General features: G+C 43.8%; 2 protein-coding genes and 1 long non-coding RNA gene across 3 annotated transcripts; 2 read left to right on the top strand and 1 right to left on the bottom strand.

Annotated features, from left to right (window-relative positions):
* Positions 1-46,033: 46,033 nt before the first annotated feature.
* Positions 46,034-48,459, top strand: LOC115777414 (uncharacterized). Its single transcript, XR_004019617.1, has 3 exons — positions 46,034-46,160; positions 46,313-46,411; positions 48,028-48,459. It is a non-coding gene; the product is annotated as an uncharacterized LOC115777414 (long non-coding RNA).
* Positions 48,460-52,139: 3,680 nt separating this feature from the next.
* Positions 52,140-55,702, bottom strand: LOC115777444 (programmed cell death 1 ligand 1-like). The gene is made up of 3 exons (XM_030725356.1): positions 55,443-55,702; positions 53,253-53,605; positions 52,140-53,052 (listed from the first exon to the last, which is right to left on the bottom strand). Exons 1-3 carry the CDS (start codon positions 55,513-55,515, stop codon positions 52,924-52,926), a joined length of 555 nt encoding a protein of 184 aa, XP_030581216.1. The 5' UTR covers positions 55,516-55,702; the 3' UTR covers positions 52,140-52,923.
* Positions 55,703-69,612: 13,910 nt separating this feature from the next.
* Positions 69,613-70,905, top strand: LOC115777437 (low affinity immunoglobulin gamma Fc region receptor II-like). Its single transcript, XM_030725346.1, has 4 exons — positions 69,613-69,904; positions 69,984-70,229; positions 70,316-70,501; positions 70,892-70,905. The coding sequence occupies exons 1-4, from the start codon at positions 69,613-69,615 to the stop codon at positions 70,903-70,905; spliced, it is 738 nt and encodes a 245-aa protein (XP_030581206.1).
* Positions 70,906-72,089: the final 1,184 nt, after the last annotated feature.

Raw genomic sequence — 72,089 nt, 5'->3', positions numbered from 1 at the left:
GCAGGTCCTCCTTAGGTGCCGAACGCAGGCCCAGCAGGACCCAAGGAAGGCGGTCGACCCAGCTGCTGTCCACAAGTGCAGCCCGTAAGGCAGCCTTCATGGTACTGTGGAACCTCTCGCAAAGGCCATTGGCCTGTGGGTGGTACGCGGTAGTGCGATGAAGTTTGATGCCAAGGTTCACTGCAGTCCACAGCTCAGACGTGAAAGTCAAGCGGTACGCCAAACCGAAATACCCAGGAAGAGACGAACGCGTGAGCGACATCTGCTGAGGTGGTTGACGACAAAGGAACTGCTTCAGGCCACTGAGCCTGTCCACCATAGTCAGGAGATGGGTAAAACCTCGAGAAGGGGGAAATGGACCTACCAGGTCTACATGGACATGTTCGAACCTCCTCTGGGGTATGGGAAACTGCTCCAGAGGGGGTTTGGTGTGTTGTTGCACCTTGGCGCGCTGACATGCAACACATGAGGAAGCCCACGCCCTGACCTCCTTCCGGAGGCCGGGCCACACAAACTTGGCCCCCAGCAACTTAACTGAGGCTTTAACTCCCGGGTGCAAAAGGGAATGAACTGCATTAAAAACCCGCCGACGCCAGCAAGCAGGAACCAAGGGGCGAGGCCTGTCTAATGAGACGTTGCAAAGTAGGGTTACGCCACTGTCCTGAAATGAGACATCTTCCAAACGCAAACTGGACTCGGCCATCCTAAAAGCCTGAATCTCCGTATCAGTAAGTTGGTCGGCAGCCATGACAGAGTAGTCCACTCCCAAATGCACAGAACTAACCTGCGCCCTGGACAGACAGTCAGCCACCCGATTACACTTGCCGGCGACGTGCTGAATGTCAGTGGTAAACTCTGAAATGGCAGAAAGCTGCCACTGCTGCCGTGCAGTCCATGGTTCTGAAACCTTTGCCATGGCAAACGTGAGAGGCTTGTGGTCTACAAAAGCGGTAAAGTCGCGGCCCTCAAGCAGGAACCAGAAATGACGTGTGGCAAGAAAAAGGGCGAGGAGCTCCCTGTCAAACGTACTGTATTTCCTCTCCGCATCCCGAAGCTTCCTGCTAAAAAAGGCGAGGGGCTGCCAAGCACCACCCACTCATTGTTCGCACACGGCCCCGACTGCAAAATCAGAGGCATCGGTAGTAAGGGCAACAGGAGCCTCGGGAGACGGGTGGGCCAGCAGGGCAGCGTTGGCAAGGGCAGCTTTGGCACTGTCAAATGCCTGCACTTGCTCAGGTGTCCACTCTATCTCCTGGTTGCCTTTCTTGCCCTTAAGTGCATCGTATAGGGGGTGCATGAGGTGAGCAGCCCGGGGAATGAAACAGTTATAAAAGTTCACCATCCCCAAAAACTCCTGCAGGGGCTTCACTGAGGGAGGGCGCGGAAAGGCAGAAACCGCCTCCACCTTAGTGGGCAGGAGAAATGCCCCTTGGGGTGAAACGAGGTGTCCCAAAAACTCAATGGCCGGCAGACCGAACTGGCATTTAGCCGGATTCACAATCAAACCGTGCTCACTGAGATGCTCAAACAACTGGCGGAGGTGCACTGCATGCTCCGCGGCGGAAGGACTGGCGACCAGTATGTCGTCCAGATAGACAAACAAAAATGGCATACCACGCAAAACGGAGTCCATGAGGCGTTGAAACATCTGTGCTGTGCCCTTAAGACCGAAGGTCATTCGCAAAAACTCGAAAAAGCCAAAAAGAGTGATAACCGCGGTCTTGGGCACATCACGCGGATGGACAGGAACCTGATGGTATCCCCTCACCAAATCCACCTTTGAAAAAATAGTTGCCCCAGCAAGATGAACCGAAAAATCTTGAATGTGGGGAACCGGGTACCTGTCATTAGTCGTCACATTATTAAGGCGCCGAAAATCTCCACAAGGGTGCCACCCACCATCAGCTTTAGGGACCATGTGCAACGGAGATGCCCACGGGCTGTTGGAGCGGCGTACAATACCAAGGCGCTCCATGTATATAAACTCCTCCCTGGCTATCGCTAACTTTGTGGCATCGAGACGGCATGCACGCGCAAAAACTGGCGGACCAACAGTGGTAATGTAATGCTCCACACCATGTTTAGCTACGGCTGCAGAGAAGGTGGGAACCGTGAGTGTGGGAAACTCAGCAAGCAAACGCTGGTACTCATCACCTGTGGCAAGCATGTTAGCGAGGGGCAACGGGCCAGGACTACCAAGTGTACAGGGGTAGGTATCAAAAGACACAGCATCTATCAAGCATCTATTAGCTACATCGACAAACAACCTGAAAGCACACAAGAAATCAGCGCCGAGTATAGGTACTGACACAGACACTATCACAAAGTCCCAGTCAAACTGACGTCCCTTGAAACACACAGTCACCAACTTCGTTCCATATGTGCGAATGGGGGTACCGTTCGCCGCGTCAAGCAGGGGTCCATGGCATTGTCCCAAGGCGTCCGCAGCTGAAGCCGGCATGATGCTACGCTGAGCACCCAAATCCACAAGCAGATGGCGTCCTGAAGCAGTGTCCTCAATGAAGAGCAGCTTGTCTGAGCTGCCAGCGCACACAGCTGCTAGTCAGCGCCGGCCCTCTTGTTTCCCTGGTGCTGGAAGGTACACAGTGGGATGCAGCACTTCGGCTTCACTCCAAACCGGTGATGATAGAAGCAGAGCATGCTCTCCTTACTCCGGCGCACCGTGACGGCGGCCACAGCACCAGCTTCTCCAGGCTCCGGTCCTTGTAGAGCCGCACTCAGTAAAAGAGCATGCACGCTGGAATGCCTGGATGCCAGCAAAATCTTGTCTGCCTCTTCAGCCAGCCCGCGGTAATCCTTGGCCCATACCAGAGCGGAGCTGGCTAGTGCGGTGCGTACGGGAGGAGGGAGCTAGCGCAGGAACAGATGTTTAAAGAGAAACGAAGCGTCGCCCAGGCCAAGCAGAGCCAGCATGTTCTCCATCAGTTCAGAGGGTTTACCATCTCCCAAGCCATTCAGGGACAACAGGCGTAGAGTCTCAGCTTTATTGGTGGTAAACTTCACAACAATAAAACGACTCAAAGGAGGACTGAATGAATAATGGAAGAGTCAAGCCTTTTTGGCTCAGGCCGCCTACTTCCGCCCAACTCCTGACACTTCCTGGTCTCCTCCTTCACAATAAGAGCTCAGGGCATTCTGGTGTGAAATGTGCATATATGTGGCCACCACAGTTGCATCATTGTCGATGATCCTGGTTGTGTCTTCCTGTTCCCTTAGTTTCAGTTCTGGCTTCTGTTCCAGCCCAGTTTATTTGCACCTATTTTCCCTTAGACAGCACAAAGAATCGTTGGCTTCCCTCTCCCCTCCCTGATGGACATCTACACCTCCCGCTGCATCAGCAGAGCCAGGAACATCATCAAGGACAGCTCACACCCTGGCTTTGACCTGTTTGACCTGCTGCCCTCTGGCAGGCGCTACAGGTGCATCAAAGCCAGAACAAACAGACTCAAGAACAGTTTCTTCGCCAGAGCAATCACCACCCTGAACTCTCACACTCACCCACCGTAACTGTGCAACACCCACATCTCTGTGCAATATTAGATTATTCATACTGAACAATATCTAACATTCCTATATTGTGTAATATCCAGTATTCATTCACTAGTGCAATATTCATTCACCAAGTGCAATATTCATCATCTTCATTTTTATATGTATACACTTATTTACTTTTCTTACAATGTACAGATGCACCAATGTATGTATATATTTTTATACATTCTATTTTTTGTATATTTTATACATTGTTTATTTTCTGTATATTTCTTGATTATACTAGATTATAATATTTTTATTTTTATTTTAGAGAGTTTGATTTTCTGTTGCATGGCACTGAACAGGAGTGGCCCTCCAATCTCATTGTACATCCTGTATATTGACAATAAAGGCATTCTATTCTATTCTATTCTATTCTTTTTCAATAAATCTCATTTAAGTTCATTTCACTGTTTCTTAGTCCTGCATTTGGGGTCCACCTTTTCCTGCCTGCCACAGCAACCATGACAGAAACAGAGCTGACTGAGGGGTTTGTAGTCCTCAGGTCAGATGTTGCAGTGAGATGTTCTGTGTGTTTTCAGCAGTTTGAGCTGTTAATGAATGTGAGAGTTAGAAAAAGTAATCAGGGTGTGTTTGTACAGGAGCGCAGTCAGGAAGTGTTTAACAGGGAAACAGACGAGAGCCTGCTGCTCATAGCTGTGAGGTTTGTTGGAATCAATGACAAATGATCATTTATTATCTGAGTATTAAATCTAACTGATGGATCTAAGGTGATCCACAGCTACAGCAGCTCAAACCAGTCACATTAATCTATTTTCATAAAGTTAGAAGTGTGAAAAATGAGCCTCTGCATGTGAAACCACAGCAGCTACTTCCTCCTCTTGTTTCCACTGAACTGAAGGTACACAGTGTGACAAAGTGTGGGTCTGTTTGCTACTCTGGCAGTGTTTTTCAAAATAAAAAAATGACCACAGAGCTGAAACCTGCCGCCACTTATAAAGTTTCCAAGATGTCACATGTCTCAGTGTTGCAGTGACTTATTTTTACGTTGTTTTTAATGTGCAGAGAGTGATGCAGCTGCTGTGTCCTCAGCACTGAGCACAGAAAACATCACTTAAGGACAAATAAGCATCAGAGCAAAGAGGCCCAGAGGTACAGCTGCTCTTTACTCAGTATAAACTGTTCCCTTTAACATGCAATAAACTGACAAAAGCATTCACTCGTCTGCTTTCACACTCATGAACTTCAGTGTCGTCCCATTTGTTACAGCCTGACTCAGAAGCTGCAACATAAGGTGGAGGCTGACACCAGAGTTTGAAGAACTCTGGGTTTGATTTGAAAGCACTTGATAAGCAGCTCTAAAACAACCCAGAGAGCAGAAGAGTCTGCAAAGCTGACCTCAGGCATGACTTCATCCACACCTCATCGGTGCAGTCAAACAGCAATTAACCACAGCAGCTCCTGAAACTCTCACTGCAGCTGCAAAGAGAGTGGGGGTGCAGAGGGGTGTAACACAGCTGCTCTTTATTCAATAAAAAGGCTGAACTGTTCCCTTTAAAATGCACGATATTGAACCTAATATGATGTGTTGATGGGAATTTTTAACCATTCTTTGTGAGGTCAGACACTGATGTTGGAGAGAAGGCCTGCTGTTTTGTTCTATGTTGGTCCGAGTGCCTTCTTTATCCCCTCGTACATACCCCTGATGTTGCCGGTTGCCACTGCATTCTGAATGTTGTGGCTAACCTCTTACCAGTACTCACTGGCTCACTTCTTGCAGTCTGGTGTACTTTGCCCCTGGCTGATCTAAGTGCTTGCAGGGTCTTCTCACTTGGTGAGCCCTTAATCGTAATCGGCAACTGTGTCACTTTTTGCTTCAATAACAGGGGTCAGCTCCACAGACTTGGCATCAATCCAGTCACAATTCTTGGAGGTCTTTGCCTAAACCACCACCAGAATTACCTGCACCTGCTTCCTCCTTGCCTGCAATGCCTGAGCCTTTTAAATTGGCTGCACACCCAACTCAGCAGCCCCACTCATCAGAGGTGATGGCTGTGCGGCCTGCTCGTAGCCCCACCCTTCACCTGCGTCCTCATCTGCAGAGTTAGAGGCTTTCAAGACGGTTGGGCATCCTGCACAGAAGCCCCGGTCGTGGGAGATGACAGCCAGGCACCCTACTCAGCAGCCCCAGCCTGCACATTCCAAGCCAGAGCCAGAGTGTCCCGCTCAGCCCGAGCGTCCCCAGCCAGAGTGTCCCGCTCAGCCGGAGCATTCCGAGTCTTCCACCAGCCAAGGCTCTGGAGAGTCGCGGCCACACCCCCAAGGTCATCCATCGCCTGCTTGAGGTCATCCATCTCCGGTGCCACTGGTCCCACGGACGGCCCCCGGAGTTTCTTTGTCATCGCTGCTGGGTTGGCAGGTGGCTCCCAGACCATGTCTGCCTTCGTCGCCGGTCCCCTGGCCATCCCCTTGGACTTCTCTATCTCTATCACTGGCTGTCTGGTCGGCCCTCTGAGTTACCTTGCTTCCGTCTCTGTTCTCTCTCCCCACGTCTCGCCCCGTGGCCTGGACGACCCCCTGAACTGTGCCACCTCCCATGTGGCTTTCCTGGCAGGCCTCCTGAACTGTTCTGGCTCCTGTTCTGCCACATCGTGTTTTCTTTTGCTTTGGACTGTTTTTTCCGGCTTTGTGCTGCTGCCTTTTGTTTTGGTCCCTGCCACCTGCCCGTGTTTGGACATTGTTTTCTGGTTGGGCCGTCTGGAGCCAGCCCTTTGAGGGAGGGTACTGTCATGGTCCAGGGCTGGTGGCCCTGTGTTCTGAGTTCTTTTCGTGATGTTCTCTTTTGTTGTATTTTCTGGTTGTGTTTCTTAGTTTTTCTTACAGTCTAGTTTATTAGTTTTTTGTGGTTTTGTATTGTTTTTGGTTTAGTTATAGATATGTTATTCTGATTTCCCCGTGTTCTCGTCTTCCCGTGTCCTCGTACTCCTGTGCTCCTCTGTGTATCTGTCTCCCCGTGTTCTTGTGTGCTGGTGTCTGTTATCCCTTTCGTGTGAAGTCTTCGTTGTTAGTGTTTCAGGTGTCTGTGTCTTCCCTGTTTAGTTGTTTTCCCATCTTGTATGAGCCTATTTTTTGTAGTTGGGTTCTGTTTAGTCATGTTTGGATTCTCTGTGTGCCAGTCTCCTTATGTGTCAAGTCTGCATGTACCATGTTTGGTTACTTCCTGTTTTATTTTGACAGTATTTTCTCCTGAGTGCTTGTGTTTTGTTTTATTTCCTGAGTCTCGTTAGTGTCATTCTGTTCACCTGTTTGCCCCAGCTGTTTCCACTCACCCCTCGTTCCCTCTGTGTATTTATTGTCTCAGGTTTGCCCTGGTCAGTTGTCAGAGTCTTGTGTTCTTTTGTGGCTGTGTTTTGTTTCCAAGTGTTTTTGTATTCCTTCAGTTTCCTCCCAGTTTAGGTTTCATGTATTTACTTTGTTCAGACAAAATAAAAGCTCACTTGTTTCTTCCCTCTGCCTGCTCCTGCATCTTGGTACTCCCTTCCTTAACAAGCCATGTGACCTGCTTCCACGCACCGTGACAGTCTTTCTCCCAACAAGAGCTTATTTCTGAATTATTTCTGAATTGCTTCACACAGGTGGTTCATGACTTGGAAGCGATGTTGAATGGGTAGACAGAGCATCCTTTGCAAATTCTTCAAGCTTTTCTGAATGTTGCATCTTGGCTGTATCAAGATAGGTCTTTTATTACCAGTGATGGCATAGTTAACTTATCTGAATTCAAGTTATGCCTTTTATAAAGTAACTTGGTTACTTTACTAATTACTTAATTTTAGAAGTAACTAAGTTAGATTACAAGTTACTTTATTAGTTACTTTCAGCAGCTGCTGGTGTTGCGCCAAAAAGTGATTGTCTGCCATAAAGTGCTTCTGATGTTTCTGTGTGTTTTTATGTGTAATGTCTTTGCGTATATTGGTAAACAGAGTGCAGTCAGCATGATTTATGAAGGCCTTATATATAAAATGAAGAAATAACCTGTTTTTCAAGAATCTTTAGGAGTCTGTGTTATTGTACCTACATTATAATCAATCCAGAGCTTTTGGCCACTTAAAAATATCTTTATAGAACTGTGATGTTATATTTGTTGTGATTTCTGCAGCTTTCTGAGCCAGATATCTGTTTAAAAATAAATTTTTAATGTCAATGACAGTTTTTACCTTGATAAAAAAACAAATATATAAAAGTCACTTTGCCAGAAACTGAGTGCAGCTTCTACCTTGTGATAGAAATGCTGTTTCTCACTCAAAATGACCTGATATCATTCATCAGAGATAAGTCTGACACGTTTCACAGATTATAGGTCAACAAGTCATTTATAGCCGTTTAAATACACGCAATCATTTTTTGGAAAATACCGGCAGCACCCCTCGCTGCCTCAACATAAAAATGACGACCAGTAAACGAGGGCGAGTCAGCCGTGTTTAAGGGCAGCATTTCCTCTGCTACATACTGTCTCTCCCCCACTTACTGGTTTGTACTGAAGTCCAGCTTTTGTTGTTTGGGGGCTCCTGCATTAGCCGCAGCTCTGCTTCGATCCACCTGTTGCGACTCGCTCAGTAAGTGTGACAGCGCCATGACTCCAGATGTTTTTTCAAATCTGACGTAGTGTTTTTGAAGCTAGACAGCACTTTGTCACCAGCACAGAGTGAACAACTAACCTCGATATTGTCATCTTTAGCTGACACAGACTCACAATAGTGCCTGTATTTCCAGCTGGAAAGCACACATCTCTCTCCTCCCTCCATTGTTTACCTTTGTGTGTCTGTGTGTTGTTATTGTCCACATGCTGAAAACGGGACTTAACTGTCGCATCGGCCAGACGTCACTCCCCGAGACGCAAGAAGAAAGCAAAAATATATCTTTGTACTGAGGAAAATGACAAAAATACTAACGCACAGTGAGCTGGATAAGTTACTTTAATCTGATTACTGGACTGCAAATAGTAACGCGTTAGATTACTCGTTACAGAGAAAAAGTAGTCAAATCAAAGGTCTGACTTGAAAACTTTACACAGACTGAGTACAAAAATATAATCAGCAAATATAGTTCAGATATCAAAGTAAAAGTTCTGTTTATGTGACTTTTATCTGACTTTAATAGATTATTGATCCTGATGCAGAGGGTGGAGCCATGATGGAGCACCACAGTCTAAAATCAGGCTGCCATACAACCAGTGATGAAGGGTTAGGATTATTAAACGCTCACAGAAAAGCTGATATTGAAATAAAGAGCAGGTAAAGGAATCAGAGGGGATTAAATGCTGCAACAGTTCACATGATAAACTGAGATTAATGTTCATATTTACAGCTGCAGAGTCACCGCTCTGCGCAGACTCTAGCACTTCCTACTGAGGTTCTTTCACATTAAAACTCAATGATGAAGAAACACCACAAGACCTTTAATGTGACAGCTGTGGAGGAAGTGTTGCATTTCACTGATGGCAGTTTGATGTTGTTCAGGGAGGTGTGTGAGTCAGCTGATGTGATGTGATTGGTTTGATGTGTTCAGTGTCGTCTCCTCATTCTGTCACTTTGCTGTATGAAACCTGTTTTTCTCATGTTGTTGGAACTGTGTGTGTTTGTGTGTTCAGACTTTAAACCAGAGCCAGACGTCATCGACTCCTCACTGAAGCTCCACCAGTCCAACCACTGGAATCCAGCTGCTGCTCTCTGACTGCTGCACACACACCTGAGGACACTGACATGGAGATATTCTGTGTTTTCTTCTCAGTATATTAAACTCGTACAACAACAAAGGGACAGAAAGTCAAATGAGAACAGGATGATTTTCTTAATGCCTTAAAGTCTAAGTGTGGGAGCTTCATGAAGCTCTGAAACATTTGAACCAACTGTGTCCAAACTGTGTTGAAGTTTTGAAAGAAGCTGACATACAGTGTCACAGTGCCACCTACTGGCCTATTTGGCTATTGTCACATCTTCATAATCATATTCCGTAAAACAATGACGCACAAACACTGCAGAATTCTACTTATTACACCAGACTATCAGTAATTATGGTGAACAAAGACTGAGATTAAAAACAGTAAGATCAGTGTGCTCCATCAAATATTATTTTCTCCCTCTGTTATCATAAACTATATTTCTAAAAGGATTCACTCTCCCATCCAGTCACTTCCATGGTCACAGGTGTGTAAAATCAAGCACCTACGCACGACAGAAGGGGTCGCTCTCAGGAGCTCAGTGGATTCCAGCGTGGTACCGTGACAGGAGGCCACCTGTGCAGCAAGTAAGGAACTCTTAATGCTTCAGCAAACCAGGACATGTGACAGTTTCATGTCTGTCTGACCTCACAAACTCAAAAAATCCCATAAACACTCCTGAACCTGTGGAAAGCCTTCCCAGAAGAGCTGAAGCTGTTACAGCTGCAAAGGATGGGCCACATCATATTAAAGCCTCTGGATTAATAATGGATGTTACTCAGGTTCATGTGTGTGAGGGCAGAGGAGTAATGCACATGTGTAATGCACAATAAACAGTTTATATTTCAGCAGAGTTGGAGCTGAGCATGCTCAGTTTTTTCTGTTTGCTTGTTTGTTTTTGCCAACCATGAAAAACAAACAAACACACTCAAAGTTTGGGTGTGTTTGTGTCATCAGGTTTGTTCTATACAAATAAAGCTGGAAGGTTTTCTTCAATAAATTCAAAAATTAATATTTAAATGTTAAAAAACAAAATGTTTTCCTTCTTTATAAAAAGAGGTTGGGTGGGGGCATTTATTAGGTTATCACAGGACAGTTCTGACCAATCACAACAGTCCATTTGACACTGACCAATGCTTTTTAAATCTGAGCAAACAGGTCACAGTTCAGGGGTCACTCAGCAGAGGATGGAGCTGAACAAAATATTTTGTAATTTTTTTTTCAGCAGTTTTTGCTACATGCTGTGATGGTAGTAAAAGACCAAAGTTTGCTAAGTGTTATAATAAATGGAATAAGGAACAAACAAGCAATAAATACATTAGAAGAAGTTCTATTTCAGCAACCATCAGACACAAATGGTTTCTCAGTCAGCAGGTTAGAGATGAGCGTTTTTGAATGTATCTTCTGAAGCCCGTACTGGCCTGACTATGGTGAGGCTTTCTGGGGGAGGCCAGCATGGTGGACCTGCCCCAAAGTCAAAGTGTCTGGAGGACACTCTGTCCTGAGGGTGGGAGGGTTTGAAAAACTGCGTTTGAGAGAAGGCCCCAGTTGGCTGTACCATGGACCACCCAGGGGATCCCTCACTGGACAGCTGGGATCGATGGGGCATCCTGCTCTCACTGCCAAATGATTGTGCCCAAGGGGAGGCGCAGGGGAAAGGGGCAGAGAGGAAGCTCTAGCCTCTCCTTACATGTGATGTCTAAGGTCCACTATGGGTATCTCCTGAGTTTCAAGGCTTTCCAGAGACCTGTCTCCCAAGGAGGTCAGAGAGTGGGTTGGCCTACCCCCATAATGGGCTCACTGTCACCTGGTGAAATTGCCTCCATGGTGCCCCAGCAGGGTCTCCTTGACTGGCTCACTGCCACTTTTGCAAATTGGATCCGTAACCTCCAGCAGGTCCTGGGACTAACAACCTGCCTTGACCCAGGGAACTGAAAGCCAGCCACCGGGAGCCTTGACCTCCATCTTCATCTTCCTCTTCATCCACAGACTCATCTTCTGATGGCTGCTTCCAGCAGGATAGCACACCATGTCACAAAGCTCAGTGATCTCAAACTGGAAATCTTGAACATGTCAGTGAGTTCAAATGGCCTCCATAGTCACTGATCTCAGTCCAGTAAAACACCTTTGGGATATAATCGAAGGTAAGAGTCACCATGAGCAGCTGTGTGATGCTGTCATGTTAACATGGACCAAAACCTCTGAGGAATGTTTCCAGCTCCTGGTTAAATCTGTGCCATGAAGAGTTCAGGCAGGTCTGAAGACAACAAGGTGTTCAACCCAGAACCAGCTAGGTGTACCTAATGAAGTGGCAGTGAATGTATGCACTGTAAATGGATAAAGGTGTCAGACTCTGCATGATAACAACCAGCAGGTGGCAGCAGAGGAACATCAGTTTGCCCAATGCCTGACAGTTCTCATGTGACCTTTGACCTTTAAATCCACAGGAGGAAAACAAACTGTAAATCTCCTCCTGACCTCTGATCTTTGGTTTGGGATGCATTTTTACTTCCTCACAGCTCTTTGGGAGCTGCTGAGTTTAAAAACTAAGGATCATTTTTGAAAGAAAGTTTGTTTTTCTGTATTTCATATGGAAACAATGTGAGAGAGCAGGTTTCCCTCAGAGAGTCTGAACACCATGCTGCTGTTTCTCCTGGGTTACATATGTTAGCTCACAGTCTGCTGGAGCTGCTGCTGAATCTTCTCCCTGATGGGAGGGGGACAAACAGTCTGTGTCCTGGATGAGTGGGATCTCTGGGAATGCTGCTGGCCTTTTTCCTTATTCTGCTAGCACAGACAGAGTCCAGGCTGGGAAACTCCCACAATCCACTGTGTGGTCTTAACAGTGTGGGCCGAGTCCCTTCTGTTGTGAGCGGTGCAGCTGGAGAACCAGAGCGTGCTGCACAGAATGCTCTCAGTCGTCCTCCTGTAGAAGCTGAGAAGAAGCTGAGGGGAGCTCGGCCTTCCTCAGCCTCCACAGAAAGAAAAGTCTCTGCTGAGCATCATATCAGCAGGTATGCAGGTGTAGGACCAGCACACACCAGGGAGAGCCTGTGGCTTTTTAGCACAGAGGCAGCTGTGCTCTTTGTCTGTCTGCTTCCCAAGGATCACATAAACCAGGAAATCTTACAGAAGTGGCCCGCACCCACCCAAACCACAGCCACCAAGGGAGGGCCCACAACCATGCCGAAACACCCAGCCTTGTGCCCTAGAACCATCGAGTGCCTGCCTCTCTGGTGGGCAGCAACAATCAGTGGGGAGCAAACATGTTCCACAGGGGGAGGGGCACAGCAATGTCACAGAAGAGGAAAAAAACTGTAACTATGAGGTTAGAAGTAAAAACAAGCTCCATCATAACTGCTGAGAATTGAATTGAAAGTGTAAAGACTGGCCAGGTGCTCCCACTTGCACTGGGCAAAGTAAGCACACAACAAGGACTTGAGCTTCTGATGAAACCGTTCTATGCCCCTGACTTTGTGCATGGTAGGCTGAAGCCCGGTGATGTTTAATGCTTAACTCTTTCAACACTTGTGAAAAAAGGCGAGACATGAAATTAGAACCCTGAGAGGTACTGTGTGCTTTGACACATCACGGTCAACAAGTACAGACTACCAGCCTTTGACCAAGGAAGAGGGCCCACACAGTCTATGATCAAATGATCAAATGGCTTGCCAATTACTGGTACAGAGACCTGTCTCCCAAAGAGGGGGGCTGGTTTAATGTTCTGATTTGGTTTGCCCATTAGTTGGCAAACATGACACGTTTTAATATAAGTGACAACATCACGCTTTAACTTGGACCAGAAGAAATACCACAAAACATGAACATACATCTTACGCACCCAAAGATGGCCTTCTTGGTCATGAGCAACCTTCAAAGTCAGATCACGAAACTTAACAGGCACCATGACCTGAACCACAGGGTCAGTCACAGAGCTGTCTTTGTAAGGCAACCACTTCCTAATCAACAGCTTCCCCTGAAGAAAATCTCCTTGGTCAACACCTTCCCATTCATTCATGGGTCAAGCAAGGTCAAATAACCCAGCAAGAGTTGACTCAGCGTGCTGCTCCCAAATCAACTCCTCACAAGGAACAGACAGAGGGAAATCTGACAGGGAAACCATCACCTCTGAATTCACACTCTGTCCTAGCTCTGGCACAATTGGTTGTGAGGCCTCTTTTGCATGGCAACAAGCACGTGTCACCACACACACTGGAACAGCCAAGTGTTCAGTGTTACCACCAAGCTGTACAGAGGGATGCTGCATCAAAGTATCCCCAGTAGGAGCTTGTTCATCAGGCCAAACTCGATTCCAGCCAAAGCATTGCCACGGATTACAGATACGCCTTTAACAGGCAGTACAGGGTGTATCAACATCCATAGCATTCCTTGCACCAGATTGGAACTAAGACATAAATTGTGGGTAGGAACAGGCAACACATCCATACCCATGCCCCTTATCCAAAAAGCGTCCCCTGTGTCAGACTCCACTGCAAATAGCAATACAGACTGCAATATAAAAGAATGCTTTGAACCTGTGTCCCACAAGATCTTAACAGGCACCTTTACAAGGCTGTCAGACATGGACACCCAGCCGTCAAAGAAGAAAGGCCTGAAATCATCATAACTGCCCATTTCCAATGAATCATGGTCAGGCCCCCCAAACTGGGAAACACTAGAGCAGAACCACACTGGAGAAGCAGCACCTTTACCCTGAGAGCCCAACAGGCCACTGCTTCAATGCCGAGATTTAGATTTCAAAATGGGGCACTCATCTTTCCAGTGACCTAACCTACGGCAATAATGGCAGACCGTGCTGGATCAGACACAGCCCTCAAACCTCTAGCTCCTCTAGAAACTGGTGTTTTAATGAGCTGCCCACCACCCTGGTTCGTCCTGTCAAATGGGGGTACACACCACCTGTGCGTCAATATGTAATCAGCCAAAGTGGCTTCCGAAACATTAACAACTCACTCAGGTAGGTTGCAATATGCTCTGGTAGTGAGTTCTTAAATTGCTCTAAAACAATTAGATCACAAAGACCCTCAAAAGTAGTCACACCTGCTGCAGAGCACCAGCTGTTAAAATGAGTCAATAAATCACAAGCAAATTCCACATTAACTTGCTTCTCAGCATTTTTTCATGATCAAAATTGCTGATGATAGGCTTCTGGAACTAACAAGCTTTCTGTCACGTCCTGGGCCATTTGCCCTGCGTGCCTTTTATTTCACTGAGTTGTGGTTGTTTGAGTATGAATTAGTATTTTCATTTATCAAAGTTTTCTGTTTAGTCATTTGTGTTTAGTTCCTGTTTCCTTCATGTTGTCTTTCCCATGGTCATGGTTAATCACTTCCTGTTTTATTTTGACAGTCTTGTGTTCCTTTTGCTTTTTGTTTAGTTTTGCTTCCCCTTGTCTCGCTAGTGTCATTCTGTTCACCTGTTTGCCCCAGCTGTTTCCACTCAACCCTCATTCCCTCTGTGTACTTATTGTCTCAGTTTTCCTCTCGTCAGTTGTCAGAGTCTTGTGGCTGTGTTTCCCCATGCTCTCTGGAGCGTCAGACTGCCAGTAGTCATTAGTTGTTTTAAGGTCTAGGTTTCATTTGTTTGTTTTGCTGCCTTAATTTATTTTTCATCCTCGGTGTTGTGCTGCCAAAATAAAGGCTCATTTTTGATTCATGTTTTACCACCATCTCCTGTGTCCTGCTTTTGGTCCTCTCCACCTTCACACACCACATGGCCTGTGCCCTGGCACCATGACACTTTCAGAACAACATTTTGCTACCTTTTTATATCTACTATCTACTGCACTTAATGTAGAGCAGGCTACCTGGGCTTTCCAGTTAACACATTTTGAAATAACAAGGTCCGATCTAAATCTGTCCAACCCCTTAAATTAGCCAAGGAGAAAATCAAAACAAACAAAGAGAAAAAGGTATTCACATCCTTTTCATTAAACACAGGGGGAAGGTAACGTGCCTGGCTGTACTGTCGATTGAGGACGCATATACACTGCTCAAAAAAATGAAGGGAACTCTTAAACAACACAATATAACTCCAAGTAAATCAAACTTCTGTGAAATCAAACTGTCCACTTAGGAAGCAACACTGATTGACAATCAATTTCACATGCTGTTGTGCAAATGGAATAGACAACAGGTGGAAATTATTGGCAATTAGCAAGACACACTCAATAAAGGAGTGGTTCTGCAGGTGGGGACCACAGCCCACTTCTCAGTACCTATGCTTTCTGGCTGATGTTTTGGTCACTTTTGAATGTTGGTGGTGCATTCACACTCGTGGTAGCATGAGACGGACTCTACAACCCATACAAGTGGCTCAGGTAGTGCAGCTCATCTAGGATGGCACCTCAATGCGAGCTGTGGCAAGAAGGTTGCTGTGTCTGTCAGCGTAGTGTCCAGAGGCTGGAGGCACTACCAGGAGACAGGCCAGTACACCAGGAGACGTGGAGGAGGCAGTAGGACGACAACAACCCAGCAGCAGGACCGCTACCTCCACCTTTGTGCAAGGAGGAACAGGAGGAGCACTGCCAGAGCCCTGCAAAATGACCTCCAGCAGGCCACAAATGTGCATGTGTCTGCACAAACGGTTAGAAACCGACTCCATGAGGGCCCAACGTCCACATATGGGGGTTGTGCTCACAGCCCAACACCGTGCAGTATGCTTGTCATTTGCCAGAGAACACCAGGATTGGCAAATTCACCACTGGCACCATTTGCTCTTCACAGATGAAAGCAGGTTCACACTGAGCACATGTGACAGAGTCTGGAGATGCTGTGGAGAGCGATCTGCTGCCTGCAACATCCTTCAGCATGACCGCAGTGCTCGCCAGAGGTAGCATGACTGCCATTAGGTACCGAGATGAGATCCTCAGACCCCTTGTGAGACCATATGCTGGTGCGGTTGGCCCTGGGTTCCTCGTAATGCAGGACAATGCTAGACCTCATGTGGCTGGAGTGTGTCAGCAGTTCCTGCAAGATGAAGGTATTGAAGCTATGGACTGGCCCGCGCGTTCCCCAGACCTGAATCTGATTGAGCACATCTGGGACATCATGTCTCGCTCCATCCACCAACGTCACGTTGCACCACAGACTGTCCAGGATTTGGCAGATGCTTTGGTCCAGGTCTGGGAAGGGATCCCTCAGGAGACCATCTACCACCTCCTCAGGAGCATGCCCAGGCATTGTAGGGAGGTCATACAGGCACGTGGAGGCCACACACAATACTGAGCCTCATTTTGACCTGTTTTAAGGACATCACATCAAAGTTGGATCAGCCTGTAGTGTGTTTTTCCACTTTAATTTTGTGTGTGACTCCAAATCCAGGCCTCCATTGGTTAATAAATTTGATCTCCATTGATGGTTTTTGTGTGATTTTGTTGTCAGCACATTCAACTTTGTACAGAACAAAGTATTCAATGAGAATATTTTATTCATTCAGATCTAGGATGTGTTATTTGAGTGTTCCCTTTATTTTTTGAGCAGTGTATATTTGGCTCATTGATACCAGGGTTTCTCCTGATTGGACTTGGGGATAGCTTGCTTATTGTGAAATTTGGGAAGTCCAGGCAGCCATGCAGGCATTGGTAAGGCTGCCTGTGAGGGGATGCAGAGCAGTACAAATTAGTGTTGTAGTACTCGAGATTGGTCTCGAGACCGCTTTTTGATGGTCTCGGTCTTGTCATGGACTCGACCGCATTTGGTCTCGGTCTTGTCATGGACTCGGACATTGCGGACTCGGGATTTTATTTCAAGACCACTCAAGACCACAGCTCTGGAAATATCACTAAATTGCCAGAACACTGTCCAATTTATTTGATAACATCTTTGCTTTTATTGGATACAAAACGTATCCAATAAAAGCTGCTATTATCGCTGCTTACACCTGTATCATTTCACCGCAGTTTGCAATCTACCACGAAGCACGGACAGTTTCATTCACAATGTGTACGTTTGATCTCACTATGGTCATGTGTCTGTTGTATAAATCGAAATAACAACCACATGAACACGAAGAGAAGTAAGAGGGAAAATGAAGATCAAAGGAAAATTTCAGGCTTCCGATTCAACAAAAAAATCCCAGCATGAAAGGTAAATACCAACCTTCATGTATTTTGATACACAAACTGAAAATTTAATCCAAATTTTAAGGCTGCAATAATTCTTGGAGTAACGCAATTCGATTATTAAAAATCCTCGACACAAATTTATTGCTTTGATGTTTCGTTTCAACTCTGCAGCTCAGGTGTCTCCGTGTAAGCGGAGCATTTCCTCCACATTAGTTCTCCATTGCTGTAACGGATTTCCGTCATTTGGAAAAAAAAAAAGAAAAAAAAACACCCTTTAACACGAGTGGATCGCTGAGATGTTTTTCCGTGCCCCCACTTCTCTGTGCTGTGAGTGCGCATGTTTAAATGTGCGCGTGTGTTGTGCAGAGGATATCAGCTGTTATTTTTCTGTATGTCAGCTGTAGCCACCAACACAGATCTATAACCACAGTGTACTGGGGAAAGGGGGGCTGCCATTAGCACTAGCAACCGTTCTGCATTGATCGTTTGTGTATAACTGAAAATCCTCTCTGAAGAAATGTAACTACACATCCAAAAAACTGATTACTGCTTTCCAGTTACATCTTAGGCCCCATTACTCAATTAACAAGTGGGAGTGGTATTTAGGTGTTAGCATTAGCTTACTAATTAGCATTAGCGTTAACGCTGGGGTGAGAAATATTTCTTGCTAGAACCCTGAAGTTACCATGGCCACCACCAATGGTAATGGCAGATAAGCAAGTAAGTTGTTTCTCCGCCATTAGTACATTGAGCTAGTGGTGGGCAGATCGATCCTAATATCGATAATATGGATGCCAACGTTGTATTGGTATTGATCAATATCAGTGTAATGAGATCGATACTTTGGCTTCAGTTTCTCTGCTGTATGCAGTGCTGCGGTTTCATCAAAGATGCGAGCTGACTGTCTAAGTGTGGCTCCTGTCACAGCACAGAGCAGACACACTTTGCTCCTCCCCTTCCCACAGTGTTTTGTTATACTGTCATGTGACGCAAAACATATTTTAATTGGGGAAAAAAAAAAGGATTTTGCTATGAAACATTTAAAGCAAATTTAAATTTCAATTTGAAGAAAGTTAGTGAATGAAGGAACATTTTTTATTAAATTTTTTCATTATACTTTCTGAACGATCTACCTGGAAAAAAAGTTTGCATTTGTTCTTGAGTGATGATTTTGTACACTTAATTTATGAAAAAAAAAATGTTCTATTGTTTCAGAACAATAACTTTTATTTTGATAAAGTATTTTCTACTTATATATAAACTTTGCCCAATTCTATCCTGGGTTTTAACTAATTAATGTTCCAAAGGAAAAAAATCTCAAGCTAGTTAAACTTCATGGAAATTCTTCATAATTATTAAAAAGTATTGGTATCAGTATCAGTGATAATGGCCCTGTGTTTACTTGGCATAGGATCGATACCAAATCTTGAAGTGTTGCACACAACTACATTGAGCAGCATACATGAGGAGTGATTGACAGTGCTAAGACCCTCCTCCTGGATCTGACTGGTTGTTTTTGACTGGGAGCGGTTCAGGGAGGAGGTGAAAGAGCTCCATTTTTTTCGCAGATTATCGGTCTCATACTGTCTGACATGATGACAGTTTTAACAAATATGTAACAACCAGATTTTTTTATAAAAGTTACATCCTGCAGTTTTAATCTGTATAAGATTAAAGACTTTAGTTCTTACTGTTGATGAGTGTTTGCCATTTTTTCAGTTTTACACATTTAGCTATGTGGTTTTGAAAAGCACCCATTTTTACAAAGGTTGTTGTTTTAAAAACAACACAACTTTATGCATTGTTTATGAAAGGCAGAGAAAAGTTAAGACTATTGTGATGAACTATGAATAATTGTTTTACATTCTGTGATAAATGATGGAAGTCAAATAAAGATGGTTATATTTATTTGAGCTGTGAGTGTTTAATATCAGGATGATTTTATGGGAATGCGGATCTTTCAGATCAATTTGAGAAGTGATTTTGATCATGTTTCACATTTTATTGGGTCATGTAGCATCAGGCACTGGTCTTGGTCTTGTCTCGGTCTCGCCCTCCCTCGGTCTTGGTCTCGACTGGTCTTGGACCCTAAAAGTCTTTGTCTTGTCTCGGTCTCGATACACTCTGGTCTTGGTCTTGCCTCGGTCTCGGGTTAGGTGGTCTTGACTACAACACTAGTACAAACTCAAACTCAGTCAGTATTGGAGCTGAATCGGAATGGATTGAATCTTGGAGAAGTTGTCTGTCTCTCTGCTGTGAGGAAGGAACCAAGAAAATTTGGATGAGTGGATTTTTCCCCATTGAGAGTTCCCAGCAATGACTGTAAGACTGTCAGCAAAGCAATCAGTTAGGACAGCCTGTACCAAAATAATTGTAGTATCTGAAATTTGGCTACCTGACAGCCTTGGACTGCCGGTATGTCATTTTTCTCCTGGAAGTTATGTAAACAGATGATCTACGCCCCAGCGTCCCGCCTTCTGACCTGAACTGGTATCCCTAGACCAAACTGCTGATGAACATTCCACCTCTTATCAGGAACTGTTAACTTAGGGGGAGCTGGGTCAGCTCCACAGTAACCCAATTCCACTCGCCTTTGCTGGCTCCCTTCAGGTTTGTAAGGCAACCTGCAAGCAGGCAACCCACAAATTCCAACAGACATGCACCCAAGACAATTGTCCAATCAAGTGACACTAACCAAGACACCACAGCACTACTAGAATGTGAAAGGAAAACAAAGAAAAAAAAAAAAACCCCAATGCAACCCAAAGGGGAAACGCCACTCAAACCTAACTGGAGAAACATCAATGTTTCTCAGTGTAGCGACACATACCCTTTCTCCGGTCCCCAACAACCACCCCAGAGGGAGAACAAATGCACTTACACCCCTTAGCCATAAACCAGAATGTATCCACCCAAAAAAAAAAAACTGGCTAAATGCACACCAGGGCCAAATCCACTAATTAGCTGAATTGCAAACACACCAACTAAACAATCCCGGATGCACCCCCAACTTGTCACAAACAAACATAAACAACAGAACTAAAGGGAGATGAGGTGTGGAAAATCAGTAAATCAGTGGTGTAAGGTGTGCATGTGTATAGAGATGTTTGTAAGTGTTGTGAATAAAGCAAATAACAATACCTAAAGGAAAACCAAAGGTAACACAAAATATGTTGGCAGCAGGCTGGTGCACAGCACCCAGAAGGAAGTTCCTGCAGCTGATTTATACCCTGGGAACACAGGGCCCAGGTGTTCCCACTTGACACTAATGATCCCTGCCCACCAAAGACCTGACGCACCTGGAGATTGAAAACAGGCAGGGATTGTCACACTCCAAATAAAAACATGTCACGGAGAGAGTTACACCTTATAAATTCAGCTGTAGTCAAACATCAGTTCTCATTTCTGCCACAGCTTTTAATAAGAACCCGTTCTTAATCTGTTTAAATAAAGTTTTTAATTAAAAAAAAATGTTTCACTTTAAAATAATGCTTTGCCAAGTACCTGTTTTCTTGACTTCTCTCTCCTCCTGTCACTTCCTCACCTCCTCTGCTCTCATCTCTGGTGGGAGGGACTGAGACAGGAGGAGAGGAAGAATGGAGGAAGTCCAAACAGTGAAATAAGAAGAGTTAAACTGACAGCAGCTAAGAAAATGTCAAAGGAAATGAATAATTACAAAGAGAGAAAAGGAGCCTGTGTTTCTCTGCACTCAACATCAGGATTAAACAAATGAGTGCCCCCCTCCCCCTTTATATGCTAATTTTGAATATAATATTCACTGTTACCTTTCACAAATATGAAATCACCATACAATAGCTGACCCACAGTTATTAAAGGTTTTGTTGAGCATGGAGCAGAGTGGGTGTGAAATGATTCAAATAACTTAGATGTTAAAAATGATCCATCAGCTCTATTTAGAGAGCAGCTGCTGTTAACTGAAGAACTTCCATAGATGTTGTTAGGCAGGCTGCAAGGCAATACTGATGGAAACCTTGTGAGGAAAAACAGAGTTACCTGCTGGATAAATCTGTGTCTCTCTGCCTTTGGTAATCTGATTACAGTTGTTTGAATGGGAGCCTTAAAGTGAAGACTGCATTAGACTCATGCTGGGATTCCAGGGTAACAGCCTTCAGACAACTTCTGTTTGTGCAGCACTTTTAAACCAAAGATCATTTAGTCTTTGAAATATGAAATAAATCAAATCACAGGGTTTGTAGCTGTAACTCTGCAACTATTTTACTTTACAGTTACACCATCAAAAAGCTCCACCTGCTCCATCAGAGCATGCACAGAAGACAAACACATGCACAGAGTAAGAGGGCGGGGCTACTTGGCCTGTGTCTGTAACACATCAGTGAGACGCACAATGGAGGAAACATGTGTGCAGCGTGTGCTCTGTAAGTAAAGACTCTGTGTGTTTTTAGATCAAACTAACTGTGCAGTGGACCAACATTTAGCTCTAAAATATGAGGAAGAAGCAGTGAAGATGTTGAATTAATGCCTTTGAACTTTGATGGCTTTGATTTAAGAACACAAAAAACAAAGATATTCAAATATTTTGGACCTGATTACTAATAATCTGAATCATCCTCCTCAGCTTAAAGTAACAGTGTTATAATAATAAGTGAAGTTGTTGTAAATGAAATGTGCTGTAAGCAGTTCTATCAGTGTCTGTGGATGGAAGTCTGATCTCACAGCAGTCAGCAGCTCATTTTTCATCATTGACTTTTATTTTGAAATCAAAGCATGAAGCGAGCCTTGATGAATGTTTTCATTGGCATGAACACAAACACAATCCACCATTTCTCTTTAGTTCTGATCTCACTGCTGAGCTGCACCACAGACCAAGGTCAGTAACCTTCTTCTGTCTGTTTCTCTCCTTTAAATGCTTTTTCACCATCAATGCTTTCAGTCGGGATCTTTGCTTTCAGCAGTTGGTGTTGAGCACAATAACTCACCATTATGACTGTGGAGAACAGGCTGCTGTTGCTCACATTTGTTCTGCAGTTAGTCATGTTAAATTAGTGATGCTTCACCAGTTTAAATGACCGGACCCTCATGTGTCATCTTTAAACTGAATGAAAAACAATCATTGAATTTCTTTTAGGTTTAGAGTTTTGAAACACTTTTTTCTCCATGAGTTTGGCATTATACTAGTTTTGACAACAATAAAAATGATCATCATGCTTTTTTCATTGTAACCCTCACAGCTCGTCTGACTGTGAGTCCCAGCAGCTCTCAGTTCTTTAAAGGAGATTTTGTGTCTCTGAGCTGTGAGGAGGTCGACAGCTCTGCTGGATGGACTCTGAGGAGAAACACAAGCAAAGAACAGAGGACTCAGTGTGGAGATGGGTGGGGAAAATGGTCTGGTTCTTCCTGTTACATCCCTGGTGTTCTCGTATTGGACAGTGGAGTTTACTGGTGTGAGTCCAGAGAGGGTGCCATCAGTAACATGGTTAAGCTCACAGTCTCTGGTAAGCTGAGTGTGTGGAGTTAGTGTTGATGAAGCTGTGTGTAAATGGATGAAATGCTGTAGTTTGTCTCTGTGTTGAGGTGGATCAGTGATCCTGCAGAGTCCTGTCCTCCCTGTGATGGAGGGAGATGACGTCACTCTGCTCTGTCAAACAAAGACCACTCCCTCCAACCTCCCAGCTGCTTTCTATAAAGATGGCTCCCTCATCAGGAAGCAGCCTATAGTTCACATGACCATCCAGCATGTTTCCAGGTCTGATGAAGGCCTCTACAAGTGTGACATCAGCGGTCATGGAGAGTCTCCATCCAGCTGGATCACTGTCACAGGTGACACACTCACCTGTCTGTGTTTCTGCAGGTTTCAACATTCACAATGTGACCATAACTTAATGACTGTGTTTGCTTTATTTTAGGAACACCCACCTCACCTACACCTATATCCGCACCTCCACCTACATCCACCTCTCTTCCTCCATCACTCTCCTCTCCTGTTCTCTCTGTGATGCAATTGCTTAAATCAGTCTGTATCGGGGTCCTGCTGGTGTTACTGGTTCTACTGGTGAGACATGTTTGTAGGAAACCTGAAGGTGAGACTCAGACTTCTGGATTTTTCTCTTTCAGACTTTGGTTTTCAGAATAAAATTATTGTAAATGATTTTAATGTGATATTTAAATTAATTTGCTCTTCATTCTGGTTCTATTCAGCTGATGGAGAAGAATTTGGAGCGATGACATCACAGATGACATCAAAATCTTGAATCGTCAGCAGCCAATCAGAGGAAGCAGGAGGTAGAGTTTGATAGATTCATGTTCATGTTCAAACCAACGATCAAAGTTGGTTTGCAGCTCAGAGATTTACTTTCATACTAAGATGCAGCTTAAACAGGTCAGTGTACTGATACACACACAGCAGCCTGCAGTGGTTACCACTGTTGCCTCACAGGCAGAAAGCTTCCTGGGTTTGAACCTCCTGATTGGTTGGTGCCTTTCTGTGAGCACTTTGATGTTCTCCCCTCTGTGAGTTCTCTCTGAGCTTCCAGAGTTCAAAATCATGAGTGTGAGCTTCATGGTAGGTTCTAAACTGGCCATCGGTGAGGAAGACTGTTTAGTTGTCGGTCTCTCTTTGTTAGTTGTGTTTGTAGACATGAGTGCTGTTCTCCTGAGCTGGACTGTGTGTTTTTCAGCCTGTGGTTAGTCTGTTAACAGAAGCTAACGTCTCTGTGGTCGTCATGTTTCCTGGTTCTCGCTCAGGTTTTGCTGCAGGACTCTACGTTCATCCTGTTTCAGCAGGTTTGATGTTAGCAGTTAGCAGCTCTGTGCTCAGTCACTTCAAATGCTTCACAGCAGCAGTTACAAAGAAGAATTAATTTCACATAATAAAGCTGTTTATCTGCATGGTTATCGTTATATCTCTTAGGGGCCATCCATTCATCCATCCATCTTCTTTTCCTTTTATAGGCTGCAGTGATGTCCTTGCATGTGTTTTATTGTGTTGAGAGGTTCAGCTGCTCTTTGTCTCCATCACAGATCAGAGTGAGTCCAGTTCAGTCTGTATTAAAGAGACACTGTTAGCTAAAGTCTGACAGCTGCTGCTCAAAGGAAACAGAGCTGACTGAGGGGTTTGTGGTCCTCAGGGTCAGATTTTGCAGTGAGATCTCTTTGTGTTTGTTCCTGTCAGCAATTTCCACACTGTAAACCCAGATAAGTTGAATCTACTAATCTAAAAAAAAACAAACAAACAAAAAAACAAGGAAACTGGTTGCCTTAAATCTTTTAAGTAATGAAACATTAGTTGAATAAGTGCAGTGGATTATGTTCAATGTAGTTGAGGCCCTTTTGGAATGGAATGAAAGATTAAAGTTGAATGTACTAAAAGCAGAGTTTCAGTAACTGAAGATACTTTGAGCAATCATTCACCACCCATTTATTTAACTCGGCTTGTTAAGTAAGCAGTACTCCATTATCAATTGAACTACACTGTGTGTTCTAATTGACGAAACTTATCTTTTATAGTTCTTAAAAATCAAAATTTGTTTTTTAATCAATCAAGCTGGGTAAATTAAATGTATACAATATTTACACATATTTTTTGGGTTGGGGGGGTTGGGGGGGGTGTTGCTTATCCTAGCTGACCCCAGTAAATGCATGCATGTGATTGTGGGAGGAAACTCACGCAGACGTGGGGAGAACATGCAAACTCCATGCAGCCAGAGGTCCAGGCCAAGGTGGAATTGGACCCAGACCGTCTAGATGTCATTCTCGCTGTCAGGCAGCAGTGCTAACCACCATGTTGCTGAGATATCATAATAGCATAATAATTAAAATAATTATTTAAATGACTAATTGCTTTAGTCTAATTTAAACCAAGCCAAGAAAAGTCAGCCAGTAGTAGTAACATTTCATTTTAGAAGAGAACAAACTCACGTGAAATAACAGCAGTAAATCTTGATAGAGTCATCAAGTGCTGTCTTCTCGTAGACAGCAGTACAAGTGTCTGTCTTTCCATGAACAGTTTTGTTGTGACGCATGCCAAAGAGGAACTGAACCAAGACCTTCAAGATGTTATTCTAGCTGTGAGGCAGCAGTGCTAACCACCATGCCACCTGCCCAACATATCTTCAACCCAATATCAACAATCCAGTCTGTTAAAACTAGTATAACTAGATTTTTGGCAGGTGTAAAACCTGATGATATTAAGTTGTTTGAATTCAAACACATAATTACAATAAGAGAGACCATTAAAAAAGTACAGTCTACTCACTATTGATGACAGATATTTAAGTAATACAAACTCAGTTTATTTCAGTAGGAGCTGTTGGTTGGACTTAAAAACACAATTATAATTAAAGCCTCAAGCAGCATTAAAGGCCCTCACTGCCTGTGAGCCCCCCTGAACCCCCCCGCGAGCCGCCTAAGAGCGGGGCATAATCCCCTGAGTAATCCCCTGATTTAGAGCAGGGATTGTACCTGTTTCCAGTAGGTTCATGCTGGGTCTGTACATAAGTTATTAAAGTTTGGGACAAATTGGGCAAAGCATGCACGACTGATGACAGAAAAGGTAAGACAAAAAAAGGTGAAAACGAAGGCTGAATTCAGCGCCCCCTTGTGACAAGACCGTTGAAGATTCTGTAAAACACAGAGTAACTTTAGATGGCCTACATGTGTAGATTATGCTGAGCGATTTTGGTGTCTCTCGGTGTAACACTTTAGGAGAAGATGTTTCAAATTCGAGGTGTGCATGATTTCTAACTTGGCAAAGGGCAAAGTTCAGGCCAAGATGGCTGACTTCCTGTTTGTTGTGTGGGGCTGCTCCAAGAGGATTTTTTGTTTGTCTTGACATGATCTGTGTGTGACGTGAATTTGGTGACGCACGTCCCCACGGAGTCCCTGGTCACTTGCGTCCATGTCACTTATGTCCGCGTCCCATGCGTCCTCGTCCGCGATGTTGCCCATTTTTGCACCTTGCAATCACAATAGGCTCCTTGCCGACCCTTCGGTTGGCTCGGGCCTCATAGAAAAGGAAATGAAACAGCTCAGCTTACTCAGAATTAACAAGTAATGTTCACATATTAGGCGATTTTAAGTAATATGAACTCAGTATTTTTAATTCTGGGTTCACAGTGCAGGACATCCCAACAAAAGCAGCACATTTTTGTTTGGTATGAAAACCTGCATTTTAATCTTAACTAATTAAACTATGACATAAATACATATAAAACACAGAACTAGACGTCTTTGCTTTTTATCAAATGAAAAGTGAGACAATAGAACTCTACATTTGTTTTCAGAACTGTGCATATGAAACCACAGCAGCTACTTCCTCCTCTTGTTTCCACTGAACTGAGGGTACACAACATGATGAGGTGCAGCTCTGTTTGGTACTTTGTGGTTTTTCTGCTTCTGTTCTGAATCACAAGTGACCAAATGTAACTGGTGATGTTTTCCAAAACAAACAAACAAAAAAACAAATACAGACCACAGAGCTGCTGAAACCTGCTGTCACTTATAAAGTTTCTAAGAAGTCTTGTCTATAGTGACCTTTCTTTTTTTTCCTTTCCCCCCACATGTCTAAATGTTGCAGCAGCACTGGCGTCATTTGTTCCACCTGCAGTGACTTTTTTTCATAGTGCAGAGAGCAGGGTTTTAATAGTTGGGATTTTACATTATAGTTTAGTTTTAGTCAGTTTTCTGAGTGGTTTTGCTCATTTTTATTAGTTTTTATTTTTGGTTTCATGCTTAGTTTTAGTTTAGCTTCAGTATTAGTTTTAGTATTTTCCTACTTAATCAGGTGCAAGATGTGTAATGAAAACTCAACAACAGATGCAAAAGAAATCTATTCAACAACCAACTGTTCACAAGACAGCAGCACTACGTACTAAATGTGTGTAATATTAAGGACACACATGAACATCAACAGGGAGAAACAAAGAAAAATATGAAGTCCAAAACTCAATAAATTCTGCAATAAACTTCAGCGTGTATGTCCCACCAGGAGGAGACCCCATGGTAGACCCAGCACACGCTGGGGAGATTATATCTCTTGGCTAGCCTGGGAACACCTTGGGGTCCCTCCAGATGAGTTGGAGGAGGTGGCTGATGAGAGGGAAGCCTGGGCTTCTCTGCTTAGGCTCCTGCCCCTGCGACCTGGCCCCAGTTAAGCGGAAGAGAATGGATGGATGGATGGACTTCAGCATCAGTGCAGCAGATTAACAACAGCTACATGTGGTGTTTGACAAAAACAGACACTTTGTAGGAGTCAAAGGTCAAATCCAGCTGCATCCTGATGTTTTCACCACCTGAAGCTGCTTCTGTTTTGGAGCTAGCTTGGTTAGATGCTCTAATTAGACTTGCAGGGTTTTTGCAGCCTCTGTACACAACCTACAGAGTGGCTGACCTCATGTCCACACTTATGCTTGTGTAGCTGGATTATGTGTGTTAATTACCCTGTGGTCGTGTGCTGGTGTTTTATATGCGGTGCAGGCTAGGACTTTTTGATTATTATTCCTGATTGATTCTCTAACTGTTAAAGTAGCCAGCGAAAAGTAGCCAGAAACGCACAAGGACTGAACAGGTTAATCACAACATTGTGGGTTGTGTGGACCCGGATGCATGGACCCGACCAGTAGTCATGTTTCTCCAGATGTGCACGCCAAGTTACTTCGTAGGATGAGAGCGGTTTCCGTAGCTGCCTTGTGTGCGCTTCTCACGTGGACTTTGATGTTGGTGTTTTTTCCTCACTGAGAAGTGTTCTGTACATTTTTCATCATCCACAACAAGACACTCGCTTCTAACTGTGCTATCCACTAGCGGAACAAATCAGAGCTGGGCCTGGGGTGGGGCAAATGACCGGGCCCTTTAAACCCAAATAATAAAGCTCATCATAACATCATTTTACAACATACACATGCCCGCAACAGCGGGGCTTACAGGCTTCTGCATCACGGAAAACTGCTATATCATTTTGAAGTCAATCAAACAGACATGAAATATAACACCAAGAGAACAACAAAAACATTAGGCTACATGGTAACAAATTATAAAATAACACAAATTCAAAAGCAGTTCAGCACCATGGACAGCGTTCAGATCATTTTGACACCCACTTTATCTATTTCAGCTCAGAGCCTTTATCAGTAGCTTTTAAGTTTGCTAAAATTGGCACAGCAACCCACATGTTCACAAACACAATTTCAATATAAAGTACTTTAGCCCTACTCACTACTACTCACCTTGAGCTCCACGAACCCGTCCAAACATTTTCACAGTTCTGTTTAAGCTGGTGAATCTTTGGGACAGTTGCTGGATGATAATATCAAGACAGGCATTGAAAATGTGCACCCGAAATTTGCTCTCTGCATCAGTGAGGGGTCTGTTTTCAGAAAGTTCATCAAAGTGATGGTTAACTTTTCTGGCCCTGGTTGCTTCAAACTGCATTTGACTTCCCCATTTTGTAGCTAGAGCAAGAGTGGCAGATTTAGCCTCACCAAATTGCTCCCTAAACTCCATCAAAAAACTTATGGCGTTTTGTAGAAGAGTAGATGCTTTCAGAATATCCATGTCCTTAGCTTGCAGTAACTGTGAGGCAGCATTTATACACTCAAAAATCTGGGTTTGCATGTTGACCAAAAATATGAAAGGAAATTTGCTTATGGCATTCATGAGCACACTTGCTTGTCACTGGTCAGGGATATTTTGATGAGCTTTTATACTGTCTACATATCTGTACCTTAACGCATCTCCAGGATGACGAAAGAAATATGTGCCCAGTTTTTGTAACTTGGCTTTTCCTTGCTCTCTTTTTTTCCTGTTATTTTCACTTTGTCGCTCCACATTTATGCTCATATGAAGTGCCACTCATGTTAGCTTAGTCCATAAAAAATGCTCCACTTAGTTTACAATCTGTTGCCAAGTGACTGATGATGGCGTTGGTGGATGGTTGGTAACGAGTTTTACCCAAAATTCACTTGGATAAAATATCGGCGATCCACTTGAAAATTTGCGTATCATAAAGTTGAATGTAAGAGTGAAAATAAAGCTAGTCATGCAGCACTGACTGTGGCAACCTTTAAAACCCCGGTATAAAACATGAAAGTAAGCTGTGCCTTTGGACATACAACGTGCTCATCTGGATACACTCAGGAGAGGGCCCACCTTCTTCAGCTCTTCTCAAAAGTGATAGAGGCCTGCCTACCTGAAATCTTATCCTCTCTCCCATCCGGGCCTCCTCTAGGCCCGGGCCAGTGGTGTGCAGTTCTCCCAGCCCCTCCAGAAGCCCCGCCCCTGGTGCTATCATATTCCCATATGGGACTCGCTGCTTTCTCGGCAGACCATTGCTATTACTTTGAGGACCAGTGTGGTAAGCGCACGCACATGCGCACGCTGCCCGATGGCCCTCCCAGCCTTAACTCGAAGTGCATAAAAAATGATTTCATATTACTACACAAGGCTTAAAAAAATGACAAACAAGAAAATGAAAGTCAGTTTATCTATAATTTCAGTTAGTTTTGCTTTTGTAAACTCACAATTCAGTTTTAGTTATCGTTTTTCATTTTAATTTTAGTTTGTATTTATTTACATTATACATGCTTCCCTTAGGCAGTATTATTAGAAAGCACTGCATCAATTTTCATTGTTATGCAGATGATACTCAGCTTTACCTATCAATGAAGCCAGATGACACACATCAATTAGTTAAACTGCAGGAATGTCTTAAAGACATTAAGGCCTGGATGACCTCTAATTTCCTGCTTCTAAATTCAGATAAAACTGAAATTCTTGTTCTCGGCCCCACAAATCTTAGAAACATGGTGTCTAACCAGATACTTACTCTGGATGGCATTACTTTGGCCTCCAGTAACACTGTGAGAAATCTTGGAGTCATTTTTGACCAGGATATGTCCTTCAATGCACATATTAAACAAATATGTAGGACCGCTTTTTTGCATTTGTGCAATATTTCTAAAATTAGAAACATCCTTTCTCAGAGTGATGCTGAAAAGCTCATTCATGCATTTATTACTTCTAGGCTGGATTATTGTAATTCATTATTATCAGGCTGTCCTAAAAGCTCCCTGAAAAGTCTTCAGCTGATCCAAAATGCTGCAGCTAGAGTACTGACAGGGACTAGAAAGTGAGAGCAGATTTCTCCCATATTGGCTTCTCTTCATTGGCTCCCTGTTAAATCTAGAATAGAATTTAAAATCCTTCTCCTCACATACAAGGTCTTGAATAATCAGGCGCCATCTTATCTCAAAGACCTCATAGTACCATATCACCCCAACAGAGCACTTCGCTCTCAGACTGCTGGCTTACTTGTGGTTGCTAGGATACTTAAGAGTAGAATGGGAGGCAGAGCCTTCAGCTTTCAGGCCCCTCTTCTGTGGAACCAGCTTCCAGCTTGGATTCAGGAGACAGACACCCTCTCTATTTTTAAGATTAGGCTTAAAACTTTCCTTTATGATAAAGCTTATAGTTAGGGCTGGATCAGGTGACCCTGAACCATCCCTTAGTTATGCTGCTATAGGCCTAGTCTGCTGGGGGGTTCCCATAATGCACTGTTTCTTCTCATTCACCTTATTTACTTTGTTTATACTCCACTCTGCATTTAATCATTAATTGTTATTAATCTCTGGCTCTCTTCCACAGCATGTCTTTTCTCTCCCCTCAGCCCAACCAGTCGCGGCAGATGACTGCCCCTCCCTGAGCCTGGTTCTGCTGGAGGTTTCTTCCTGTTAAAAGGGAGTTTTTCCTTCCCACTGTCCCCAAGTGCTGCTCATAGGGGGTCGTTTTGACTGTTGGGTTTTCTCTGTATTATTGTAGGGTCTTTACCTACAATACAAAGCACCTTGAGGCGACTGTTTGTTGTGATTTGGCGCTATATAAATAAAATTGAATTGAAATTGAATTGAATTGAAACCATCAAGCAAACCACTTCCTGCTGAGGTTCTTTCACATTAAAACTCACTGATGAATAAAAGCAGCAAGACCTTTAATGTGACAGCTGTGGAGGAAGTGCTGCGTTTCACTGATGGCAGTTTGATGTTGTTCAGGGAGGTGTGTGAGTCAGCTGATGTGAGTCTTAATGAGTCCTGCAGGAAGCAGTTTCTACCTGAAAGGTGTTACAGGAAGAATGAGCTTTATATTATTGAACTCTGATTGGTTTGATGTGTTCAGTGTCGTCTCCTCATTCTGTCACTTTGCTGTATGAAACCTATTTTTCTCACGTTGTTTGAACTGTGTGTGTTTGTGTGTTCAGACTTTAAACCAGAGCCAGATGTCATCGACTCCTCACTGAAGCTCCACCAGTCCAACCACTGGAATCCAGCTGCTGCTCTCTGACTGCTGCACACACACCTGAGGACACTGACTTGGAGATATTCTGTGTTTTCTTCTCAGTATATTAAACTCATAAAACCACACAAGGACAAAAAAGTCAAATGAGAACAGGATGATTTTCTTAATGCCTTGAAGTCTAAGTGCGGGAGCTTCATGAAGCTCTGAAAAGTTTGAACCAACTGTGTCCAAACTGGGTTGAAGTTTTGAAAGAAGCTGACATACAGTGTCACAGTGCCACCTACTGGCCAATTTGGCTATTGTCACATCTTCATGATGATATTCTGTGAAACAATGACGCACAAACACTGCAGAATTCTACTTATTACACCAGACTAACAATAATTATGGTGAACAAAGACTGAGATTAAAAACAGCAAGATCAGTGTGCTCCATCAAATATTATATGTGTGAGGGCAGAAGAGGTAAGGCTTTTGTAGTATGTGAGTCTGTTTGCTTACTAATTTTAGTGTAATGCACAATAAACAGGTTATATTTCAGCAGGTTTGGGGCTGAGCCTGTTCAGTTCTTTTTGTTTGCTTGTTTGTTTTTGCCAACCATGAAAAACAAACAAACACACTTAAAGTTTGGGTGTTTGTGTCATCAGGTTTGTTCTATACAAATAAAGTTGGACGTTTTTCTTCAATAAATTCAAAAATAAATGTTTCAATTAGTAAAAGATTAAATGTGTTTTCCTTTAAAAAAAAAAAAGAGCTGGGGAGGGGGCATTTAATAGGTTATCACAGGACAATTCTGACCAATCACAACAGTCCATTTAACACTGACCAATGCTTTTTAAATCTGAGCAAACACGTCACAGTTCAGGGGTCGCTTAGCAGACGATATTTCAGCAGTTTTTGCTACATGCTGTGATGGTACTAAAACACCAAAGTTTGCTAAGTGTTGTAATAAATGGAATAAGGAACAAACAAGCAATAAATACATTAGAAGAAGTTCTATTTCAGCAACCATCAGACACAAATGGTTTCTCAGTCAGCAGGTTAGAGATGAGCTGCACTGTGTTTGCGTTTCTGAATGTATCTTCTGAAGCCCGTACTGGCCTGACTATGGTGAGGCTTTCTGGGGGAAGGCCAGCATGGTGGACCTGCCCCAAAGTCAAAGTGTCAGGAGGACACTCGGTCCTGAGGGTGGGAGGGTTTGAAAAACTGCGTTGCCAGAGGTTCTCAGTTGGCTGTACCATGGACCACCCAGGGGATCCCTCACTGGAAAGCTGGGACAGATGGGGCATCCTGCTCTCACTGCCAAATGATTGTGCCCAAGGGGAGGTGCAGGGGAAAGGGGCAGAGAGGAAGCTCTAGCCTCTCCTTACATGTGCTGTCTAAGGTCCACTATGGGTATCTCCTGAGTTCCAAGGCCGATATTTCCAGAGATCTGTCTCCCAAAGAGGTCAGAGATTGGGTTGGCCTACCCCCTTAATGGGCTCACTGTGACCTGGTGAAATTGCTTCCATGGTGTCCCAGCAGGGTCTCCTTGACTGGCTCACTAACCATCCTAACCTCCAGCAGGTCCTGGGACTAACAACCTGCCTTGGCCCAGGGAATACTGGGAGCCCATGCTCTGCCATGGGCCAGTCATCCACCAGCCAGCCAGCAAGAGCTTTGACCTCCATCTTCATCTTCCTCTTCATCCACAGACTCATCTTCTGATGGCTGCTTCCAGCAGGATAGCACACCATGTCACAAAGCTCAGTGATCTCAAACTGGATTCTTGAACATGTCGGTGAGTTCAAATGGCCTCCACAGTCACTGATCTCAGTCCAGTAAAACACATTTGGGATATAATGGAAGGTAAGAGTCACCATGAGCAGCTGTGTGATGCTGTCATGTTAACATGGACCAAAACCTCTGAGGAATGTTTCCAGCTCCTGGTTAAATCTGTGCCATGAAGAGTTCAGGCAGGTCTGAAGACAACAAGGTGTTCAACCCAGAACCAGCGAGGTGTACCTAATGAAGTGGCAGTGAATGTATGGACTGTAAATGGATAAAGGTGTCAGACTCTGCATGATGACAACCAGCAGGTGGCAGCAGAGGAACATTAGTTTGCCCAATGCCAGACAGCTCTCATGTGACCTTTGACCTTTAAATCCACAGGAGAAAACAAACTGTAAATCTCCTCCTGACCTCTGATCTTTGGTTTGGGATGCATTTTTACTTCCTCACAGCTCTTTGGGAGCTGCTGAGTTTAAAAACTAAGGATCATTTTTGAAAGAAAGTTTGTTTTTCTGTATTTCATATGGAAACAATGTGAGAGGGCAGGTTTCCCTCAGAGAGTCTGAACACCATGCTGCTGTTTCTCCTGGGTTACATATGTTAGCTCACAGTCTGCTGGAGCTGCTGCTGAATCTTCTCCCTGATGGGAGGGGGACAAACAGTCTGTGTCCTGGATGAGTGGGATCTCTGGGAATGCTGCTGGCCTTTTTCCTTATTCTGCTAGCACAGACAGAGTCCAGGCTGGGAAACTCCCACAATCCACTGTGTGGTCTTAACAGTGTGGGCCGAGTCCCTTCTGTTGTGAGCGGTGCAGCTGGAGAACCAGAGCGTGCTGCACAGAATGCTCTCAGTCGTCCTTTTGTAGAAGCTGAGAAGAAGCTGAGGGGAGCTCGGCCTTCCTCAGCCTCCACAGAAAGAAAAGTCTCTGCTGAGCATCATATCAGCAGGTATGCAGATGTAGGACCAGCACACACCAGGGAGAGCCTGTGGCTTTTTAGCACAGAGGCAGCTGTGCTCTTTGTCTGTCTGCTTCCCAAGGATCACATAAACCAGGAAATCTTACAGCTTGAGTCTGGAAAACGGGTTTCTTTGGTCTGCATACATTACTTACCCATGATGCATCAGTGACCAGAGTGTTTGAACAATTGCTGCATGTGTAACAAAATACAAAAACACATAAAAAAAAAAAAAAAAGCCAGCAACAATCAGTGGGGAACAAACATGTCCCACAGGGGGGTGAGGCACAGCAAGCCCCAGACCCAGGACAAGCTACACATGCACATGCACGCACACACACACACACACACACACACTTTAAAACTACTTGAGTAAAATTGTGGTTCTATAATTGACACATGTATGTGGCTCAGAGCAGACACACTCACCATTACACAACTGTACATCATGAGTGTTTCACATGAGCTGCGGTTGGTTGGAAACAATAAAACCAAAGCAGGGATGTTAATTTTCTCTCATATTCAGACATATTGTTGATGTTGTATTGGAGACAGACGAGAGAGTTTCACCTTTCTTTGCTTTGATATAAATAGAATCAAAGATGTTAAAATAAAAAGTGCTGAAACCTGATATCCTGATATCAGGTATCAGGTACCTGATATCCTCTGTGGACTAGTTTGAGGTCCACAGAGGATCAATCAGACTCCGCCAACATGTTTTGGCTCTGCAGTTTTTACCAAGTACGGTCAGTTCCTGGTCTGAGAGGCAGAGACGGATGTACGGAGGCAGGAAATAACTGAAGCGAGCCTGAAGGCTAACATCAGAATCAGAGTCAGAGCTTTGTCATCACTGCATCTGCAGAAAGACACAGAAACACAACAGAACTTTATGTGCACACAAAAAACAGCATCATGCACACACAGATACTCATGAAGGACAACACACACACAGAGCGATCACACATCCTCACACGCATGGGCAGCTGCACTCATTCCTACACAAGGAAACAACACACAGAGCACTGTGACAGGAAGTCGTGTATAAACATGATAAATAAGAGTGTAGCACTGATGTCTCCAGATTACTGCACTCAGATATGAAATGAGAGAATTATGTCAGGCACCATGAAATAAAATGTGTAATACTACACCGCTACAAAGTTACTACATGAGTCTGGGATGTAAATATAATAGTTACTAATGTAGTCTTTAATAATGAAGTGGATGGAGGTAGTAAACGAGGGCTGACAGTTTGTGTTGTTGTCCAGTTTGACACAAAGACTTTAACACTGTTTTTATGAGCTGAGGAAGAAACATTTGATTTCCAAAGGGTTCATTTTTAGTGGTGCAGAGCCTGAAACTCTGAGAGAGAAATGATTCCACTCTGAACTTTTTGTGCGTTCTCAGTAAAGATGAGCTTCTTTGTTGTGTGTGTGGACCCTCCCACTCTGAGGACCTTTACTTTCTCTTTTGTCACACAGGGACAGACTCAACAGCACATTTCAGCTTTCATTCTTATTCACACAAAAGGTTATTCCCTCTTCTGAAGGTCAAAAAATCCCTGATATGAAACTTTCACTAATTTAATTATGACTCACTTTCACGGAAGTGAGCTCTGCTGTAGCTTAAAGACTTTCTCTTGTTCTGAGGTAACTCAGCCAATCATAGCGCAAACACAAAGCCAGCAGGGTTCACTTCAGTCCGTCAAACACTAATAAACACAATTAACCTGAACATACTAAATCAGCAAGCAGCAGTCTGACACAGTTTGAACTTTCAGAGTCACAGAGGAACGCCTTTGTTCCCTATCGGACCTGCTTCCTCTGTGAAACTGAAACAGCGAGAGGTCAAGAAAAGTTTAAACCACAGCCTCGAGGTTTGTTCTCTGCATGCAGATACATGGTTTGTCAGTTTGGAATTTGCTCTATTCAGAGATACCATCAGCTCTTTTTGCTCTACATACAAAGAGCATCACGTCAGACATTCTTTAAACAAATATGTAAAAGGTCAACTTGAGGAGAAGCAGGTAGACCCTGCTTTCAATTTTATTTTGACCCAGAGCTGACCTCTGTGGACTCCAGAGACATTAGAGCTGCATGAACACATCCATGCACTGCAACACGTCCAGCAAACCTCAGCATTAATGCTGTTAACACAGAGCCCTGTGCCTCATTTTCACATTTTACCTTTTATTTATTTTTTTGGGGTGTTGTTGTTACATTTTGCATAAAAGGCTAAAGAGCTGAGCATTTAACATGTTAAACAAAATGTCAAAGTAAAGACTTCATCATTAAAGCCATAAATCAATCAAAAAAATTAGATTAGATTCAACTCATTGTGCGCACAAGGCACACAACGAAATGATCGTTCCAGATCACTCATCCAGAGACGAGCATCTGCGGTCATGTAGCCAGAGACCGGCGCTACCGTTAGGCAATGTGGTTTAAGTGTCTTGCCCAAGAACACAACTCGAACCTGCAACCATCCAACTGCAAGGTGAGCGCCTACCCACTGCGCCACTGCCACGAAAAAAATGTGTCATAACTCCATTTTGTATTTGTTTTAAATAAAGTTTTAATAATGTCGCACTTGCGAAAGTCGTCTCCAGGAGACACAGATGACATTAATACTACCACTGCCTACACTTTGCTTCATTTTCATGTCTTTTAACGGTGCTTTAATCTGTTGATGTTTCTAATGTACTTTTATTTTTTGTGTGAAATGATGAGAAAGAAAATTACCTTTTCCATCCACCTCTCTCTGACCCCATCCCCAGAAACCCTACAACCCCACCCTCCATCTGCCCCGCCCTGTAACAGTCATCATTGTTTCCATTCTCATTATAAAACAGCAAAGGTCGAGTGTGGAAGGAAAGAGATGCTCCATTATCAAACTCAGAGATAACCAAGAGAATATCCAAACTATACGTTTAAGCATCCAAAGACTAGTCTCTGTAACTACTCCTGTAAACAACACAAGGTTGTTTTACAGGACCCCCAAGCTTGGGGGACCAGGGTCTGCCTTTGTCTGATTGCTGGTCTTCAACCTGTCCAGCATTGTTACACCTGTCTGGACCTGAAGCCCCACCAGCGTAGCTCTCAGGGGCCTCAAAAGAATGTAAGCCTGCCCACCACGGCCACATGGATGGGAAGTCTGTCATGGTCCAGCGCTGTGTTTTGTGAGGTTTTGAAGTTCTGTTATTTTAAAACAAGTCTCTGCTCGGGGTTGCAGGGCCACCTCAGTTGACATAGGGCAAGATGCAGGGCGTACAGGTCACCCTGCTGTTGCACAACCAGTCACACCTGTTAGAATCACCAATCAACCTAACCCCAATAACTGCAGGTTTTTTTTGGGGGGGGGGGGGGGCCCACACAGACACAGGGAGAACATGCGAACTCCACACAGAGAAAGACCCCAGTGGAATCGAACCTGGGACCATCTTGCTGTGAGGCAGCAGTGCTAACCACCACCCCAACGTGCTGCCTTGTAACTGCTGAACTTTTGAACTTCTGATCTTGTGAAAACTTCTGAAGTTTGGAATGTTTCTTCAGTTTCGGTGGTTTGGGGTTTTCTGTGGTCCTGCTTTCCCTGTTCCTGTCACATCAGTGCACTGTGTTTGGTTTTGCTTTCTCTTGTCTTTTTAGTTGGATTCTGTTCATCTGTGTCCTGTTTTCCCAGCTGTTTCCTTTCTCTCTGATCACAGCTGGTGTTTATTTAAGTCCCATCATTTCATTGCTCTGTTTCGGTTTGTCTGAGTTAGCTATGGTCAGTATGTTTCTTTCCTGCCTTTCGAATCCATGTCCAACTCGGAGTTCTTCATGTTTGGGTCCGTGTCCTGCCTACCTCACTACCGTCTCATAATGGAGGGTTGTGTTAACTTAAACCTTTGAACAACTGCCAGCAATTCCTAAAAAATATCACAATATCTGGCACCACAGCCTGAAAAAAATACTGTTAGCCTACGAAGCCGAATATGCATTCAGCTGCACTCAGTTACACATGTGAGCTGCTGCTGTTTCAAACATGACTAGAATAACAGGGACATGTGCATTACAGCAGCTGTAAACAACATGATGGTCAATGTGTCAGACTCATAGTGTAGTCTGAACTCAGCATGAATTTGAATACTGATTTTTGAAAGAACTGATTTTTATTTGATGCCACAATTGGAAAACTCATATTTTCTTTTCATGCTATTTAGGCTCCATTAAAGACCAGGGAGGCGCCGATCCGATATTCAGTATCGGTCCGATCCTGACCTAAATTATTGGATCGGATATCGGAAAGAAATAAAAAAATGCAAACCGATCCATTAAATAGTGTTTCGCTCACATTAACTGCATTACAGTTCTTCTTCTTGTGGGTCTGTGGCTGAACAAAACAGCTTAGAGCTGCATTAAAGCACCATTAAATCTTTACTGGGAAACAGCTGGAGGTCCTTCATCAACCACCTGATCAGTAAGTGAAGAAAAGAGAACTTTGTAGCTGCTCCATCCACCCTGTTTGTTTCACACAGGGAAAAACTGCAGTACGGAAGTTAAAATATGCAGATGAACTGTTAATGTGAAAATAATATTTATCATCCAGTTACTCAGGTAATCGATGGAATAATCAATAGAATACTCGATTACTAAAAGAATCGATAGTTGCAGCCCTAATGAAATTTGCAAAATACCATAAGCCAATGCATCACCTTCTCACAAAGGAGCAACAGGATTCAGATGACAGAGCAATTGTTGTAAGAAAGTAACGTTTATTTATATAGCGCTTTACACAGACAAAAAGTTACAATAAAACACAATATTTATAAAAATAAATATAAAAATATATACATTGTAAAAATTAAAATAAGTGTACAGATATAATAATGAAGATGGTGAATATTGCACTTGGTGAATGAGTATTGGATATTACACAATATGGGAGTGACAGATATTGTTCAGTATGAATAATATAATATTGCACAGAGATGTGGGTGTTGCACAGTTACAGTGGGTGAGTGTGTGAGTTCAGGGTGGTGAAGAAACTGTTCCTGAGTCTGTTTGTTCTGGCTTTGATGCTCCTGTAGCTCCTGGCAGAGGGCAGCAGGTCAAACAGTTCAAAGCCAGGGTGTGAGCTGTCTTTGATGATGTTCCTGCTCTGCTGAGGCAGCAGGAGGTGTAGATCACAAAAGCAACAATAGCAGCAACAACAACTGCAACAAAACCAACAGCAGCAATAGCTGAAACTAGCTGACCAGCTGGTAGTCTTCTAGCACTGTCTCCTCCCGGCTGACCTGCAGGTGAGAAACAGGTGTCAGCTGATCCCATCACTCAGACCAGCTGCTTCCATCAACAAACATCAACAACCAGGAAGCAGCTTCACCTCTGCTCACTCACCTGGAGGACCAACTCTGAGGTTGATCACGCTGATGACATCACCATCCAGATGTGCTCTCTTCCTGCGATGTGTTTTTATCTCGATGCAACACTCATATGTTCCGGTGTCATTAATCGTCACGTTCTTCAGAATCAAAGACGCGTCTCCATCCTTCATCTGTCTGTCCTGCAGATCCACCCGCTCCTGAAAAGACGGATGCTGGTTGTCTGGATCAGGATGACCATCCTGGTACAAAAACACATATTCTGGCTCCAGGCCGGACTTGGTCCACTCCACAGCATTGACGATCTTATTACTGGGAGCTTGACAGGAGAGAATGGCAGTCTCTCCGAGGGTGAGTGAGATGCTTTTCTGGCCTGGAGATGACAGGAAACAACAGAGAGGTTGGAGGGATTAAACCGCTCACTCCCAGAGCTGCTAGCGTCACGATCACTGATGTCTCTGCTCAAGCGTCTCAGGGGGAGTACAGAAGGAAGTGGCTTGAGTGATCCTGAAAGCCGGCCACCACGTTTTGCTCAAACAGAAACCGACATTTCTCATCCTCTGTGGGGACTTTTGCTGACATGTGTCTCTGACATTAACCTCACCAGAGGTGGCAAAAGTACTGACATTCTGTACTTAAGTAGAACTACAAGTATTTGTGTTAAAAAACTACTCTGGTAAAAGTTGAAGTATTGCGTTAAACTTCTTTACTCAAGTAAAAGTAAAAAGTACGGGCTCTGAAATGTACTTAAAGTAAGAAAGTAAAAGCAGCTCTTTGGAGGACGTTTTTACCTTTCTTATATCTTTCTCCATCTGAGTGACCTTCTCTCTCTTTGCTCTCTCTGGAAATACAGCAGCTCTTCTTTTAGCCAGCAGACACACTGTGTGACAAACTGCACACACTTTCTGTGCTTTACGTTTCCTGTCACTCTTTTTCCTCACTGTTCCAGCGTGTAATAATAGTAATAATAATAACTTAGATGTATGTAGCGCCTTTCACGAAACCCAAGGACGCTGAACAATGAGAGAGAAGAAAAAAAATAGGAATTGAAGGCCTTTTTTAACAGACAATGCTGTAGTCCAGCCTGACAAAGGCATGGCTAAGGGTCTCTGCTATAGAATCAGTAAGTAGAGGCTGGAGCCTAGAGATGTTCTTAAGGTGGAAAAAGGCTGTTTTAGTGACTGATTTAAAATGATTCTTGAATGAGTTGTCAACATATGGTGTAGCCTCTGCAAAGTGCAACTTCCTCTCGCTCTTTTCGAACTCCGAGCGAGCTTTGCAGGAGCCCCTCCCTGTACTGTGTGGGGTTTCTGTATCCTCCCTCCCATCCTGTTGCTGAGGCTTCAAAAAATAAATAAAATCGCTCACAATCAGGAGCTTCTCAGGCCCGTTAAACCTAAAGTACAGATTACAGATAGTACATATACTTGTGTAAAAATGTAGGGAGTAAAAGTAAAACGTAGTCAGAAAAATAAATACTCAAGTAAAGTACAGATATGTGAAAAATGTACTCCTCTGAACCTCACTCTGATCCTAAGCTGAATTTTAAAACCACATTTACAGTCCTTTGAAAATGTCGCAGTGCCAAAATGCCCTCACAGTGGTTTAAAAAAGCTGTGGCTTAGTGGTGAAGCCGGCGACCACATACACGTGCGGCGTTCTGGTGTGGGCGGCGCGGGCTCCAGTCCTTTCCCGTCGCCAATTTGCCCACGTGTATTTCTCCCGTTTCCTGTCTCTCTCCACTGTCAATAAAAGCCGCTGTGGCCAAAAATGCAAAGAGGGGAAAAAAAAAAAACCTGGGTCGCATTTTACAGACAGAACCAATTTTTCAAAAATAAGCCGGAGTTTTCATGATGATATAAATGTATCAACTTGGAGTGGGAAATACAGGTTAAAAAAACAAAACATTTATACAGTATATACATATTTTTCATATCTTCTTGTCTCGGCAGCTCATTTTAATGACGGTCGTCTGACCCCATCTCTCCCGATCCGTGCCATCCTCTGCATGACCTCCTTCACAACATCCTCTGAGGTGTGATGTGAGTACGCAACATATTGATGCTGAATCAACGCGCGTATGCAAGAGAAAAACTTAACAAGGTTCATAAAGGCGAAACTGAAGACAACATCCGAGTAACGTCACAAAGTGTCCGCGACTTACCCTCAGAGGCAGACGGCAGGAAAAGAAGAGACAGCATAATCCAGCAGAGGAACATGGCTTTGTGGAATTTTACACAGAAAAGTCAACAACACCGGTGATGTGTCGAGGGTTCGAAGCGGGTATCGACTAATTGAGGGAGACTTTTGTTTAGCGGAAATCTCGGTTTGTGTCGGTGACGTTTGAAGCCACGCAAGCCGGTTGCGCGACGTGACTGATTCAGGAAATGATTCAAAATATAACGGCAGCAAAACGCAATGAACACCCCCCCCCCCCTTATATTTTGTGTTATTGCGGACTGACTGGGAACATTTTGAGCTGATCTCTCCTAATAAGGTGTGCGCATAGTAATAAATCATTACCCCAGCTTCATCCGTGCCCTGTGCTGGAGCGCAGCTATATACTTTTAATATACACAGGCACACATTTTTAGACACCCCACCCCCACCCCCCAACACACACACTCTCTCAATATAACTTATATTGTAACCACAGCACACAGTTGCAGTGACCTGTTATTTTACTTTTAGTTACTTAAGCTAACCTGAGTATTTAAAGACCTATTGATACAAATGAAAACAGTTGCGATCGAGCAGCTTTTGTGTGTGTGTGTGTTTGTGTGTATGTGTGTGTGTGTGAGACTTTGGGAAGGGGGGGGGGGTGCAAGGACATTAGAAACTCTCGCCTTTGTTAACGAGAGCATTGCTGAAATTATGTTAGCAGGTAGTTTTGGCCATGACTGTAGGTGGCAAAGGTCAAAGCAGCATCTGCATTAAGATAACATGATGATGGCGCATATCAGGTGCTCCACTTCTCCAACATGCAGTCGTCTTTCACTACTTGCTGTATCCATATCAGTTCCATAACCCCAGGGAACCCCGGGGTCTAGGTTCAGCAGCATTATGTGCTCAAAGAATGAGGTCAGCTGATTACCTGAATATACTGAATGACCAGGTTATTCCATCAATGGATTTTTTTCTTCCCTGATGGCACAATGCCAGGATTCATCAGGCTTGAATTGTGAAAGAGTGGTTCTGGGAGCACGAGACATCATGTTTACACATGGATTGGCCACCACAGAGTCCAGACCTCAACCCCACTGAGAATCTTTGGGATGTGTTGGAGAAGGCTTTGCACAGTGGTCTGAATCTGCCATCATCACTGCGAGATCTTGGTGAAAAATTCATGCAACACTGGAGGGAAATAACTCTTGTGACATCGCAGAAGCTTATCGAAGCAATGCCACAGCGAATGCGTGCTGTAATCAAAGCTAAAGGCGGTCCAATGAAATATTAGTGTGTGACCTTTTCTTTTTTTTTGGTGGTGACTTTTTTCTCTGGCCAGGCGGTGTAGCAGTGAATGAGGTAAAGGCACATCTGCAGCCAGAACAAATATTTGAGCTGAAGGGATGTTTTGACACCTCTGCTGAGCCGAGTGGTCAAAAAGGAAGCTTAAAGACCACAAAGCGCTCATTTAAACACTTTCACACAATGCATCACAAATTAAAACACTTCACTGAGTGGATTTTTCTTTTAAAGAAAGGTTTTGCAAGAAATTTTTACCCAGCTTTTTTTTTTCTTTTAATTTTAAATGACTGTAAAAATACTGAATTCTGTACATTACTTTGAATTTATTTTATATTTTTTCCAATTCACAGAGTTAAAAGTATAATATAATACAATAGCATCATATAATTTCACATTATCTGTTTGTAATAATAATGTGCTCAGGGGGAAAAACAAAACTCAAAGTGGGCCTTTTGTGCTTTTCCTTATTTCCTGTCACATGTTTCAAAGGTCTTAATGGAAAGATACACCTACACAGAGGAAGCGGGCGGGCTTTACTTCGAGCAATAGAAGACAGAAAAACAAAGATCAGATGACGGAAAAAAGAGAGTGAAGAAAATGTCTCTACCACATCTGTTCTGTAAGTACAGAGTGTCTGTTTGAATGTCTGTTTTGTTGATGAACAGCACAAATTGTGTTGAATTGTACTGCGTGTGTTTAATTAGGAACCAGCAAATATAAAAGAAGTGAATCAATAATAATGCAGGATGGATATTTTTACAGTCTGAGCTACAAGAAGTGGGTTTGTTTCTCATGTCCTCAGGCAGTGCACTTCAAGATACGTGAAGTTTAACTGCTGTTTTTAAGCAAACCCGTCAGAGTCTGTAAAACCACACAGAGGTCTGTTTGCATACCTGCACATAGACCTTCACTCTAAGATCTAGGGGGGGATCTGCTCTGTGCATTTTATCCATTTTTGCTCAATTTGCTAAGCAGGTAGTTCAGTATAATGAATCTTTTGCTTTTCTTTTCATTTCAGAATGTGTTTAGATAGCAAAGCAGTGTTTTCAGCCACGAGAATTTTACAGGTGTTTTAAAGGTTTCTCTTTAGCTGTAAGTGTGGACTGTGTCCTTTAGTACACAGCCTTGCAGCCTGCATGGCTATGCCACATACATCCATACTGCAGGGGACATATAGATATCAAAGTTCACTGATATATGCCAGTACTTGTCCATGGTGAGCTCTAAAACTCACAATCACAATCTTAAAATTGACCCTGAAGTTAATGGGGAGCCAGTACAACAGAATCAGTGATGATGTGATGGGGTGGTGGCTCTCCTCTTTGAGAAGGAGAGCCACTCTCCACCTTTTGCTTTGAGAACTGAAGAAGCCTTTCAGATGAGAGGTGAAACGTCTTCAGGACCTGGATGACTGAGAACCCACACAGACTCTCTGACTGGAGTTTGAGCTGCAGTTAAACAAACACAGAGGAAGCCTGTGAGCCTATCCCAGCTGTCATAGGACGCAAGATTTAAAAAAAATTGCAGTTTTCATTTATGATCAGTGTAACATGTAAAACTTAACAGTTAACAGTTCTTTACGTTACTGACCTGTAAAAAAAGACAAAGGTGTTATGGCTGCTGCTGCATCAGAAAGGCAGGGACTGTGTTGCCCTCTAATGTAAGATAGTGTTTATTTGTCACATGCACAGTTATACACAGTACAATGCACAGTGAAATGTATTATATATATAATGTCCACAGGGGTGCGCACACACTTTCAACACAAACCTTGGAGGACGTTCCTTTCACTATAATCACACAGTTAAAGAGCCACCAGATATCAACCTTCATTGAGCGAGTAATGCTTTTCAGTGATTCAGGCTTGATTGGATTGTACTCATTTATTTATGTGGAAACTGTGGAGCTCAGAATAATCCAGATCCCATTTCTCTTTAGTTCTGTTTTCACTGCTGGGCCACAGAGCAAATCAAGGTCAGTAACCTTCCATTCAAATAATTTCAAATCGCCTGTTAGATGTGATGCTTTCAGTGGCTGTCTGTAGATGTTTATAGACTGGCAGGTGCTGTTATGACTCTGATTACACCAAAAAGCAGTTTGGATTTTGTATTCTGGGGAAATCATTAAAAAATATATTTTTAAATAAAATAAAATGATCAAAAGTTTTTCATTGTAACCCTCACAGCTCATCTGACTGTGAGTCCCAGCAGCTCTCAGTTCTTTAATGGAGACTTTGTGTCTCTGAGCTGTGAGGAGGACGACAGCTCTGCTGGATGGACTCTGAGGAGAAACACAAGCAGAGAACAGAGGACTCAGTGTGCAGCTGACTGGGGAAGATGGTCTGTTTCTAACTGTAGCATCAGTCACATCTACTCATGGCACAGTGGAGTTTACTGGTGTGAGTCCAGAGAGGGTGCCATCAGTAACATGGTTAACCTCACAGTCTCTGGTAAGCTGAGTGTGTGGAGTTAGTGTTGATGAAGCTGTGTGTAAATGGATGAAATGCTGTAGTTTGTCTCTGTGTTGAGGTGGATCAGTGATCCTGCAGAGTCCTGTCCTCCCTGTGATGGAGGGAGATGACGTCACTCTGCTCTGTCAAACAAAGACCACTCCCTCCAACCTCCCAGCTGCTTTCTATAAAGATGGCTCCCTCATCAGGAAGCAGCCTACAGGTCACATGACCATCCAGCATGTTTCCAGGTCTGATGAAGGCCTCTACAAGTGTGACATCAGCGGTCATGGAGAGTCTCCATCCAGCTGGATCACTGTCACAGGTGACACACTCACCTGTCTGTGTTTCTGCAGGTTTAAACATTCACAATGTGACCATAACTTAATGACTGTGTTTGCTTTATTTTAGAGAGACACACCACCACACCTCCACCTCCATCCACACCTCCACCTACAGCTGGTTCCTCTCCTGTTCTCTCTGTGTTGTTATCTGTTGGATCATTCTGTGCTGTGGTTCTTCTGGTGTTGCTGGTTCTGCTGGTAAGAAGACACATGCACAGGAAACCTGACGGTAAAACTCAGATTTCTGGATCTTTTGTCTTTTACCTCCTCATATTTTTTAATGTTATTTACATACATACTTTTTCATTTTTTAAAATTGTGCATTAAGTGTATTTAATACTAAATCACATTGCTGTTCACTATTTCATTACACTATTTCAGCAAACAGAGGAGAAGTTGACGATGACGTCACACATGACATCACGTACATTGATGTCATAACCTCAGATCATCGAGGACAGCCAATGAGGAGAAGCAGAGGTAGTGTTTTATATCCTATGTGTGTATGTGAGGGTTCATGTTGGTATCTTAGTCCTTTCAGACAACAGTTAGAAAATATTCAAAGTAACAGTAAAAGTTGGGTTATTGTTCTTTTGTGGACCTCTGTGGAGTTTTCCTGTTAGTGGAGCTGGGTCAGCATCACTGGCACAGTTCTCAAATGGTTCTCATCAAACTTATCTGACAGATAATTCAACATTCATATTAACAACTCCATGTGCGCATCGCTATCCTCATAAGTGGAGTCACACATGGCTCAATCCTTGTTCCAATTCTATATATCATCTACTCAACAGCTTGAAACTCATCTCCCATCATTGCTACTGTACTAAGTAACTTGTAGAACAACAGTTAGCAGTAATAACTTGCAGTAACTGTTTCCTTTGTGGTTTATGTAATTGTGCAGGAATTTGGGCCCACTCTTTTTTATAGCATTGCTTCAGTTCATCAAGGTGTCCAGGTATTTGTTCATGCAGAGCTCTCTTAAGGACTCACCACAGCATTTCAGTCAGGTTGAGGCTTTGAATGGGCTGTTGTAGCTGTTGTTGTATTATCCAGTTTGGGCCAAGTTTTAGCTGTGGGACACATGGCCTCATATTTGACTCTAGAATACTTTGGTACACACAGGAGTTCATAGTTGACTTAATGACTGCAAGGTGCGCAGTTCCTGTGGCTGCAAAACAAGCCCAAATCATCACCCCTCCACCACCATGATGACAGTTATGAGGTGGTTGCAGCTTTGGAAACCTAAGCTGTGCTGTTATGTTCTCTTTAGAGAGGCTTTCTCCTGACAAGCATCCCAAACCTGACAAGCATCCCAAACCTGTAGGGATGTGCATGACTAGTTGACTAGCCAGCCAATTGTCACTATCATCCCTAGTTGGTTAGCCTAATTGCCTAATTCCAGGTGACTTTCCTGTGGAGGTATGGGGATACCTAGGAGAGAGGGCAATGGACTTTTTATCCAGATTGTATATCAAAATCCTGGAGAGTGAAAAGTTCCCTGAGGAAAGGAGAAGAAGTGTACTGGAGCCAGTTTTCAAGAACAAGGATGATGTAGAGAGCTTTAGTAACCACAGAGGGATAAAGCGGATGAGCCATACCATGAAGATAAAGGAAAGAGTAGTTGAAGCTGGGCTAAGAAGAGGTGATGAGCAGTGAGCAGCAGTGTGAGACTCAATGTTTGGTTTGAGAGTGCTGATGGAGAAGCATAGAGGTCAGAAGGAGCAGTGGATCTGCTGCATCTATCCCTAGCATCCTCCTCATTGACACCAACCCTCTGTATGTCCTCCTGGAGGCAGCAGAGCAGCTGGTGTGGGTCTTTCATGTATTTGTGCTGCAGGAAACAGGAAAACATGAAATGCTGAGTTTAACCTGGAAGATTTTACTTTTCTGTAAGCTGAATCTAAACAATAGCTTTATGTTAGTTATGAATTACATGAACTGGGATTGGTCAGATATGCTCCCTGACATTTTGATATTGTGTTCATTTGTTTTATATAAACATAACAAGCCTGGTTTTATTCACAGGTGCTTAACTTACTTTAATCCCCCCTCTGATGTTTGAACTGTGTGTGTTTATGTTGACTTTGAACCAGAGCCAGAGGTCATCTACTCCTCACTGAAGTAGTCCAACAACTGGACTCCAGCTGCTGGCCCCCACTGGTCCACCAAGACCCTCAGTCCGTCATCTGCAATATTCACTTCTTTGTGTGTTTTTATTGCATCACATTCATATAGTTTTTCATATTTCTTTTTATCCCTGTGTTGGATCAACATACCTCATCCTCCTGGGTTTGTGTTTCCCTGCCTGTGGCTAGATCCTCCTGTGGTGTCCTCTGTGGTGCCCTTCTAGGTCTATGCAGACTATTGACATGGATGGGGAGAAAGCAGGAGTCCAGATGAAGCTCAGAGTGTTCTGGAACTGTGGAATGGCTGCTAAGCAATGTTGAGTGTTTTGGATTAGCAGAAGATTTCCTTTCTTGTTCCTGCTCGGACCTGTAGGGCCTGGATTTATGAGGCTGTTATCGATGGAGTGGATTTTTGTTTGTTTGTTTCATTGGCTCCCCCGTTTGCATTAACTGGTTAACTTTTGCAACAGTGACCCTCCAGACTCTGGAGCGCTCTCAAAGTTCAATGGGAACTCTTTTAAAAAGCAGCTAAAATTCATCTTTTTAACCTTGATTTCATGTAATATGTTGTCCCTGTTTTTCGTATTTTGTTGTAAAGCACTTTGATATTTGAGTTAATATTTAAATAAAGTTTTACTTACTTTAGTTAATTTTTATTGATAATGGTTAACCTGACAAAGCACTGTAATTTTTTAATTGATACTTGCAACTGGAGATGCAGTTTGCACACTGGTGATGTGACTCCTTTTTAAGTACCCTTTAAAGGTGGAGAACCTTTTGGGTTCTCACAGAAACACCACAGCTCTGACAAATGTGATTTTTGAACATAATCTTGCTTTTTCAGAATCCCTTGAATTAATGAATACCTTTAATAGTCCCACAATGGGGAAATTAAAGGTTTTTTTTTTTTTTTTGGGGGGGGAGGGGGGGGGGGGGGTTGAATGAAACTAAGAATGTGATTGGTTGAAAAAGGCTTCCCAATGAATAGATAAGTCTAAGCTCTTAATCTTTCTTTCTTTCTTTCTTTCTGACAAATTTCCTCAGGCAGCTCATCACACCTGTGTGATGAGGCATGTCACCAAATTCAGAAACTATTTCCTCAGCCAGTGATTTAAACCACAGTAGCAACTATCAATTGTTTTAATAATCAAACAATCCATTGATTATTCCAGCGATTAATCGAACAGAAATACCTTTGTGTTATTCATGTGCATAGTTTAAATTCCGTACTGCAGTTTTTCACTGTGTTCTACAAAGTTCTCTTTTCTTTATGTTGCTGATCAGGTGGTTGATGAAGGACCTCCAGGTTTAATGGTGGTTGCAGGAACAAGCGCTGCTGCTTTGAACACTAGAAGAACGTTTCCTTTCGCTCCACTGTCTTTATAGCAGCTCTGCCTCTTTGTGCATGCTGCGTGAGTGCAGGCAGACCAGTCTGGGGGGCTGAAAAGTCACTAAATGTAGCGCCAAAGTCACTAAGTTGGCAACACTGTTTGCAGATTTGACAGTTAGCTGCTGTTGAGGTTACCAGTGGCAGGCCTACACCCCTTGTTTCAGTTCAAAACTAATACAGAATCTGATTGGTTGAAAAAGGCTTCCCTATTTAACAGCTACTACTTTTTTATATTGCAAAAAGCTAATTAATTACAATAATATTTAGAAATATTTTGGTAAAAGAAAACAATCACAAATACTACTGATGATAAAACTGTGCTTTAAGAATCAAAATGTAAAACAGAACCACTGAACGCTTTTCACATTTAACTTTTATTAATGTGTTGCACTGCAATCTGCTTAAAAGCACAAGTACTGATACATTCAAACATACAAAGCCAGTTACAGAAGCGTGACGTGAACAGCAGTGTTGTTGAGTATTTCCTGATTATCACCATCACATTACAGAGCAGCACTAAAAGATACTTTAGTCTCATATAAGAATTCCACTTATCACAACATATATTGAGCCTGTCCTCCTGCACTGATTGTTCCTGTAGGCACGTCGTGGATGGAAGTGTGTGTGAATAAGCAAATCCTGAAAAAATACATAATTTGTATTTTCTCACATCTCTGAGAAGACCACACGGACTAAATGGCATTTGATGCAACCAGAGCAGTTAACACAATAAATTAATTGTTTCTTGTATATTACTTTGCTTGAGAGCTCAAAGTACTTTGTACTACATGACTCAGTCATACAAGTGCTTCAGTATTACACCCTCGGATGCTTTAGCATGATGACTGGAGCAGCCTGGGATTGAACCATCAAATTTCTGATAAACAGAAACCCGCTCTCCCTCCTGAGCTAAGGCAAGATTACCCACGAATATGACCACATGACACAAAGACACAAATAGGAGCACATATTTCTGCCTTTGCTAGCAACTGATACTGTCATTTGGATTGGAGGACATATAATATAATATATATATATATATATATATATATGGTCAGAACATGAAAGATTAATATAATAATAATATAATAAGTTTTTAATATCTACCAAGGTTGAATATTATGCTTTTTATATACTATACTGTATTTAGATCTTATGCATGGGATGTCAAAAGTTAGTTATATGATAAAAATTTTGGTTTTAAACATGGTTGGGATTCTAGCCAGTGGTTAATCTCCTGGTGCTGCGGCATACCGAGGTGGTCCTGCACCAGGCTGAGAACTCTTCTATCACAGCAATTAGCCAGTGGACATGCACCACCTGCACTCCACCCTGTCGCCAATACCAGTCTGATTATTTTTCCACTCACCTGATTGCTGCACAGTATTATTTCACAGCCATTTCTAATGCGTGATCTCACAATGGTCTTATTCATGCTTGATTTTGCGGGGCTACAGAAAGGAAATTGGTGACCAGGGTAAAAAAGGTTTTCTTTTTTTTTTTAATCAAGGCCAAACTGAATGTATTCATAAAGTTTTTTTTCTTTTTTGTGGGGAAAATGTCTCAATAAGTGTTAATCATCTGTTGTAGATAATTTGCCAAATGTGATATTATTTCATAACATTTCATATCATTAGTGATGGTACTCACTTTTCTTTGCTTTCACTGGACTTTGTTCTTACTTTCCTAATGTGAAAGCATGCACCCAGTTAAAGTAATTAGTTTTTTAACAAACAGATTATTAGCCTGCCAAAGCAAGTGAAGCCATTCTAAATTAAACTTGTTTTAGCTTCGGCAGCAGATTAAAAGAAACATGTTCTGTTTTCGTCACTTTCATCAATCCCTCTTTAGCTCTATTCCCAAAACCTTAAAAGAATAAACCAAGGTGGTAAAATAGATAATTAGATACACACATATGTATGAAAATGGCAAAGCTAAAAAGGAAAGAGCTGCACGTCTCCTACATTATCAGTGATAATAGCTACAAAAAGCCAACAACACACTCGATAAATGAAAACGCATTAACCACTAAAGCAGCTTCTCCTGAAGTCTGGAGTGCTGAGGCCCACTTAGAAACCAGAAAATCTCCTGGGGCCCACCCAATCTGAAACCTTCCTTGAAATTTGAATTCAAAGCACAAACATCATAGTTTGTTGTCTATAAATAGCTAATGCTGCCCAATCATATGTAAAGTGCTAATGCCTATGAGTGATCCACTTACCACTGGGACAAAAACTTAATACAACAGCAGTAAATTTAGGTCAGAGTAATGAGTAATATCACAAAGTAACCACCTTCTGTTATTAGTTTCAATTCCATCCATCCATCCATCCATTCGCTTCCGCACATCCTGTTAAGGGTCGCGGGGGGGCTGGAGCCTATCCCAGCTGTCATAGGGCGAGAGGCAGGGTACACCTTGAACAGGTCGCCAGCCTGTTGCAGGGCCAACACAGAGGGACAGACGACCTTTCACACTCACAGTCATGCTCTCATTCACACCTATGGTCAATTTAGATTAGCCAATTAACCTAACCCCAGTAAGTGCATGTCTTTGGAATGTGGGAGGAAACCGGAGTGCCCGGAGGAAACCCACGCAAGCACGGGGAGAACATGCAAACTCCACACAGAGAGAGGGAGAGGCCTGGGCCAAGGTGGAATCGAACCCAGACCTTCCAGATGGTATTCTAACTGTGAGGCAGCAGTGCTAACCACTACGCCACCGTGCTGCCCTAGTTTCAATTCATCTGTTTTAATAAATAACTTATAGAAATATGTCAATTAATTTTTTACTGTGGCCCACCTGTAACACGTATTCGGCCCACAATGGAGTCCCAGCCCACACTTTGGGAAACACGGCACTAAGGAATATATTTGAATACACTTATAAATATTTGTAAATAAGATTTTTTTAAATCCACCACATCTAAAATAAAAGTAAACAACAAATAAATGAAACAAAAAATTGTTACATTTCTTTATGAAAACTAAACAAAACTAAGCGATGCATCACATGTTGTGTGGCAGCCAAACCACACATGGAACATATCTGGTGACTTTAATTTAATCTCGACACTTTTTCAACAATTTCTGTATTTGTAAAATCTCATTTTATTCTTTACATCATTCTTATTTTTATTTAGTTTCTTCTGACTTGTGTGTTTACTATTTTTAATCCAATTATTTTTTGGTCTCATCCTGTTGAAAACCTACTTTGTCATATCTTAACATGTTTGTGTTTTCTTATAAAATTATGAACACTGAACTTATGCAAACAAAGAGAAATATTCAATCCACTGCAGTGAGATAAACATGGACCCTGCTGCTATTTCAAACTCATTCAACTAGAGACAACTTTGTTGGACAGAGAACAGTAAACTCCAGGGTCATTGGAGAGTTTGAAAGAGCAGCAGGGGACATTCAATTCAGGTGAAGTTCCGATATTTAAACAAACCCGGTGTTAGCCAGGATGAAGTCTAACGTTTTTGGTCTTTGGATTTTTTGAAGAGCAGAAAAAAGACGACACCTCCAACGACCAAAACAAGCGTGCCAGAAACCAACAGACCAGCCACCACTGCAAACGGTCCTCCCGGCTGACCTGCAGGTAGAAACAGCTGTCAGATAGGTGATGAGTGAAGAATTTCAAACTGCTGTCAGACATTATCTACTGCACTCTGATCACATCACTCAGACCAGCTGCTTTCTACAAAGTCTCATCAACAACATCTTTAGAAACAAACATCAACAACCAGGAAGCAGCTTCACCTCTGATCACAGACACACTGAACTCTGCTCACTCACCTGGAGGAGCAACACTCAGGTTGATCACACTGATGGGGTCTGTCTCTACAATGGATCTCTTCCTGCGGTTTGTTCCTCCCATGGAGACACGACACTTGTATGTCCCAGCATCAGTGATCTTCGCATCCTTCAGAATCAAGGACACATTTCCATCCTTCATCAGACTGTCCTGCAGATCCACCCGGTTCTTAAAGGATGGATGCTGCTCTTCTGGATCAAACTGCTCATCCCGGTACATAAGGACATATTTTGGCTCTTGGTCAGGTCTGCTCCACCACATAACTCTGATGGAGTTATTTGAAGCTTTACATGGTAAAGTGACACTGTCACCAACAGCAGCCGAGATGTTTGTCTCAGCTGAAAGTGGGAACACAGAACAGGGAGGTTAACAAGGTTAAACTGGAGCTTCCAGTTTCTACAACTCTAACCATGGAGATGAGCTACAAACAGAGCCTGCTACTCTGTGCTGAACCAGAAGGACTATCATAAACAATGGATCCTGAAATCTAGCTGTGATGTTGGCTGTCAGAAAGAGACACGAGACTCCAAGAATAGTTGATTTCCATCCACATTTGAACCAAAGATTCCTTTCGTTTTCCACGCCTCCACTGCTCTCCGCCGTGTGTGTGAGTGTGTGTGTTGTGCTTTTTTTTAACTTCAACTCTAGCTACCAGAACCAATCGCTATAACAAGTTTCCTGACAGATGCCTCCATTAGCACTAGCAATTGTTCGGTACTGTGCAGTGTCTATATATGCACAGTTATTAGAAAGTGGCAGAGCCGCTACTGACATGTTGAATTCAGGTGGAGGGGAAGGAAGCTTTTTTCTAGCGTCCAAAGCAGCAGCGCTTTTTCCTGTAACCACTATTAAAACCTTTAATGGGACACGGCTGGAGGACCTTCATCAACTTTGTAGCTGCTCCATCCATCGCTGTTTGTTTCACACAGACAAAAATTTAAAATTATGCAGATGAACTGTTACTACGGAAAAATGATTTGTTATCCAATTACTCGATTAACTGATGAATAATCAATATAATGCTCGATTACTAAAATAATCAATGGTTGCAGCCCCATCAACAACCAGGAAGCAGCTTCACCTCTGATCACAGACACACTGAACTACTGATTCAAGTGGAGGATCAACACTCAGACTGATGATACTGATGGGGTTAGTCTTCAGATTGTCTCTTCTCTCATGGTTTGTTCCTTCTTTTATGATATGATAATTGTATATTCCACAATCAACGTCCTCAATCAATGACATCCTTCAGAACCAAAGACACGTCTCCATCCTTCAGCTGTCTGTCCTGCAGGTTCGAGCCCCTGTCCCTGTGCTGCGTTGTGTCCTTGGGCAAGACACTTAAACCACATTGCCTAACGGTAGCGCCGGTCTCTTGCTGCATGACTGCAGATGCTCGTCTCTGGATGAGTGATCTGGAACGATCATTTCGTTGTGTGCCTTGTGCGCACAATGACAATCAGTGGAATCTAATCTAATTGGCCACGTATTGTTCATTGAGGTCAGGCCTGCTCCACTCAAAATCAAATCTTCAGGTCTGACAGAAGGAAACAGCTCAGAGCAGAGAGGGAAAACTGGGAAATGCAGCTGTTCCTTTCTACAGCCGCCAATCAAAATGAGGAGCTACAGAGAGAACACTGAGCTCTGCCAAACTGAACCAGTTTATGCATGGCAGCTGATGCATATCAGTTATATGGAATATTTTCTTGGGTTTCATTAGTCTTTATTTGTGTATATATTTGTCAGTGTGTCTGAGAGAGAGAGATGACAAAAGAAAATTTAAAACACTGAAAAACTGTTTTACCACAGAGCTGTCACACTATTGAACACTGACAATAACAAACCAAACAGACAATAGCTCCACCTTCACATCCGCTGCACCACTTCAGCAAAATGCACTCTGTTTTTGGTAAATAAACTGTTTATTGCCATTTTCAGTGTAAATATCACATCCCTGTTTATCCTATTTATATTTCTTATTTCTATTCTATTTCTTATCTGATCTAATCTTATCTTATCTATTCTGGCTAAAAAAATATATTTTTTGAAGTAATTACTTTGTGGAAACGGCGAGTGGCCGCACTGCATCAACCAAACACAGCGCATCCTGTTCTCTTCTAACGCTGCATTCATTACTGTGTTAATATGGAGTAAGAAGATTTCCCAGCTCACCTGCAGATGCGGAAACCACGACGCAGACCACCACCAACAAACAGTAAAGTGATGCAGGTCTAACAGACACCATTTCGTCGATCTGAAGATCCACCGCAGATCCTGGTATGAGATGAGTTTGCGTTTCTTTTTAGATGCGTCTTAAAACAATCTGTTGCTGGAAAGCAGAGAGAATATTAGAGATGGTGATGTTACGTAACAGCAAAGCCCCGAGGCCTGTGCCGAGCATATGGAGAGTGGGCAAATGGGGTGTTTCCCTGTGGAGTCTGTGTGTCGCCACACACACACATATACGTAGATTTCGCATTGAGCTGTGTTACGTCAGCGCGTCCGCCATGTGTGGCAGATCTGCGCTGAAAACTAATACAAGTGAATGGACTGAACTTCTTTAAGCGCCTTTCCACAAAGTGCGTCTTATTCACATATGCGCTAATATATACTGGCGCAAAATAATTACGTAACTTTCTCTGAGAATTATGAATGTGAAATACTCCACGTCTGTTAGAGTGCAGGAACTAGAAACACCAGCGTATGTGTTCCTAATGTTTTTATGAGTGTTTACAGCTTCCGATATTTGTAACACTGTTACTGTGATGATATATATTGTTTTTTCTCTTTTTTTCTCTTTTGAAGTTTATATATATATATATATATATATATATATATATATATATATATATATATATATATATATGAGTACATTTTAAAAATCAATTTAAATATTATAATTGGGAATCTTTAACACAAAAAATGAAGAAAGATTAATAATCAAAATCAGACACAGGACCAGACACTGATCTACATTTTATTTTAGCAAAGAAACTGTTTTCTAAAACTATAGCTTCTTGTTTTATTGCAACAAAATTGATGGTTATAAAGGTAAAAGAAAAAGATTTCCAACTTTTATGAAGCACCTTATAAATTAAATCCATTATTATTATTATTATTATTATTATTATTACACAAAAACAAGGGGAAAGAAACACAAATTCAAAAATCGAGTGATGAGCAGACAGCAGCAAACAGCAGGTCTGGAAAATCAATGAGACTGTATTTGTATCATGTGGAGGAAATCTTCTTCCTTGGTGGCCTCAGAATCTCATGCCTTCTTTTTGTGGATGATGGAGTCCTGATTGCTTCATCAGGTTGTGGCCTCCAGCTCACAGTGGAACAGGTCACAGCCGAGTGTGAAGCAACTATCATGAGAATCAGCACCTCTAAGTCTGAGGCCATGGTCCTCAGCTGGAAGAGGGTGGGGTGCCCACTTCGACTCAGGGACGAGTTGCTGCCACAGGTGGAGGAGTTCAAGTATCTCAGGGTCTTGTTCATGAGTAACAGGAGGAGAGAGAGGTGGAGATCGACAAATGGATCACGGCTGCATCTGGAGTGATGTGGACTCTGTCTGTCGTGGTGAAGAGGGAGCTGAGCATAAAAACAAAGCTGTTGATTTGCCGGTTCATCTACCGTCCTACCCTGACCTTTGGTCATGAGCTTTGGGTAGTAAACGAAAGAATAAGATCAGGAATGCAAGCGGCAGAAATGAGCTTCCTCCAGAGGGTGGCTGGCCTCTCCCTTACAGATAGGGTGAGGAGGGGCTCAAAGTAGACCCGCTGCTCCTCAGCATCGAGAGGAGCCAGGTGAGGTGTTCTGGGCATGTTATTTTTAATTTTTAAAATTACCTTTTTTTTCAATCACTTTGTAACTTGATTTTGAAAATTGCCACACAAATACAAATCAAGCAACAGCAGCAAATATGGATTTCTAAGCTCACATATAGCTGTAGCTCATGAACTGTAAGAAGATCTCATTCCATCCAAACTGATGGTAAACGGAACCAAAATCCTGTTTTCGGCTTCAGAGGGTCCGATCCTTACCAAAGTAGGACATGTAAGCGATCAGTAGAACAAACTGAACACAAACAGTGGTGAAAATTCAAGTGTGACAGCTGATTCCTGATGTTCAGTCATACTCAGAGTGAAAAAAAATAAAAAAATCCACCTTAAAAGTTGTCAGCAGATGCCTGTTGCCTTCCAACATTTTATTTGATCTCCAGATAAATCTTAACACAATGCACCACAATGTCAGCAACATAGCAAAAGTTTAGAGAAGAAGCAACCAATAGAAAAATATCCATCTCATGTTTTTGCAGTTTAAAGTGTTTTCTTTAGAGCACCTCACAGTGATGTTCTCTCAGTTCTTCTGCAGATGTGTAACATCACCACAGCTCTCTGCATGAAGCCCAAACCTTTTCCAGTGTTACACCATCAACTCACGTTTGGCCTCTTTTTGACAGAGAGCTGCTCTCCTTTACTCTCTCCCCTACAGGTGCTTCCAGTCTAACTGCTACAGCTGCGCGCCATTGCAGTCATTTGGGAGGATGCATACAAGGCTCCAGCTGCTGGTTTGTAAACAGCTATTTGTAAATAACAGTAAATAAACCTTTTAAATCTGCGCAAGTTCCTGTTTCTGATTTGCCTGTGTTGTCATGTTACACTCCCTAAAACCCCTAGACCTTGCAGGCGGGGGGAGGGGGGGGGGGGGGGGGGGGGGGGGGGGGGTAAGATAAGTGGGGGCTCATCCGGGATATCTTGAACCATGGCTTTGTTTAGTTTGGAGAGCTTTATAAGTGGCCCTACGTTAGAGCAGTTTGATTCCTGCTGTAAAGATGACCTGTGTGCTATTGTTGCCCACTATGACATTCCAGTGTCTCGATCTTTGGTCAAGTAGACAGGAAAGACATAAAACAAATACACACGTCAACAAGAGGTGTTGTACAATCTTAGACCGCAGGAACAAAGGACCTCCTGAACCTCTCAGTTCTACAGCGCAGAGAGAGGAGCCTGTTACTTCAGCTGCTTTGCTGACCTGCCAATGTCTCATGCAAAGGGTGTTTTCTGTAGCTAAGGATGGTCTGCATAAGACCCTTCACCCTCTTTTCCACAAGCTCCCCCACAGAGTCCACTCTCCCACCCATCACAGAAACACACTTTCTGACCAGCTTATCCAACCTGATGCAGTCCTTCACAGTGATACTGTTTCCCCAACAAGCCACCACGAAAAACACAGCACTAGCCACAACAGACTGGTAAAAAGTGTGCAGGAACTCATTCCAGACACTGAAGGACTTTCGCCTCCTCAAAAAGTGGAGTCTACTCTGTCCTTTCTTATGGGCTGCATCCATGTGCACTGACCAGTCCAGCTTACTGTCAGTATGGAAGATATTTGTAGAACGGGACAACTTCAATGCTCTCTCCATCAATTAAGGTGGGCACATGGGGAAGCCTCTGTTGCCAGAAGTCCACAATCATCTCCTTGGGCTTAGATACGTTCAGGATCAGACCATTTCTCCTACTCCAGGCTGTAAAAACTGCAACAAGCTCTCTGTACTCCACTTCTTCTGCTGCTTTCACACATGCCACCACTGCTGTATCATCTGAGCATTTTGGGATGTGATAAAGTTCAGAGTTATATGTGAAGTCAGCGATGTATAAGGTGAAAAGAAAAGGTGACAGTACTGTACCTTGGGGAGCCCCAATATTGGTCACTACTGTCTCTGAGATGCTGCTCGGGGGTGACAAAGCTAGAAATATCAGAAGCTCTGGGACTGAGTGGAACCTGCCAGTATCCCTTCAACAGATTTAGCTTAGTAATGTAGGTGGCTGCACCTATGCTATCTACACAGTCCTCCACATGAGGCAAAGGCAATGAGTCTGGTAACGTGGCTGCATTTACCTTTTGAAAGTCCGGACAGAACCATGAGGAACTGTATGACAGGGAGATCTCCAAGAGCTGTGACTAGGTGTGGTTAGACCATATTCAAGAAGATAGATCACCCCCTTTATCATCACTTCTTGTAGCAGGGGGCAATGTTGTAAATAGCTATTTGTAAATAGCTGTAAATCCCATTTCTTTTTTTTTTTTTTTTTTTTTTTTTTAAAGCCTGTCATGTCTGGTAGATCTTGCAAGCAGAACTGTGATCTGAATGCGTTGTTGTGCCAAACATACTTGCTATTTCAAGATGAGCTCTATAGGTTCTCAATAGGCTCTTCTTGTTGATGTTTTAACCCTTTATTTTATTTATCTGAGTTATTTTTCCACATACTATGTAACAGCCAGAGCTGACAGGCTGAAGAAGAGGAAAATAAAGAGAAGAAAAGGGGAGAGAGAAAGGGAGCAAAAAAAAAAAAAAAAAAAAGGGGAAAGAGCACAAGTCTATTAATCAGATACTTCATCACTTTAACATATAAAAAAATACTATCAATACTTGCAAAAATAAATTTGTGTGTGAAAAACAAAACTAACAAAGCATGTTACGCACACCAACAATTTTGTTGAGTTGTGATTGAGTGGGCGTTTGTGTCTGTGTCATGTTTGTGTCTGTGTCATGGAACGTACTTACCAATGAGGGCAAAACGCTGCAGCTCCACCCATCAGAAGCCAGAGGCAGGTACGGAAAGCCCCCGGAAACCCAGGCCACCAGCAGCCCACCAAGAGCCAGGAAGACCCCCGGCCACTCAGTCCAAAGACAACCGCACACCTACCCCAGCAGACGGGAGAGGGTGGTCTCAGACGGAGCCCCCCCAGTCGAGGAGCGAGGGCTCCAGGGAACCCAAGGCGATGAGAAGCCAGCCCCCCCCAGCGGCCAGCCCCCTGCACTGGCCGGCGGCAGGGCCCCCGGGCCCACGGCACCCAAGGACCGCCCGACCCTCCACAGAGCCCCCCCCCACGCCGAAGAAGCCAACGCAGCCCCGCACCGCACCCCCAAGGGGGGCAGGCCAGCACCCACGCCAGAACACCCAGCCCCACCCAGGAACCCCAAGGGACCCCCATCCCAGGGGGGTAGGGGGGAGGAGGCAACCAGCAAGGAGCGGCCAGGAGGCAAGGCACAAGGCCCAGACCCAGGTCCAGCCATACATACAAACACACCCAGACACCCGTGTACACATTTATACACAGATACTCATACATGCCCATACATACTTACCCACACACAGATATGCCATACATACACATTCACTCACCCACCCATACTCACGGAGACGGTGACAAATACACAAAGACACACATTCATCCATAGCTACCCACCCTCTGAAGGCGGGGCAAGTGGAAACCACCCCAGGGCCAACAGCGACCCCAGGACGCCACCAGCCTGGTCCCCAAGGAACCACCCGACCCCTACCCCGGGCGAGACGCAAGAAATCGGGGTGTAAGATGACCCATCCACCCCTCCTCCTCCCCAACTTGTAGGTCTATGTGTTAATGCTTGTGAGTGAATGAGGTGTATAGGGTGCAGTTAAAATTGAGGGGACAGTTATGCCACAAGCGCCAACTGTTGGTCGTCAGCGCTTGCCCACACTGCCCCCCCAAAACCCTCCATGTCTAAAGTGCAAATAAAATTTGGGGACAGACAGTGACGAGGATCCGAGTGGGGCCACCTCAGCAGCCCATCTCATCAACCTCTGAGTAACATGCCTGCCCCAAAGGTCCTATGTGTATCAGGTTGTAAGTGTGTATGTGTTGTGAGTTATAATGACTAAAGTGCAATTAAAACGGAGAGGCAAGTGGTGGTGCAGCTCTCCACGTGGCCTCTCCATCCTACATCTGTGAGTGATGTGTATTCTGTGTGTGTGTGTGTGTGTGTTTGTGTATGGGGAGGGGGAGGGGGCGGGGGGGGGGGGGCATATGACCAGGAAGAATCCTGGAAGAAAAGAGCCAGCTGTCCGCTGGCTCAATAGGCACCCCAACCTCCCACACCCCAGCACAGGGCAGGGGGAGGTGAGCCCGGGGCCGCGGTGACAGCATCCCGGAGCACTGCAGCACCCGAGGTTGGCGCCCTCGCCCCCACTGCAGAGGGCGGCCCGCTCCCCCTAGATGCCCATTCACTCAACAATAGACACAAACAGGCGACAGGACATACTGGCCTGGGCATGGAAATGCAGTGCCCAGTCCCCCCCAACCACCCCACCGCGGCCCCATCCCCCACCCCATCCCCCTGCAATGCAGGCACCCCAGGGCCCCAAAAGCGTAGACCGGACATCCCGACGTCAGGCCAACCCACCCCACCCGGCGGCGCGGCCGGGACAGCAGAGGCCCCCCCGCGCAAGGGGGGGCCCACCGGGAGCCGGCGCGGCCCCAGTGCCGGGGCCCCAGACCCATTTCTGATTTGCCTGTTTTTGTTTTATGCTCCCTGCAACCCTAGACCCTGCAGGCAGGGGGGCTGTAACTCCTTGGCAGACTGTCATCAGCACTTTTCCTGGTGTAATGGGGCAGGTTGTACTGCTGGGGGAGTGCTCCTGCCACAGATGGGTGTATTGGGTTAGAAGCAACATTGATATGTCTCAAAGTAACATCCAAATCAATCCCAGGTTTCCCAAAGTGTACTGTAACAAAGCAACAACTGTTAATGTTGTTAACGTCAACTGTCAGTGACTGTAGCCTGATGAGCCTCTCTCTGCTTTGGTTTCCTGTGTGAATGTGATTTTTTTTTTTTTTTTTTTTTCAGAATGAAACTCAGATGAAATAAAGAATTTTCAGTTGAACATGTAAACAAAATTTAAAAAATAAGTATTTCTCCATCAGCTGTGGTGTGTGTACTTGTGACTGTGTCATTCTTAATGGTGCATTTAACTATTTCAGCTGTTACCTGAGCAATGTGAAAGTCTGTGAGACACAGGAAGTAACTGTGTGGCAGCCAGCTCTCAGCATTTAGCACAGAGCTCCAGTATTGTTCAGAGGAGAATGACCAGACTGCTTTAAGCTGACAGGAAGGTAAGAGCAACTCAAATAACCACTCGTTACAACCAGCAATCATCTCTGAATGCAGAACCTCGAAGCAGATGGGCTACAGCAGCGACACACCACTTTGGGTGCCAGCTAAGAACAGGAAACTGAGGCTTCACTTCACACATGCTCACCAAATATAAATAGAAGCTTGTAAAAAGGTTGCCTGCTCTGATGAGCCTCGATTCATGCTGCAACATTCAGATGGAGGGTCAGAATATGGTGTAAACAGCGTGGATCCATCCTGCTCAGCCGGCACCAACAACTTACAGCACAGAACAGTCTCCAAAAAGGAGTCCATGATGTGACGAGCAGCTACAATCCTGGATTAGGGAAGAATCAAGATCTACAGTTTACATACATCCTGCACATATGAAAAAAGGGGCGGAGCTTACTCTGCATCTCTATAAGAAGAAGAAGAAAAAAAAAGGTTGTGTCACTCAATGCGATGATGAAGGAAACGTCTGTGCTGTGTCTGCTCTGTAAGTAGAGAATTTCTTTGATTTAAATGTTGAACTTTGACTCCTCAAAGGTAAAAGAGGAACTTTGAGTACAAAAACATGAAATTAATCAAATCAGTCAAAGAACAGCTTTATGGACCTGCTGCTCGAGCTGTAGAAGTAGAAAGAGGAATGGGGCTGGGGGTGGGGGGTTATTGGCTTCAAACTAACACAACTGTCATCTCTCCTCAGCTCTGACCTCAATGCTTTGCTGGACAACTAACCAAGGTCAGTAACCTCCTTTTAAATATTTTAAATGCTTGTTAGCTTCTCATTGGGTTTAATTCTCATTTTCTAGATTTAAGTTTAAATAACTGAATAATATATTGTAACCCTCACAGCTCATCTGACTGTGAGTCCCAGCAGATCTCAGCTGTTTGAAGGAGACTTTGTGTCTCTGAGCTGTGAGGAAGACGACAGCTCTGCTGGATGGACTCTGAGAAGAAACACAAGCAAAGAGACCAGAGCTGAGTGTGACGAGTGGGGAGAAACAGCTGGTTCCTCCTGTATCATGAGCAGCGTCCTCCCATTGGACAGTGGAGGTTACTGGTGTGAGTCCAGAGAGGGTGCCATCAGTAACATGGTTAACCTCACAGTCACTGGTAAGCTGAGTGTGTGGAGTTAGTGTTGATGAAGCTGTGTGTAAATGGATGAAATGCTGTAGTTTGTCTCTGTGTTGAGGTGGATCAGTGATCCTGCAGAGTCCTGTCCTCCCTGTGATGGAGGGAGATGACGTCACTCTGCTCTGTCAAACAAAGACCACTCCCTCCAACCTCCCAGCTGCTTTCTTCAAAGATGGCGTCTTCATCGGGAAAGAGGCTACAGGTCACATGACCATCCAGCATGTTTCCAGGTCTGATGAAGGCCTCTACAAGTGTGACATCAGCGGTCATGGAGAGTCTCCATCCAGCTGGATCACTGTCACAGGTGACACACTCACCTGTCTGTGTTTCTGCAGGTTCCAGCATTCACAATGTGACCATAACTTACTGACTGTGTTTGCTTTATTTTAGAAGCACCCACCACCACACCAACAGCAAAAATCAAACCTGCATTGCCCTCCTCTCCTCACCTGCCTCTGCTGGTGACTGCTGGATCAGTCTGTGCTGTGGTTCTGCTGGTGTTACTGGTTCTTGTAGTGGAACAACACATTCACAGAAAAGTTGAAGGTGAGAATCGGACTTCTTGCTGCAGGGCTGCACACACACACACACACACGCACGCACGCACGCGCGCACACACACGCACGCACACACACACGTTCACTCTCTTTGTGTAGTTTGTGTGATGTTAAACAGGAGGCACATTTTCCTGTGGTTTCAGCAGGTTTCATGAACGCAGCTCTGTGGTCAGTTCAAACATGTATCACCCCCATGTTCAGCCTTCACAAAAACAGCATCATTTCATTTCGGTCTTTTCATATTTGACCTTTATTGTTTTGTTTTCTTAAACCGGTGAAAGGTCGATCTATCAAATAAATAAAGTATTTTATGCTTTAAATACCACATAAAGTTCAGAAACATTTGACAAAATGTTCCATCTACTTGTGATCATTTTTCAGTGACCTGATGTTTAGAACTGATCATTTTCTAATATGAACAAAAAAGGAGGTGTCATGATCCTGGGCCATTGGCCCAGTGTTTTGAGTTTTGTGAAGTTCTGTTTTTTGTTTTCTGGTTGTTCAGGGTTTTTGGAATTTTATTTTGTTTTGTTTAGTTTTCCGGGTTCTGGTCTTCCATGTGCTCCTGTGTTTAGTCTCGGCCCTTCCGTGTTTAGGTTCCTTCTGTTAAGTTTACAAACGTGTCATGTTTAAGTCACTTCCTGTTTTATTTTGACGATCTTGTGTTCATTGTGCTTTGTGTTTAGATTTACTTCCCCTTGTCTCATCAATGTGTTTCGTTCAACTGTGTTCTCACCTGTTTCCTTTGTCCTGCATTGGGGGTCCTCTGCCACGCTGGCCACAGCCGGAAACCTGACAGGAGGAGCATTATTATGATTTAAAGAGTAGGGCAGCATGGTGGTGTGGTGGTTAGCACAGTTGTCTCACAGTTAGAAGGTCTGGGTTTGAACCCCGTTTGGCCCGGGTTCTTCTGTGTGGTGTTTGTGTGTTCTCCCCGGGTCTGCATGGGTTTCCTCCCACAGTCCAAATGGGGTTAGGTTAATAGGTGAATCTAAATTACTCATAGGTGTGAATGGTTGTCTGTGTTAGCCCTGCGAGGGTTCAAAATGAGTCCATCTACCTTTCAGTGTGGACCAAAAGGACAATGCTGCAGCTGCCAGTTTCTAAGAAATCGTTCTGTGATGTTTTGTGGAAAATAAGACTTTTGTTTTAACACATCCTGTGCACTAACAGTCATTTTATAAGTTGTACTGCAGTGATTTCCTCTTTGTGTGCTTTGTTGTGCAGAGAATGATCCAGCTGAGGGCTACCCAGCAGTTATGGTCAAATAGCCATCAGACCAAACAGGCCCAGAGGTAACGCAGCTCTTTATTCAATAAAAGGAAAACAGGTGGTGGAAAAAGGACTCATATCTGTTATGAAATATCAATTCCCAAACTTTCAACATCCTCAATCACAAACACAGAGCCAGTCAAAGGTTTTGGCCATGGTGGAGTCTTTATTTTACACATTTTATACTCAACAGTGAGTAATCACAGCCCACAACCTAACCAGGCAGGTTTTATCCAACAAACTCTGAGTATGAGTATTTAATAGTACATACTCTTAGTATATAAAACTGAACCAAATGGATTTAAAGTGATTTAAATGTTGTCAGCATTTTGAGAGTTATGGAGTGTGAAATTCAGAGGATGAACCTCGACATATTTTCCACTGAAAGTCCCATAAATCAGTGATCACTGAGTGCTCCTGCACAGCAGGGGGAGCCAAACTGACACACTCACTGTTTCCACATGCTGTATAGAAACACTCAGGCCTGCTTTTGTGCACAAGTGCTTTTTTTTTTTTTTCTCATGTTATTTGACTGTGTGTGTGTGTGTGTGTGTGTGTGTGTGTGTGTGTGTGTGTGTGTGTGTGTGTGTGTGTGTGTGTGTGTGTGTGTGTGTGTGTGTGTGTGTTCAGAGTTTCCACCAGAGCCAGATCCCATCTACTCCCTACTGAAATACCAGTCCAACCACTGGAGTCCAGCCGCTGGTCTCTGTTGGTCCACCCGGCCGATCAGACCCGAGGACATTCATATATATTCGTTTGTGTGTCTTTGCATTACTCAAAAGTGTATTTTTTTTTTCTTCTGGTAAAACAAGCGTGACTTTAACTCTAAAGTCAGCAGGAACCTCGTTCAGCGACTGGAAACAACGTGTCCGCATGAAGATCTTCGATCCGAGGAAGTCAAACACGTGAGGCTCCGAGCTTCTTTGTGACCCGTCAGTGTTGAAGTTTGATTTAGTTTTAATCTAAATAAACCTTTTTGTTGTTTGCTCTTCAAAGCTTTCAGTGTAATAATCTACATTTTGGGAAACAGAGAATATTCTGCACATTTTCTTCAGTAGCCAATCAGGAGCTTGCTTTGGCTCATTGAGCTGATCCACATCTGTTCACCACAGCAGCACAGTAACAGCTGCTGCTGCTGCTGCCTCTCATTGATTTGATTCCAGGCTTGTGTATCTGATTGCTTTACATCTGCATGTTTCTTCACGTCTACCTGGAGCTCTTTCAAAGCATTTATAGGTGATCACTCAGTTTACAGTGCAATAACAGATGCTCACCTACAGGAGTCATCTGATAGTTTTTTAATATCCTCACTTAAAAATGTGAGAGGAATTAATTACACTTCATGAATGGGATATTTGCCTGTAAGCTTTATGCAAATGTCAGTCCTCTAGTTTGAAATAAATTGAATGTGATGATGGAGTGAAACTTTTCTTTTAATAGCTTTAAATGTTTTTCTTTGTCAGACACGGGGAGTACTGCAGGCCACCACACAGACCAGTAAACTGCCTTTGTGTTCAGGCTGATGGATTTTCTTATAGTGGTGACAGCAAACGCCTCAATAACATCTGTTTAGATTAAAGTAGCCTGATGTGACTTTAAACATGTCTGCATTGTGAGGCCTCACAGGTGAAACTTGTGTTTTTTTGTTTCTGTGCTCATTAGTGTTTTTCTCCAGTGACCCACAAAAATAAACTTTTTGAGCTCTGAGGAAGTTTTACAAATACAATAAAGACATCTTTAGACTGCTTATGTTAGTTGGTTTTAAGCCAGTTTAAACCATTGTCTGCTGCTGCCATCACACAAGCCCACGAACAAGCCCTCCAACACCGAGTCTGCACCAGTGAAAGGTCACTAACCTCACACTGTGAAGGTGCCGCACCTGTTTGGTATCTGATATGGAGAAAACTGCACACTAACATGTAAGAGAAAGTACCTTTAACATGTTTATGAACACTTGGTGTTCAAACCAGGCCCAGCCTGCATAGCTTCCGGGTGAAGACAGGATCAGGCATGCTAAGTGGATGATAAGTGCACTTGGCACCAGGACACTCTAGGCTGCAGGTTGATCATCAGTTTTGTAATCGTATCATCAGATCTGCAGCCGTATGTTCTGGACACTCAGGTGAAGAGAGGAGCTGAGCTGATCTCCACCTGGTGGTGAGGTGGATCAGGTGGTGGGGAGGATGCTGGACAGATCGTAATGTGAGGGTGTGGTGGGAACACCTGGCAGAGGCCCCAGCCTGAAAGATCTTCAACTCCCACCTTCAGCAGAACTTTGAAAGCATTTCCTGGGAGGCTGATGATGTTGAATCCAAATGGACCATGTTCCACAAAAGGCAACAGATGGTGGTCACCAGAGCTGAAGGAGTTCTGTGGGACTCTGGAGGCAGCTGACGGGTTTGGGAGGAGATCGGTGAGGCCACGGATAAAGACTATCGGATGAACTCGAAGTGATTCTGGCAAACCATTGGGCAACTCAGGGGGGAAAGCGGTGCTCTACTCACAGCTGCTGACTTCAGCTGAGGCTATAGTCAGGAGGTGGACGGATTGCTTCAAGGACCTCCTTAATCCCGATGACATACCTTCTGTAGTGGAAGCAGTGTCTTCGGACGAGGGGGATGCCACACCCATCACTGGGGGTGAGGTCGCTGAGATGGTTAAACAACTCTTTGGTGGCAGGACCCCCGGGGTGGACGAGATTTGCCCTGAGTTCCTGAAGGTTCTGGATGTTGTAGGGCGGAGGAATCACACTCCCCAGCCTCCCCTGTAAGGTTTATGCCGGCGTGCTGGAACGGAGGCTCCGTCCATTAGTCGAACCTCGGATCCAAGACGAACACTGTGGTTTTCATCTTGTGTGTGGAACACTGGGGGGTTGTCCTACCAGTCTACATGTGCTCTGTGGACTTGGAGTAAGAATCTACATCCTTCGGATTATCCTGTGGGGGGGCTGCAGGCATATGGGGTGTCTGGCCCGTTGTTTCAGTCCCTGTACAATCGCACTGAGAGCTTGATCCGTATTGCTGGCAATAAGTTGGACTCGTTTCCTGGGTGTTGGACTTCGCCACGGCTGCCCTTTGTCACCGATTCTGTTCATAATTTTTATGGACAGAATTTCTAGGCGTAATCATCAGGGGGTGGCCTCCAGCTCATAGTGGAACGGTTCGCAGCCGAGTGTGAAGCGGCTGGCATGAGAATCAGCACCTCTGAGTCTGAGGCCATGGTCCTCAGCTGGAAAGGGGTGGAGTGCTCGCTCTGGATCAGGGACGAGTTCCTGCCCCAGGTGGAAGACTTTAAGTATCTCGGGGTCTTGTTCATGAGTGAGGGGAGAAGGGAGGGGGAGATCGACAGACGGATCGGGGGTGCATCTGCAGTGATGTGGATGCTGCACCGGTCTGTCGTGGTGAAGAAGTAGCTGAGTGTGAAAGCTGCTGATTTACCGGTTGATCTACATTTCTACCCTCACCTGGTCATTAGGTTTGGGTAGTGACCGAAAGAATGAGATTGTGGATACAAGCAGCAGAAATGAGCTTCCTCCGAAGGGTGGCTGACCTCTCCCTTAGAGAAAGGGTGAGGAGTGCAGCCATTTGGGAGGGGCTCAAAATAGAGCCGCTGCTCCTCATACATACACTGCATGCAGTTCCTCTCTGAAAGCACTGCATGCAGAGCCTCGATGCAGAGGAAGACCACAGTGGGTGCTGCAGGAAACTGAGGCTTCACTTCACACATGCTCACCAAATATAAATAGAAGCTTGTAAAAAGGTTGCCTGCTCTGATGAGCCTCGATTCATGCTGCAACATTCAGATGGAGGGTCAGAATATGGTGTAAACAGCATGGATCCATCCTGCTCAGCCTGCACCAGGGACTTACAGCAGAGAACAGTCTCCAAAAAGGAGGCCATGATGTGATGAGCAGCTACAATCCTGGATTAGGGAAATGTTACTTTCAAAACTACATCATAATCTTTTACACACATCCTTCACATATGAAAGAAACATGTAGGGGAAGAGGGCGGGGTTTACTGCAAGTCACTATAAGAAGGGAAAAGGGTCACATCACTCAGTCAGCGTGATGATGAAGGAAAGGTCTCTGCTGTGTCTGCTCTGTAAGTCCGTTTTTTGTTTTAAATGTTGAACATTGACTGCTCTGTTAGTGACTGATGATGGAGAACAAGACGTGAGGCTGAATTCAGGGTTTTTTTGGTGGTGGTACTTTAAACTAACACAAGTATCATTTCTCTTTAGCGCTGACCTCAGTGCTTTGCTGGATAACAAACCGTGGTCAGTAACCTCCTTTTAAATATTTTAAATTGTGTTTGTAGGCTTATCATTCTGCCACGGTTAGGGTGGCAGCGCTAATCACATGAAATTGGGTTTAATTCTCATTTTGTAGGCTAATTTCATTTAAATGATTGAATGATATTATTAGTTTTTTACAAGAATGAAAAGCTTCATTGTAACCGTCACAGCTCGTCTGACTGTGAGTCCCAGCAGCTCTCAGTTCTTTGAAGGAGACTCTTTGACTCTGAGCTGTGAGGAGGACGACAGCTCTGCTGGATGGACTCTGAGGAGAAACACAAGCAGAGAACAGAGGACTCAGTGTGCAGCTGACTGGGGAAGATGGTCTGGTTCTACGTGCAACATCAGAAACTCATATCCATTGGACAGTGGAGTTTACTGGTGTGAGTCCAGAGAGGGTGCCATCAGTAACATGGTTAAGCTCACAGTCTCTGGTAAGCTGAGTGTGTGGAGTTAGTGTTGATGAAGCTGTGTGTAAATGGATGAAATGCTGTAGTTTGTCTCTGTGTTGAGGTGGATCAGTGATCCTGCAGAGTCCTGTCCTCCCTGTGATGGAGGGAGATGACGTCACTCTGCTCTGTCAAACAAAGACCACTCCCTCCAACCTCCCAGCTGCTTTCTATAAAGATGGCTCCCTCATCAGGAAGCAGCCTACAGGTCACATGACCATCCAGCATGTTTCCAGGTCTGATGAAGGCCTCTACAAGTGTGACATCAGCGGTCATGGAGAGTCTCCATCCAGCTGGATCACTGTCACAGGTGACACACTCACCTGTCTGTGTTTCTGCAGGTTTCAACATTCACAATGTGACCATAACTTAATGACTGTGTTTGCTTTATTTTAGAGAGACACACCACCACACCTCCACCTACATCCACACCTCCACCTACATCCACCTCTACGTTGACGTTTCCTTCTGGTTCCTCTCCTCTTCTCCTCATGTTCTTGACTGTTGGATCATTCTGTGCTGGGGTTCTCCTGGTGTTACTGGTTCTTTTGGTGCAACGACACGTTCACAGGAAGGTTGAAGGTCAGACTCAGGCTTCTGGGTTTTCCTCTTTCAGGCTTGTTTTTCATGTTAAACCTCGTTATGTGTCTTATATACGGATCAAGATTAAAATCCGTGTGCCACGTGAGCCAATCTGTGGAGCCAAAATTCTGGCTGGCTTGTAGGGGGTCAAATGTGACCTGTTTGAGTCTTTTTTTGTAGTTATGTGGGTCACAATGTGTGGTAAAAATCTCTGTGTGGGTTCCTGCTGTACCACAGCTGGTGCTGTTCATGAATGTGGAAGATCAAACAGGCAATCAGTGTGTATTCATACAGGATAGCCCACCACCATAAACACAATTTGTAGTGACGTTTTCAGATGAAATTACTGCACAGTCTGAGTCTGACCTGAATGTGTTTGAGGGTTTTTAGGTGGCTCACAGTAACCCAAACTGGAGCTCCAGAATCCTGCAGAGCTGCTCACAGAGCTGAAAGAGTCTTAATGAGTCGAGGGCAGCTCTCAGAGACTTTAACAGGACAGGACGCCGGGTTGATGATGGAGGAATCACTTTTTGCATTTTCTGCTCAGTTTTTGCAGAACATCACAAAACGCTGCTACACGCCTCAGTTTCATCATTACACCAGTGATAACAGCTAATGCTCACATACAGTGAGACAGGAAGCTCAGTGTTGGACGTGAATGTGAAAAAAAGTTTAGGACTTAAGACATTTTCATCCTCTCACTCACCTACGTGCTCATGTGCCGAGTAGCTCTTTGGCTGATCGGCACATGAACACAAAAAAACCACAATAGAGTATAAATAGACCTGAAGAATATGTAAAGGTCAGTTTTTGAAGTGGGGGCATTGAATGACTGCAGACTCCCCAGTTTCAAAATGACATTTACTCAGAGTAACAGCAGCAGCAGCCTTATGTCTTTATTGTTCCTGTGGAGGAAGTTTATTTTAATTAGTTTCTTTTGTATCTTACATTTAAAATATGGCTTCACAAGTCTTAATTATTTAAACAACAACACATTAGAACATTTATTCATCAACAATAAGGACCCTGTCTTTTTTTTTTATACAAACACAAACAGAGCTGATGCAGGAGGCACGTGTGAAGCAGCATATATAAGACTCTGTAGGCCAAGGTGCAGAACAATGACCTTTATTCACAGCCAACCACACAGCAGCTGTAACTATGTTTCAGTTTCTGTGTGTTGTGGTTAAAATGTATCAAAGAGTCGAACCTGAAGATGCTTCTACGATCTGCCGTTTATAGTACTTATTGTTATTGATACTTAATACCTGAACTGTGATTGTGGTGATGTGTTCACTGACAGTTCCACATCACAGTGTGCTGTATAGAAACAAACAGGCCTCGTTTTGTGCATAGAGGCTTATTTTATCTTGCTTTTTTTGAACTGTGTGGTTTTGTGTGTCCATATTTTAAACCAGAGCTGCTCCCCAAAGAAGCCACTGACATCCGACCGCTGGACCACACAGCCCATCAGAACCTGAGACCTGCATCTGTAATGTCCATTTGTTTATGTGTGTTCTTATCCTTACATCACAGTCATACAGCCACAGCGCGCGCGTGCGTGTGTGTGTGTTTGAAGACTTTGAGT

The sequence above is a fragment of the Archocentrus centrarchus genome, unplaced genomic scaffold (assembly GCF_007364275.1).
Source record: "Archocentrus centrarchus isolate MPI-CPG fArcCen1 unplaced genomic scaffold, fArcCen1 scaffold_53_ctg1, whole genome shotgun sequence".
Taxonomy (NCBI): Eukaryota; Metazoa; Chordata; class Actinopteri; order Cichliformes; family Cichlidae; genus Archocentrus; species Archocentrus centrarchus.
This window is presented reverse-complemented; position numbering and strand designations above follow the sequence as displayed.

Bases quoted from the DNA above. Each gene is read 5' to 3' on its own strand.
- LOC115777444 (XM_030725356.1), bottom strand. From the start codon at position 55,515: ATGGTGTCTGTTAGACCTGCATCACTTTACTGTTTGTTGGTGGTGGTC. The intron at 53,606-55,442 runs GTGAGCTGGGAA...TCCCACTTTCAG, and splicing joins CGTGGTTTCCGCATCTGCAG to CTGAGACAAACATCTCGGCT. The intron at 53,053-53,252 runs CCAGGTGAGTGA...CAGCTGTTTCTA, and splicing joins TCAACCTGAGTGTTGCTCCT to CCTGCAGGTCAGCCGGGAGG.
- LOC115777437 (XM_030725346.1), top strand. From the start codon at position 69,613: ATGAAAAGCTTCATTGTAACCGTCACAGCTCGTCTGACTGTGAGTCCC. The intron at 69,905-69,983 runs GTAAGCTGAGTG...CTCTGTGTTGAG, and splicing joins GGTTAAGCTCACAGTCTCTG to GTGGATCAGTGATCCTGCAG. The intron at 70,230-70,315 runs GTGACACACTCA...GCTTTATTTTAG, and splicing joins CAGCTGGATCACTGTCACAG to AGAGACACACCACCACACCT.